General features: G+C 42.4%; 2 protein-coding genes across 6 annotated transcripts in view; both read left to right on the top strand.

Annotated features, from left to right (window-relative positions):
• The first annotated feature begins 33,756 nt into the window (after nucleotides 1-33,756).
• LOC133044797 (prostaglandin F synthase 1-like) lies at nucleotides 33,757-49,181 on the top strand. Of its 4 annotated transcripts, XM_061126546.1 has the most exons (12): nucleotides 33,757-34,469; nucleotides 35,437-35,570; nucleotides 37,767-37,934; nucleotides 38,240-38,355; nucleotide 38,461; nucleotides 40,151-40,228; nucleotides 40,645-40,767; nucleotides 41,613-41,722; nucleotides 42,764-42,929; nucleotides 44,841-45,125; nucleotides 46,920-47,002; nucleotides 49,041-49,181. In XM_061126546.1, the coding sequence occupies exons 2-12, from the start codon at nucleotides 35,487-35,489 to the stop codon at nucleotides 49,081-49,083; spliced, it is 1,257 nt and encodes a 418-aa protein (XP_060982529.1). In that variant the 5' UTR covers nucleotides 33,757-34,469; nucleotides 35,437-35,486; the 3' UTR covers nucleotides 49,084-49,181. The 4 variants fall into 4 exon arrangements, with proteins under 4 accessions (XP_060982529.1, XP_060982526.1, XP_060982527.1 ...); XM_061126543.1 differs by lacking the exons at nucleotide 38,461; nucleotides 40,151-40,228; nucleotides 40,645-40,767; nucleotides 41,613-41,722 and having other exon boundaries at nucleotides 38,240-38,367; XM_061126544.1 differs by lacking the exons at nucleotide 38,461; nucleotides 40,151-40,228; nucleotides 40,645-40,767; nucleotides 41,613-41,722 and having other exon boundaries at nucleotides 38,240-38,367; nucleotides 44,844-45,125.
• A 15,914-nt stretch (nucleotides 49,182-65,095) lies between these two features.
• LOC133044798 (dihydrodiol dehydrogenase 3-like) overlaps nucleotides 65,096-71,740 on the top strand; it is a 13,273-nt gene continuing 6,628 nt past the window's right edge. Inside the window, exons 1-5 of one of the 2 annotated variants that reach the window (XM_061126548.1) lie at nucleotides 65,096-65,244; nucleotides 66,261-66,454; nucleotides 69,460-69,627; nucleotides 69,914-70,030; nucleotides 71,264-71,341. In XM_061126548.1, the coding sequence (XP_060982531.1) occupies nucleotides 66,371-66,454; nucleotides 69,460-69,627; nucleotides 69,914-70,030; nucleotides 71,264-71,341 (447 nt within the window). In that variant the 5' untranslated portion in view covers nucleotides 65,096-65,244; nucleotides 66,261-66,370. Of the gene's footprint in view, nucleotides 65,350-66,260; nucleotides 66,455-69,459; nucleotides 69,628-69,913; nucleotides 70,031-71,263; nucleotides 71,342-71,740 lie in introns of both variants that reach the window. The other variant, XM_061126547.1, reaches the window with a different exon arrangement.

The following is a 71,740-nucleotide window of genomic DNA, read 5'->3' on the forward strand; positions in this document are numbered from 1 at the left end:
AATACTTTGACCACCTGATGTGAAGAGCCAACTCATTGGAAAAGACCCTGATGCTGGGAAAGGTTGAGGGCAGGAGGAGAAGGGAATGGCAGAGGATGAGGTGGTTGAATGGCATCTTCGACTCAGTGGATATCAGTTTGAGCAAGCTCCAGGAGATAGTGAAGGACAGGGGACCCTGGCGTGCTGCAGTCCATGGGGTCGCAAAGAGACGGACACGACACAACTTAGCAACTGAACAACAACCACCATCTTGCTGAGGAGGTCATTTCTTCTCTTTAGGTTGATGAATTCCTTTGGAAAACTTCAAAGGCAGAATCTGTGAGGCTGAAGAATTAAAAATACATATTTTTATTTAAATTTACATAGAGTAGAATTGACTCGTTTGTGTGGGTGTATTTCAGCTTTGCTTGCCAAGTAGCAAAATTTCCATTGTATTTCATAAAACAAAAGACCTTTGCAGGCAATCTGTCAGACAAAATAACTACTGCCAGAAAAAAACTGACAAGCCTGGTGAGGAGTATCACTCAAGTCCAGAGCAAAAGCCTTTGCGATAGCAGACATGATAGACAATCTGTCTGTACATGCACTTTGTCCTGAATGAGAGACAGAACAAGCATTCTGTATATAACGTTGAGATCTATTTACTCTTGTAGATATGTGTTCTTCAGAATGTTTGATTCAGCTGTTTCCTCCAATGCTTATGATTCCCACATTTATATAGTCATATCTTTGGCAGTACCTGTCTTCTAATTCAATAGTCCACAGTCCTTTTCAGTGTCTTTTCTGCATCTCACATTTCACTTGCACAGAACTGAGCTCTGATTTGGGCTGGAAGTTTCAACCCTCTAATCAGTGACTGGTTCCCCTGGCTGGTTCCGAGGGCTTTTTTCCAAAAGTCACCTTCTTAGCATAAACTGAAGTGTGGTTGAAAGGAGCAGGGGCCCTGGTTCAATCCTTGGTTGGGGAACTAGGTCCCACCAGGTGGCTCAGAGGTGAAGAGTCTGCCTGTCAGTTCAGGAGATGCAAAAAAAGTGGGTTTGTTCCTTGGGTGGGGAATATCCCCTGGAGTAGGGAAGATCCCCTGGAACAGGAAATGCAACCCACTCCAGTGTTCTTGTCTGGAAAATTCTATGGACAGTGGTGCCTGGCGAGTTACAGTCCATGAGGTTGCAGGGTCGGACATGACTGAAGAGACTGAGCACTCCTGGAGTCCTGGGGCTATGTGCTTATGGTCCCCAAGTAGTTAATATCTTCCATTGTTGGAGATGGGGAGGTTTTTTACATCTGCAAAATAACTCAGGAAATGTGTCTTAAATGCTATTATCTAGGTACTTTATAGAAGAACTAAAGCAAAGGATGGAGGTGGGGTGAGGCCTGTCCTGGGAAGGCCATATGAAGTCCTGCTTGGTTACACCTGGGCTGTAAGTTACAGGAATCCTAGCCTTGTTGAGAGAAAAATAAAATGTTAGGATCTAGCTTATGGTGCCTGCTATTTGATATATATTTGGTGAGTGAATTTGTTATTGTTAACCATTTCATTTATAGGTTTATATTGTGGGCACAAAATTGTAGACTTATACAAGTGCGTTTAATGGCAAGGAGGATCCTAAAGGTCTAAATCCTAAAGCTCTAAATCTAATCCTATAAATTCAGAGGAAGATAAAAAGAACCAGAGCCTCTGAACTCATCAGCTGGAATTGAGCTCAGGGGTATGGTTCTGGGGTGCTCTTTGTGCTCAGCAGAGTTTGGGATGTGTAAGGGAGCAACTGGGAGAAGCACAAGCTTGAATCAAGATTGCCGGGAGAAATATCAATAACCTCAGATATGCAGATGACACCACCCTTATGGCAGAAAGTGAAGAAGAATTAAAGAGCCTCTTGATGAAAGTGAAAGAGGAGAGTGAAAAAGCTGGCTTAAAGCTCAACATTCAGAAAACTAAGATCATGACATCTGGTCCCGTCACTTTACGGCAAATAGATGGGGAAACAGTGGCTGACTTTATTTTTGGGGGCTCCAAAATCACTGCAGATGGTGATTGCAGCCATGAAATTAAAGGACGCTTACTCCTTGGAAGGGAAGTTATGACCAACCTAGATAGCATATTAAAAAGCAGAGATTACTTTGCCAGCAAAGGTCCGTCTGGTCAAGGCTATGGTTTTCCTAGTAGTCATGTATGGATGTGAGAGTTGGACTATAAAGAAAGCTGGGCACCAAAGAATTGATGCTTTTGAACTGTGGTGTTGGAGACAACTCTTGAGAGTCCCTTGGACTGCAAGGAGATCCAACCAGTCCATCCTAAAGGAGATCTGTCCTGGGTGTTCACTGGAAGGACTGATGTTGAAGCTGAAACTCCAATACTTTGACCACCTGATGAGAAGAGCTGACTCAATGGAAAAGACCCTGATGCTGGGAAAGATTGAAGGCAGGAGGAGAAGGGGACAACAGAGGATGAGATAGGAGGATGGCATCACCCACTCAATGGACATGGGTTTGGGTGGACTCTGGGAGTTGGTGATGGACAGGGAGGCCTGGTGTGCTATGGTTCATGGTTATGGAGCACTCAGAAATATGAACATGGAGCTGTCCAGATCAATTTCACTAAAGATTTCCACCTTCATTATCTCAACTCTTCTGCATAACTCATTATTTTAAATTCAAAAAATGGCTATTATTACATCACCTTTAAACCATGATGACATTTTAGAAGATTAAATATTTGTCTCAAACTCATGTAGAGCTACTTTCAATTAGGTATCCTTTTAATATCTTCTGACATAAATGAATACTTTTGCTATAATTTTAGGGCACATTTCACTTTGTTTAATACTGTATGATAGGACTTCCCAGGTGGCACTAATGGTAAAGAACCTACCTGCCAATGCAGGAGACGCAAGACACGCAGGTTTGATCCCTGGGTCGAGAAGATCCCTTGGAGGAGGAAATGGCAACCTACTCCAGTATTCATGCCTGGAGAATCCCATAGACAAAGGAGCCTGGCAGGCCACAGTCCATGGGGTTGTGAAGAGTTGGACATGATTGAGTGACTGAGCACACATACAGTATTACATGATAAGCACCTTGCTCTGTATCTATCTTCAGTATCTTAAAAAAATGGCTGCAGAATATTTCCTGAAGTTGCTATATTTTGTTTCTCCTCAATTTGTGAGTATTTTGTTTAAAGATTTTTTCTCTCTCTTGTGACTGCCTTGGTATACAATACCTTTAGTTAGATAGCATCCCCCCCACCCCTTATTTCTGAAGTATTGGCTTGGGAATAAATGCCCAAGATTCAGTTCAGTGGCTCAAAGCATAACATTAAAAATTCTTATTGAAATATATAGTTCATTTGCAATGCTGTGTTAATTTCTTCTGTACAGCAGAGGGACTCAGTTATATATATAAACTGGCAGGGGGCTGAAACCTTGGCCAGAGGGGTCAGGAGATATACTAGAGCTGAGAGGGGTTGGGAGGAGGGGGCCCTGCACGCCGGAAACTTTGAGAAGCTCTGCCAACCGAAAATCCATCCATCTCAGCATCGTTATCCGTGGAAGGCAGGCACTATCCCCAGGTGGGGCCATGGTGTCTAATGAAGGCAGGAATAAGACAGGTCCTGATAGGTCTCATTCTCCAACTGGGGTGAATGGACAGACTTATACTTCGAGTTTTCTCTGCTCCCTCCCTTCTCTCCTGTCAGGATGTGGACGCGAGAGCGGGGCTGCAATTGTATTAAACCCAGCATTGTGACTGATCTGTGTTCTCTGCATCTGGAAATCCAATCAAGGTCAAATCTGATCACTGAGGAACAGAGAAACTCATTTAAGTCATGGGCTGTGCTGGGCAGTTCCATCACTTTCCGCGGGGGAAGGAGGTGGTACTGGTCCTACACACCCAGAGAAGGGACAGGGCCTCTGTCGGGAGGTCGGATAAGAGAGGTTAAAACAGAGCAGGGATGCAGTCCTGGGGCAGCATCTCTCCACCCATGTGAGGTTCATGAGCAGTGCTGTGCTCCCTCCTGGCGAGGACCTGTGTGTCTGTTCTCTGTCCTCATCCATGGAGCCCTGAAAGCAGGCAGGGTGTCACTTTAGAAGCCGAGCTCAAAATTATTTCCCCACTGTCCGATCGTTGTGTCCATAATCAAACCATTAGATATCTCCTGCCCTAAGACTTGTCAGTCTTAGATGCAAATGTCATGGAAAGAGTAATTCCTCCAGCGATCACTGGAATGGGAAGCCTTGAAAAGCTAAACAAGGAGGTGATGGGACAAAGCCATTTAGGGGAGAAAGAAGGGGAGCTAAGCGTCAACTCAAGACAAACCAGACCAGCTTCACAACCTTGTCCTGTGGTGGCTCTAATTCCAAACACTGCTGGGGTCATTTCCTTCTAAAGTTGGTATTTTAGGGAAGTGAGAAGAATAAGCTGGGCTGTTGGAGCCTCTGGTCTGTGGAAGCTCACATTCTAAGACTTCAAAGAAATTCCCTTCTTTTCTTTGCTAATATTGAAACTTACTTCATGATTTTCTTTTGATGCTATTAAAAATATATAACTTGGGACTTCCCTGGCAGTCCAGTGGTTAAGACTTCATCTTCCAATGCAGGGGGTGTGAGTTCAATTCCTGTTCGGGCAGCTAAGGTCCCAAATGACTTGTGGCCAAAAAACCAAGGCATGAAATAGAAGCAATATTGTAACAAATAAGTGAAGGAGTTTAAAAGTGGTCCACATCAAAAAATCTTAAAATACACACACATATAAAGTCCTTGCAGGAGGAGTCACACCTATCTTGTTGACACTGTAGCCCTGGCACAGACAATAAATTGGCGAGCAAGATGTGTGAACCGCTGAGTTTTTCAACCTGTAACATCTCCGAGGGAAGCAAGTTCAGAGATTGGCTGCCCACTGTGTAAAACAACATTTCTTTTGCTTTGTTCTTAAAAAAGAAATCAATATTTCAGGTTCAGAAGAAAAGGTGGTTCCTTTGTAAGTGGTTTTCAATTTCTCTTTTTCCTTTTTTTTTAAAAATTGTTTTTGTTTAAAGTAGTGCAGTGATTTGAACAAGTGCAAATTTACTTAGAACTTTAATACAGAAAACGTATATGAAACAGGCTGCTTCATTCACAGTGGGGCAAACTTCCTCTTCATTAACTCCACAAGGCAGCTCAGATGGTATCAGAACCCTGGCCCTCCTGGACCTTCCAACTCCATCACCCTCTCCATGAGTGTTTCTTTCACAAACACCCCATAAATGTTTAAAGAAGCAGAGTTCACATTCTCCTTTCATCCATTTTACATGGATTTTACACTCACCAATGTTAGGAAATGATATTTTTTAAAAATCTAAACTCATTTTTTAAAAAATGCTCCATCTCTGTTTAGGAGAGCATTAGATGACTCTAAAGTAACTTGAAATTCAGTCACCTCTTTTCAAAAACCATCATAGTCTTTGTTTATTTGTCTGTTTAGAGTCAAGCTCTAAATGAAAAAGTGAAGAGATATAAAATTCTTGGTTGTTTTATCTGATCATTTATCTAACTTTATACGACTAGGTCTTTGGAATGAGTAGAGATTAAATTTTTTTTTTAAATTCATCTTTTTCCCTTCTGAAAACAAAAATACACACTTTTAAGGAGCAGCTTTAGGTTCACAGCAAAATTGAGGGGAAGGTACAGAGATTTTCCATTCCCCCTCTGCCCCCCAATGTGCACAGCCTCCCCCACTATCAATATCGCCCACCAGATGGTACATTGTTACAATCAATGAACCTAGGTTGACACATCATCACCTAAAATCCAGAGTTTACATTAGGTGTTGCTCTTATCCAGTGAGCAGTATTCTGTGGGTTTGGACAGATGTATACTCACATCTATCCATCACTACAATAGCAAATGTAATTGGATCACTGCTCTAATAATCTTCTCTTCCACCAGTTCATCCCTCCCTTTCTCAAACCAACCCCCCTCCCCCGCCATCAACTGATCATTTTACTGTCTCTGTAGTTTTATCTTTTCTAGGATGTTAGGTAATTGGAATCACAGGCTGTAGCCTTTTCAGATTGACCCCTTTCACTTAGGAATGAGCATTTAAGCTTCCTCAATGTCTTTCATGGCTTGATAGCTAATTTCTTTTTAGTCGTGAATCACATTTCCTTTGTCTGGATGGACCACGGTCTATTTGTCCATTCACCCTCTGAAGGACATCATGGTTGCTTCTGATTCTGGCATTTGCAAATAAAGCCACTGTAAGTATCTGTATAGGTTTTTGCATGGACAAACATTTTCAGTTCATAAGAGCCAATACCTAGGAGTGTGATTGCATCAGAGTATGTTTAGTTTGGTGAGAAACTGCAGACAGTCTTCCAAAATGAAGCTACTAGCTGCTTACTATCTGTTGTTGCCTCTGAGTCTCATTTCCTCACCCTATAAGCAAAGATTTTGAAAGTAAACAGACCTGAGCTCTGTCAACTACAAACTGGCACTTGCCTTGTACTTCTGCAAGGATTATATCATGTGCTGCTCCAGCAGCTGACTTCCAACACCCCCTGAAAGGTGCTCAGGGGGGAGAGCAGAAATGAGGTGCTTTGTACTTGGGGAAAACTGGCAGGATGTGTCTTCAGATAGATATTTTCAGGAGCCAGTTTTATCAACCTGTCTTGTATCTCCCCATAACTAGAAAAGCACTAAAATCCTTCCTGGTGACGACTGCTCCACGTGACTAGCAACACTTAATAAAACCATAGAAACCGTTTGAAAAAACATATGCTTGATTGTACTCCCCCTTCACCAAAATCACATATATACTGACCTTCCCCCCTACCTCTTTCGAGCAGTTTCTCAGAGCTGCAGTCTTCATTTTGCCCCCAGTAGAACTTAATTACCAACTTTCACGTTGTGCATCTTTTTCAGTCAACAGCTCAAATCCTAGTTCTCTCATTTACCAGCTTGCCTTTAGTGAATTACCTTCTTAAAGCTTCTGTTTCTTCATGTGTATAATGGAGAACACTGTATTTACTTGGCAGGATTTTGGTGAGGATTTAATGAAGTTGTGTATATGCAAGTGATTTCTGACTGGTAGGAAACCAGTAACTGGGAGCCATCCTTCCCTCCCCTGATTTGAATAGCCAAGAGGCATGGCACTGCCTCCAGGATTTCCTCTAAGCTTGCTGGGGAAGTGGGGGGTGTTAACCACTCCAGAGCAGATGGCTCTGATTCACTGATTCAGTGTTCACAGCAATTCTTTCAAACATCATTGCTACAAATAATAAGAATCAACGGTATCCAAAAATTTCTTTTTCTTAATCCATTTCTGGGACCTAATATCATTTGATTGTACTGTGTTATCCTCCTTATATATTATTGGGTTTGCTTATTTTGTTGAGGATTTTTATACATATGTTCACGAGGGATATAACCCTGCACTTTCATTTTTTGGTGATATCTTTGTGTGGTTTGGTGTCAGGGTAATAAGATTTTAAATTATGAATTAAATTTCACTTATAAATATATGGCTAGGATATATAGTGGGGCTTCCCTGGTGACTCAGATGATAAAGAATCTGCCTGCAATGCAGGAGACCTGGGTGTGATCCCTGGGTCGGGAAGATCCCCTGGAGAAGGGAAAGGCAACCCACTCCAGTATTCTTGCCTGAAGAATCCCATGGAAGGAGGAGACTGGTGGGCCACAGTCCATGGGGTCACAAAGGGTGTACAGAGGACACACAATCTACCCTCTTGGTAAAATTTAAGTACAGAATACAGTTTTTACTTTGTCACTACGCCTTACATCGGGTCTCCAGAATGTACCCATCTTGTACCCTGAACTTTGTACCCCTTGACCACCCCTAGGCACCCACCCTTCTGCTCTTTGCTTCTACGAGTTCACCTATTCTAGATTCCACAAACACCCGAGATCATGCAGTATTTGTCTTTGTCTTATCTCACTTAGCATAATGTTCTCCAGGTTCATCCATGTTGTCTCAAATGGGGAGAGCTCTCTCTTTTTACGACCAAAGATCAATAATGTCACTTCCCTGGATCCTGCCCTTTGGGAAACTAAAGACTTAAGGAGGATTGGGGTCAGAGGTTATTTACATCCTCTGTGTGTGTGTGTGTGTGTGTGTGTGTGTGTGTGTGTGTGTGTGTGTGTGGAGCATGAAGCTCTGAGTCATGAAGTCCCTGCCGAGCTTTCATCAGGGATCAGATGAGGAAGTCCAGGGGGGACAGCTATGCTGTCATAGCAATTGTCAACCATCTGTTGAACTCTCACTCAGCGCTGGGCACTGAGATAAACATTTCCTACATATTTATTCATTTATTTATTTTTATTGAAGCACAACTTATTTACAGTACTGTATTAGTTTCAGGAGTACAGCAAAGTGATTCAGTTACATATATATTTATATATGTAAATATATGTATTCAGATTCTTTTCCATTATAGATTATTACAAGATACTGAATATGCTCTCCGTTTTTTCATTAAAGTTTCTTCCAAAGCCATGTTGTGTGGTTATTAACATACAGCACTTGCCCTGTGATGAAGGTACAGGAACTCTTCCCACCTAGGGATGAAGGAGCCGTATCTTCCCCGTCATCACACAGGTTGGAAGTGGAGACCCAGGATCTGAGTTCAGGTCTGTCTGCCTCTGAAGCTTTGACTCGCTTTGTCCTCCATCCACTTTGGATAGACCTACTTCCCTCCTCCACTCCCCCTCCACAGTTTGCTGGGGGGCAGCTTCCCCGTTTAGAAATATCCTTTATATTCTCCCAGTGCTCGGGGTCAAGGGCACACCTCCTCATCCCTCCTCCATTCTTCCTAGCACAATAGCCCAACTATTATTATCATCAGTATTAATTAGTTTCCTATTTAATGCGGGAAGAGACTGGCAGTTGGGAGGTGTCCTCAGGTGATGGATCCCTGCCCGACTCCCTGCCCTTTAGAGAAGCTGATTCACAGACTGTCTCCTTTTTACTGGGAGGGCTGGGGGCGGAACTATCCTATTTCTGGTTGCCATCAGCATTTTTTATTTTGAAGACTTTTTGAGTAATGGGTTTACTCAAACTCTCTTTCTCGAGAGTTGTCTTCGGGATTTGTTGGTCCCTGCTGAAGGAGTTTCTGAGCACTGTCTAAAAGAGAGAGAAGAGATGTAGGTTATCTGAACCAACACTTAACCCTCAAGGATGTTTAAAAAAAACTTCGGAATGCTGCCTTTGGGGAAGATCAGAGGAGGAAGCCAGATAGGCCAGGTACTCTGATGGAGGCTCCAGCGGGGATCTAATAGCAGGAGAAGGAGCTCGGTTTCTTCCTGATGTGTGTGCCAGCATGCTGAGTCACTTCAGTCATGTCTGACTCTTTGCAATCCTATGGACTGTAGCCCACCAGGCTCCTCTGTCCATGGGATTTTCCAGGCAAGAATACTGGAGTGGGTTGCCGTGCCCTTCTCCAGGGGTTCTTCCCCACCCAGAAATCAAAGCTTCATCTCCTGCATAGGCAGGCGGGGTCTTTACCACTAGCGCTACCTGGGAAGCCCTGGTGTGGTGGGATTAGTCAAACCAAGGTGTGTTCAGAGCCCAAATGGTAGCTCTGAACTAGGAGTCATCCTTATGACCATCTGGAGAACTTCTAGGCTTCACCCACCACAGACTCTATTTCAGAAGCTCTTGTGGGGTCCTGGCAGGTATGTTTTGACAAAGGTCCTCGGGAAGATGGTACCAGCCACAACTGCCCAGAGGAGGCAGGCCCTGGGGTCTGTGGTCATTCACCAGCATCGTGAGAGAGCCCGAGCTGATTAAATAGCTCATGTAAAGTGCTTGCACTGATTGTCTGGACTGAACGGTTGTTATTACTCTCTCTGGACCAGAAGCAGGGTGGGTACTCCTGGGACGCGGAGGGGAAGTAGGGTCAGGGATGCCAAAGGGCATTGAGCCAATGACAGCGAGAGGCAGTCAGGCATGACTGGGGAAACCCAGGATTCGGGCATTAAGGTTGGAACAATCTACAAAGGAGACATGTTCCCAAGGGATGCAGGTAATCCAGGGCCTTCAACACCTGACTCTATGGGGTGCCCCACCCGCCCTCCACTGCTCCCAACTTTGCTCTCAACTCCTGTCTGTTCAGCCGTGGTTCCCTGCCCTGGTTCTGACATGATCCCCCAGACATGTCAGAGTCCAGACGCTAAAGGAAATCAATTCACTCTCTGTGCCCTAGTACTGTCATGGTAGATTGTCAATTTCCTGGGTGACTGGTATTTAAATGACTTACCTTCCCTTGTGGCTCCAGGCACCATCTCTGGCCACAGAGAAAGGAGATGGAGAAGGAGTCAGCCCAAGGGAGGGAGGTGGACCCGGAACTGCTGTGGGTGTGATGAATGACGTGAATCTCTCTTGCTGGCAGAGTCAACTTTTTCATTTAGCCCAAAGTGACCCACCCAACTTAGAAATGTAGTTGTAAATAGATTCACCACTGAGTTTGGAAAATGAGATAACCTGATGGCAGAGCTGTCTCCTTTGTTTGGGACAGCCAGGGATCCAGGGTGTTGAAGGTCATGGAGGAGGGATGAAGTGCTGACCCCCAGGTTGGTCCCCTGCCCTTCCTGCTCAGGTACTGGCTCTGCCAGCTCCAACCTGGCCCCTCCTGGGGGCTGAGATGCCGAGGTCTGCAGACATCCTCCCCTTTCCAGACTCCCAGCCTGATGACATTTGGTCTTTAATTTATGGTCCTAGTGACTCTCTTTACTCCAAGAGTGGCAAGTAATGTATTAATTTGCTTAAACATAAGAGTAAAAATCAGGGGATTTAGTGTCAATGTTGTTGTTCAGTCGCTCAATAGTGTCCAACTCTTTGTGGCCCCATGGACTGCAGCACAGCAGGCTACCCTGTCCTTCACTGCCTCCTGGAGTTTACTCAAACTCATGTCCATCAAGTTGGTGATACCATTCAACCATCTTGTCCTCTGTCATCCCCTTCTGCTCCTGCCTTTAATCTTTCCCAGCATCAAGGTCTTTTCTAATGAGTGGGCTCTTCGCATCAGGTGGCCAAAATGTTGGAGCTTCACCTTCAGCATCAGTCCTTCCGAGGAATATTCAGGATCAATTTCCTTTAGGATTGGCTGGTTTGATCTCTTCACAGTCTTTGATCTCTTCACAGTCCAAGGGACTCTCAAGATTCTTCTCCAACATCACAGCTCAAAAGCATCAGTTCTTTGACATTCAGCCTTCTTTAGCGTCAATAGATTTAACGAATTTGCCCTTCAACGTAGTTACACACAGTTTCCTTCCGTCAGCTGGGTGTGAATGTACAAATTCCACATGCTCCTCCATGTCATCAAACAAGCACATGTTCCCCAGGCTGATGAAGAAATAGCTCACTTTGCTTTCATCTGCATTTCCCTAGTTATGAGTCAACCACCTTCTTGTATGTTGATTGGATATTTTTGCTGCTGCTTCTTTGAATCATTTGCTTATGTTCTTTGCCCGTTTTCTATATCTATAGTCTTTTTGTCTTGATTTTAGGAATTCTTTCCCTTTTATGGCTTTAAGTTCTTTGCTAGATAGCTGTGATATTTCTCTGGGTCTGTTCCTTGATTTTACTTATCCATGTGGTCTCTTACTAGAAAATAAGGGTTTTAAATTCTGATGTCAAGCTGATCAGTCTTTTCCCTTTTGGCTTTTCCTTTCTTGTTCCTTATTTATGAAGATTTCTCATCCTCCTGGAGAGAGTATCCTATATTTTTCTTGTAGTATTTTTAAGATGTTGCTTAATTGTCATTTTAAATGAGGTTATTCATCTCTCTCTCTTTTGGGGGAATACTGTGAAGTGGGGATTTAACTTAATTCCCTCTGAAACAAACAGCCAATGGTGTTATTGCCTATCAAGACTGCTTCTTCATCCTCCCCCATCCTGTGAAATGTGTTCAGGGTGTTACTAAATTCCATGTCTACTTTGCTTTGTGTCTGGGCTGCACATTCTGTTCCTTTGATGTATTTGTTGGCTCCTGTCTGGTAACACTGAATCACAGTACGTCCAGAATATTTGCAATCTTAGGACTGGCTGCATATCCTGCTCTTTACCAACACTTTTCTTGGCTCTTCCTGTGCACAGGAATTTTAACATCATCATTGATTTTGATATTCTTTGCTTGTTTCCATTCCTTTCCCAGCTGGATTTTTCACCCTTTTCTTGTTTTACCCCTTGCTTTATCACTTTGTTTACCACTTGCTTTATCACTTTATCACTTTGTCACCCATGTTTCTCATTTTCCTCCATTTTCTTTGAGGAGGTGACCAGAAGCCTGCAGGGGAAGTCAAGGAATCTGAATTTTAATGTGAGTTCTGTCTTGAGTGGGGCATGTGACTTCAGGCAAGTTGTGCCTGCTCTCTGGGTTTTAGTGTCCTTTTCTATGAAATGAGGGAGTGGATGAGACTAGTTCTGGTCTTCTTTTTCCATAGAACACGTCATTTCTTCCATGCGGCTCAGCTCTGCTCATCAACGTAGGACATAGCAAAGCCCCCATTTCTCTCTCTGCAGCCTCCCATCCCCACCTCTGTCCCCTGCCTGCACCTGCCTTCCCTCCAGGAATGGGAAGGTGTGTAATGACAACGTGCTTGGACTCCATATTTCCAGGCTGCTTCTCAGCAGAACAAAGAAAGGGGGCTTCTGGGGGTTACCACAGGGAGGCTGAACTCTCCCAATGGGCTGCTCTAGCTCCCTTTCTCTGAGTTCTGCTTGAAGACACAGAGGGCCTCCCTGCCCGGCTTACCTGGGGAAGATTAGCTGACAGCTCCCTACCCTGATGACCACTGCCTGTTGGCAGTGAGGCATCCATCCTCAACCTTGCAAACTGGCAGGGCTGTGTTTACCTTGGCCGGCTGCTGTGTTTGCGTCTCTAACTGCAGTGGTCACAGTTAGAGAGTTAATGAGGCAATAGATGTTCTTCTGGGTAATTCAATGCTCAGTGAAGGTGAAGCATCAGCTCAGGCTGTCTACAACCTTGTTTGTCTAGAGGGAATGCTAGCAGGCCACCCTGCTCCCATGAATGTTCTATGATTGTGGGGAAGGTGTGGTCCCTTCACCTGGGTGGCGACGTAAGCTCTCCAGACATTTGGGGGGGGGGCATGTGTGTGGCCGCTGTGACGTTATAATTTCACTGATGGAAATTTTAAAATGTTTAACATGTTATATACAGCTTTAAAAGATTATATTCCACTTTCAGTTATTACAAAATACTGGCTACCCTCCCCATGCTGTATGACACATCTCTATAGCCCATCTTACGTGCAATAGCTTGTGTCTCCCACTCTCCCACCCTCTGTTGCCCCTCCCTCACTCTCTCCACTGGTAACCACTAGTTTGTTCTCTATATCTATGAATCTTCTTTTTTATTATATTCACTGGTTTGCTGTATTTTTTAAAAAAGATTCCACATATAAGGGATATCATATGGTATCTGTCTTTGTCTCACTTATTTCACTGAGCATAGTGCCCTCCAAGTCCATCCATGTTGCTACCTGCTCCGTTGCTCAGTTATGTCTGACTCTTTGTGACCCCATGGACTATAGTCTGCCAGGCTCCTCTGTCCATGGAATTTTCTGGGCAAACACGGTGGAGTGGGTTGCTATTTCCTACTCCATCATGTTGCTACAAATGACATTATTTCATTCTTTTTATGCTGAACAATATTCCATTTTATATACATATATAGTAGTAGTAGTAGTTTAGTCACTAAGTCATGTCTGACTCTTGCAACCCCATGGACAGTAGCCCATCAGGCTCCTCTGTCCATGGGATTCTCCAGTCAAGAATACTGGAGTGGGTCACCATTTCCTTCTCCAGATATATATATATATATATATATATATATCACATCTTCTTCATCCACTCTGTTGGTGGACTTGGAGATTGACCCCAGAAGCAAGAAACAGCCTCAATCCAAGGTTGGATGTCCTATTGGGGTAATTTCCTGCCACTGATCACTGGTGCCCGTATGTACACAAGGGCACGGCCCCTGCCAAAATTCAACAACTTGCCAAGAGCATCCCCAGCCTGGTGGAGCCTCAGCTGCCCCTGCTTGCAGGCGAGCTTCTCCCTCGGCCCAGTCTCACCATCCTTATCTTCTCATGGGTGTGTCTCCAAGGGTATTTGCCCAAACCTTCTGCATGCAGCTCTCTGTCTCAGGGTCTGTCTGGGGACCCTAACTTCAGACACACCTAGGAAACACATCCTGCATCATCAACCAAAGAGGGTACCAGCACTCTCCTTGGGGTTAGTTGCTCCCACATCTCTGCTTCCTTCATGTGGTGTCTGACTAAGAGCGCTCATGCAGTGCTCATGGAATGAATGATTGAAAACAAAGCCTGGTGGATGGAGATGTTTGGAATTATGTTCAGGCACATGAAAAAAGAAACAAGAAAAATGGATTAAAAAGTCCCTTTAAAGGCAATTCCTGAGAAAGCATGGCAAAGGACTCTGGGGGAGGGAGTGTGTCAAGAGGGTACAACTTTTACTATATTGCCTGTTGGGCATGGTTGTTATCTTTTCAGCAAAATGACTTCAGATTTGGCAGGTGGGCAGTGGGGACCCAGTGCTGTGGGTCTGTGATCTGAAGTGGGCGGACACTCCCAGCTCCTTGCTGACTCTCCCTGGGACCCACAGCTGGGTCAGGGCTGTTCTTGACTGAGTTGTGTCTTCATGCCATCCCCCGCACCACCCTCAGCCCTGTGCTCTGCTGACACTGGCCTTGAGCTTCTGGCTCAGGTCTGATCACTCCCCGGCATCCCTCCCACCAGATGGGTCTGCTGGCTGTGGGACATCATCCAGGGACTTTGCACTCAACATTTTTCCTCTTGAGAAATCTATATGCAGGTCAGGAAGCAACAGTTAGAACTGGACATGGAACAACAGACTGGTTTCAAACAGGAAAAGGAGTACATCAAGGCTGTATATTGTCACCCTACTTATTTAAGTTATATGCAGAGTACATCATGAAATACACTGGGCTGGATGAAGCACAAGCTGGAATCAAGAAGGCTGAGAGAAATATCAATATCCTCAGATACACAGATGACACCACCCTTATGGCGGAAAGTGAAGAAGAACTAAAGAGCTTCTTGATGAAAGTGAAAGAGGAGAGTGAAAAATTTGTCTTAAAACTCAACATTCAGAAAACTAAGATCATGGCATCTGGTCCCATCACTTCATGGCAAATAGATGGGGAAACAGTGGAAGCAGTGGCTGACTTTATTTTTTTGGGCTCCAAAATCACTGCAGATGGTGACTGCAACCGTGAAATTAAAAGATGCTTACTCCTTGGAAGAAAGCACTCCTTGGAGAATGCCTACTCCTTGGACCAACCTAGACAGCATATTAAAAAGCAGAGACATTACTTTGCCAGCAAAGGTCTGTCTTATCAAGACTATGGTTTTTCCAGTAGTCATGTATGGATATGAGAGTTGGACTATAAAGAAGGCTGAGCACTGAAGAATTGATGTTTTTGAACTGTGATGTTGGAGAAGACTCTTGAGAGTCCCTTGGACTGCAAGGAGATCCAACCAGTTCATCCTAAAGGAGATCAGTCCTGAGTGTTCATTGGAAGGATTGATGCTGAAGCTGAAACTCCAGTACTTTGGCCACCTGATGTGAAGAACTGACTCATTTGAAAAGACCCTAATGCTGGAAAAGATTGAAGGCAGGAGGAGAAGGGGATGACAAGGATTAGATGGATGGATGGCATCACTGACTCAATGGAGATGAGTTTGAGTAAACTCTGGCAGTTGGTGATGGACAGGGAGGCCTGGCATGCTGCAGTCCATGGGGTTGCGAAGAGTCAGAAATGATTGAGCAACTGAACTGAACTGAACGTTCTTCTCTCAACCTTGAGGCCACTTTCAGGGGCTGCTTGAAGAACCCAGTTTGCAGTGAACTCATGACATCTCCAAGGGCAGGAACCTGGCCTAGAAGGAAAGAGTAATCATTCCTAGGATTTTGCAACTTCTATTGACCTTCTCCATGGTCACAAGGCATTCCACATTTTGCTAGACTTTTTGTTCCTTCCCTCACATGGGCTCATTTCTGGTACAATTGTTGTCCAGTGCTTGGATTGGAATGTCCCAGGGAGACAATAAGTAATAAATTAACATTTTCTGAGTGCTGTTGATGTGATAAGCTAAGGTTTAGGTTATATACATCCCAACACTTCTAGGATGTGCTGCCCATGGAGGGTACCTAATTTGTCCCGTTTACTGCAGGTGGAGAAAAATTTCAGGAGGTTGCCGAGGTGACTGTGAGTCAGGGCTGGGTGTTGAGCCCCACAGTCAGGCTCCACAGTCCACTTTCTGGGAGACCCTTGATGGTGCCATCATTCTGGGTGTGCCAGGTCACTTTAGCTTTGTCCAACTCTGTGGGGCCCCACAGACTGTAGACCACCGGGCTCCTCTGTCAATGGGATTCTCCAGGTGAGAATACTGGAGTGGGTTGCCATGCCCTCCTGCAGGAGATCTTCCTGACCTAGGGGTCAAACCAGCATCTCTTATGTCTCCTGCATTGGCAGGCAGGTTCTTTACCACTAGCCTGTCCTTCTGGATAGTGTAATATTTTTCAAAGCACACCAGGTCACCTGGGTTATAATTTCAGTTCTGCTCTGGACTTTCTGGGTGAGCTCCAGAGAATCAACCAGATCCCCTGGGCCTTAGTGAAACAAGGGAGCTTGTCTTAAAGATTCCCACTGGCTGGGGGATTCTAAAATCCCCCTTCTTCCCTCCACTGGTTCATTTGTCCTCTCCCATCCCATCTTCTCATTCTTGACATAGAAAAGTGAAAACAAAAGTGTTAGTTGCTCAGTCGTGTCCAGCTCTTTGAGACCCCATAGACTGTAGCCTGCCAGACTCTTCTGTCCATGGAATTCCCTAGGCAAGAATACTAGAGTGGGTAACCATTCCCTTCTCCAGGGAATCTTCCTGACCCAGGGACTGAACCCTGGTCTCCTGCATTGCAGGCAGATTTACAGTCTGAGACACTTGGAAAGCCCATAGAACACTGGTGGTATTTGGGGAGAAAGGATAGTTTCCTGGTGCAAAGAAAACTTCAATGCCTACTTCCTTTCAGGGATGAGGTGATCAGCTGGTTTGCCACTGGTGCCAACTCTTAAAATATGCTTATTACTGGTATGAGCACCTTGATCAGCAAAGAAACCCTGCAGATCTGGCAAGCATAAGAAGGCAGGTTGGTGTTATTCTCTCATGAGCTGTGGGAACTAATAGGGAACTTGATACCATTAAATGGCCTCTCCAAGGTCAAGACAGTTAGTTGCTGCTGTTTTAATTTCTTCCTGGTGTTGGGGAATATTAACTGATTAGCATTTGCCGCTCTAAGTCTTTGTACCGCACTTAGAATTTCCTTTAAGGGGCAATCAAACAAAGATCTCCACGTGCTGGCCATCGAATGCAGTTTAGCCACCAGCTTGGCCAGTGATGATGGCAGTGTGGCATCCTTCTCAGGGGCCTGTGTCCTAGCTTTGGCCTGAGACCTTGTTTTCCCTCAAGAGGTACATATCTTACAGGTTACATACCAAGGTGGTATGCACGAGTTTTTCCCACAGGTGTGGGGTTATACAACTCTTAATAGAGAAACTGTTATTTAAGAACAGGTTTGCTTAGAGCAAGCAAGAGAGTTTCTCATTTTCTCATTTCTCTTTTTGGCAAAAGTGCTAGAAAATATTCAATATTGGGACTACTCTGGTGGTCCAGTGGTTAAGACTTTGCACTCCCGCTGCAGGGAGTTCAATCCCTGGTTGGGGTACTAAGATCCTGCATGTTGAGTGCTGTGGCCAGAAACAACAACAGGAAATATCCAATATCCAATATCTCTACTCCCTTTTCATCTTCTTTTAAATCCACTCCCATGGAGCTTTCTCCTCCTTGACCCCATGAAATCCTTCTTCTCAAGGACACCAGTGACCTCCATGCTGTCAGATCATGCGGTCCATTCTGTCTCCTGTTTGGCCTGACCTGTCAGCAACTTTGACCTTCTGGGGGCCTGGAGGGATTCCACACACACAGGGGGTGTGCACTGAGCCCGGAGGGATCACCACCTTGGCAGCAAGAGGAATCAGCCCGCTGTTTGTGGAGAGACGTCACTGCACCCTGAAGACGGCTTGCTGTGAACACAGCCAGAGAAAGCCTTGGGGAAGTGTGATGAGACCACCAGTACATCTGGCGAGAGTGTGCAGGACATCTTGGCCAGGGCCGACCGCCTCTCCCAGTAGTGTTTTCCAAAGGCGAGCCTTTTCCAGTTCTCGAGTCCAAGTCTCCAGCCTGGCCCTAACCACTGATCTCTGGCAAGTATATCAACATTAATACACACCTCAGGATATATGGCAAGTTGAGTGAGGCCCATGGGCCCTCATCATGTGCGTACTCAGTTGCTCAGTCATGTCTGACTCTTCCCGACCCCATGGACTGTAGCCCACAAAGCTCTTCTGTCCATGGGATTCTCCAGGCAAGAATACTGGAGTGGGTAGCCATGCCCTCCTCCAGGGGATCTTCCCAACCCAGGGATTGAACACTTGCATCTCCTGCATGGGGAGGTGGGTTCTTTACCACTGTGCCACCTGGGAAGTCCCCTTATTTTGGTAATGTTTTAAAATCCAGAATATAAAGTAAAAATACACAGGATTGCAGAAGACAAACACTATTGAAACTCAGTTCTATTGGTTTCTTGTTGCTGCTGTAACCAATTAACATGAACTCGACAGCTTAGAACAACACAGATTCATCTTATCGTTGCGGAGGACAGACACCCAGAACGGGTCAGCAGGGCTGCAATTTTTCTGGAGCTTCTAGGGGAGAATGTTTCCTAGATGTTTCTAGTTGTTGGAAGTCGCCTGCCCTCCGGGGCTCCTGGCTCCTTCCTGTCTTGAAAGCCGGCAGTTCCCCTGCTTCCGTCTTTGCTTCTGTTGTCACATGGGCCCTCTGGCTCTGCCTTCTGCCATCTTCTGGAGGAGGCTCATGATTATATGGGGATTACCTGAATAATCCAGGACAATCTTCTCATTGCAAGATCCTTAGCTTACACCTCCAAAGTCTTTTGTTAAAAATTTTATTTTATTTATTTGGCCGCACCAGGCCTTAGATGTGCCTGCAGGATCTAGTTCTCTGATCAGGGATTGAGCCCAGATCACTTGCATTGGGAGCATGGAGTCTTAACCACTGGACCACCAGGGAATCCCACCCCCACCTTTTAAAAAAATTATTAAAAAATTATTTAACTGTGGGCCATATTTAAAGTCTTTATTGAATTTGTTCCAAAATTGCTTCTGTTTTACGTTTTGGTTTTTTTGGCCCTGAGGCATGTGGGATCTTAGCTCCCTGACCAGGGATCAAACCTGCACCCCCTACATTGAAAGGTAAAGTCTTTACCACTGGACCCCCCAGGGAAGTCCCTTCCAAGTCTTTTTATTTTTATTTTTTTTAACTATATAAGGAAACATCTTGTAGGTTTCTGGGATGAGGAAGTGGACATTTTGGAGAGGCCATTTTCTTATTGCAGGTGGATTCTTTATCAACTGAACTATCATGGAAGCCCTGTGTCTCCTTAGTTAACAAAGCATCTTTATTATCTCATAACCCACAGGCATCTTTGTTGTTGTTTAGTCACTAAGACATGGCTGACTCTTTGCAGCCTCATGGAGTGTAGTCCATCAGGCTCTTCTGTCCAAGGGATTCTCCAGGCAAGAGCAGTGGAGTGGGTTGCAATTTCTTTCTCCAGGGAGAAGGAATTTCCAATCCAGGGATTGAACCTGCATCTCCTGCATTGGCAGGCAGGTTCTTTACTGACTGAACCACCCTGAGATTTGTTATCATATTCTCTGTTCTCAATGACAAATTTCTGGGGGGCAGAGGAGAATACTGTGCTTGATGGTTTGTGGAATTTCCCAAAGCCTAATGGGGAGCTGGGCAGTCTGAGTGGATCACTGTTACCTGGCCTGCCCTGCCCGGCTGTTATCTGACCAGGCAGCAAAGATGGGAGACAGGCACCCTCAAGTCCCATCACCTCCACTAGCCTTGCCTGTGGGACCCACGGGGAAACCCAGGTCTTGTCAGTTTCCTTGTCTGTGGAATAAGTTGGTTGACAGGAGTTTGAAAGTGTCTCTAGGTTTTCCTCAAACTCTTGTCTGCTCTTTATAGTCCCAATCCTGGGCTCATGCAATATCTCAGCCACACACCAGGGGGAAGCATTGGCTAAAGTGTTGAGAAGTTCACGTCGGCTAGACTCTAGCTTGCAAGTTTATTTTGGTTTGTTTGAGCAAATATTGGTGATGAGGATGGCAGCAGAGTGAAGGCTCTTTATCTCTTTAGGGCATGAAAGTTGCTTAATGTCATAGTTTGTTTGGACTGGAGGCTACCTTGGCCTTCCCAGAGGGGCTGGGGTTGGGGGGAGGCGTCCACCAACTTTTTAACCCTAGAAGGGATGATGCAGAACTTTTCTTTGCAAAGTGGGTCAGGATCACTTTCCTTGTGTCTGAACTCCTTCCACCTGAAATACGCTGTTCTGATCTTGTCTCAAGTGGGGATGAGTAACAGGAGACCGAATAAGAAAACCTCTAACATTTAAAGTGATTTGTTGTCAATGTGTCATCTTTGTTTATTACAGGATGAGCATCTTCAATTTACTCAAACTCTTCTTTACTCCCAGGATATTCTGAGTTCTGCCTGTGGCTATGGAGTGAGAGTTTGCAAACAGGGATTCTGACCATGAATCTAAGGTAGAGCACGATAGATGAGGGTCTCATTAAGGGATACTTAGAATCATTCACATCCACTGGAAGAGCTCAAAGGCTTGGAAATATCTGTTGTCTTCACTTGTGGAGCACGAAGGGCGTGCTCATCCTACAGGCTTTGGCGGGGGAGAATCCCTCCTGCCTCTTGCAGCTTCTGCTGGTTCCAGGGGTTCTTGGGCCTGGACCCCTGGTCCCCAGCGACTGCCTCTTGCAGCTGCATCACTCAGGTCTCTGCCCCCATCTTCTTGCAGCCTCCTCTTCTCTCTATGTCTTCTTTTCTGTCTCTTATAAGGACACCTAGGGCTTCCCTTGTTGCTCAGATGGTAAGGAATTTGCCTGCAACACAGGAGACCTGGGTTCAATCCTTGGGTTGGGAAGAGCCCCTGGAGAAGGAAATGGCTACCAACTCCAGTATTCTTGCCTGGGAAATCCATGGACAGGGAAGCCTGGTGGGCTACAGTCCATGGGGTAGCAAAAACGTTGGACAGGATTGAGGGATTAACACACATCCTTAGATTTGTGGATCACCTGGATAATGAAGGATAATCTCATCCCAAGATCCTTAACTTAATTACACCTGCAGAGACCTTTCCCGGAAATATGTCATTTATAGGGTGGGCGTATCTTTGGGGGCGACCCATTCAATCCACTCTAAGACCTCTTCACTTTTCAGCATGGAGCTCTGTGTTATGTCCTCTCTGGAGACTTTTTTTTTCCCCCGTGTTTTTTTTTTTTTTTTTTAATTTCATCCTGTGGACCATTTTTTAAACTCTTCATTGAATTTGTTACAGTATTGTTTCTACTTTTTATGTTTTGGGTTTTTGGCTGCAAGGCATGTGGGATCTTAGCCATCCCACCAGGGATCAAACCCACATCCCCTGTACTGGAAGGTGAAGTCTTAGTCTTCACCTTCTTCACAGACCCCATGGACTGTAGCTCACCAGGCTTCCCTGTCTATGGATTTCCCAGGCAAGAACATGGCAAGTGGGTTGCCATTTCCTTCTCTAGGGGATCTTCCTGACCCAGGACACCAGGGAAGTCCTCTCTGAAGAATTCGTATGCATTTTTATGTATGAAGACAGATTTACAGTCATGACTGATGATATTAAGTAGCTCCAGGATGCATGCCCTGCTAAGCTGAATGTTGCAGAGGTTAGTGATGCTCCACATCGTGACCTTCATTCCTCAAATCTAAGATGTAAATGGTTGTATGATGCACTAAGACATTCTACCTAAGAAAGAAAAAACTCTGTTCATTAGACAATGGCATACTATCAATTTTAAGATGCACTTTGGTTTCATTTTATGTGAAGGAATGTGCAACTAATGAAATACAGGATAGCCTAGAAAAAGTCAATGTGAATCATGAAAGTATTAAACTTTTAGTATAAAGAATTTCTAAAGTGACAGAGGTTGTTTTGCCAGAAGAAGAGACTCTTCAGAGTAGGTATATTCAATATAGGGCTTCCTAAATAGCACTAGTGGTAAAGAACCCACGTGCCAATGCAGGAGATGCAAGAGATGAGCATTGTTGGGTCCCTGGATTGGGAAGATCCCCTGGAGGGAAGGCATAGCAACCCACTCCAGTATTCTTGCCTGGAGAATCCCATGGACAGAGGAGCCTGGTGGGCTACAGTCCATGGGGTTGCAAAGAGTTGGACATCACTGACTAAGCACAGCACACAGCACAGGGGCTTCAAGGTCCAGCAACAATTATTCCTTTTTTTTTTTGCAAAGAAGGTTTTGTAATTTTAGATCCAGGGCAAGATTCGAGGATATAGTCCTACAAATTGCAAAACTCTTAGGCTTGTTTAAGTGACCCTAAAAAAAAATTATAAACAGTGTTTTGGACATAGGAGAGACTCAGTAAGTATTTGCCTAACTGAATTCCAGTTTTCACATCTTCTGCAGCCCCATCTGTGCTAATCCCAAGGTTCAGTGCTAAAAGAGCTTTTGCGTTTCCTCAGGAGCAAGCTTTAACTACCTAGTGACGCATTCAGTTCACATTCTTACATAATCCAGTGTTCTGTTCCATTTGCGTGTAGTACAATAAGAAAGACCAACAGGTAATGTTTACATAAAATGTTACAGTTGCTTAAAGAGGCTCCTATAAAAACATGCCCTGCAGAGGTTTCTCCATACCAGTCCTCACTGAAGCATTCATGGTTACCAAGCGTGATAATCCAAAAGTGTTTCTGTATCATTAGCTCTCTAATCTCCCTCTTTTAAAAATACTGCTGACTCACAGTGAACAAAGCTCTTGGACAGCACAATAGGACTGTTGAGGGTACCACCTTGGACCCCAGAACCACTGGGCAATTGAGGAACCCCACCGTCCTATTGAGAGCCAGAGTCCATGGACAGTTTTGATTAGAATCTGGCATTACTTTCTGAGAAAACAGAAGAGTGAAACTTGGATCTGCTTGCACTTATTAGCGTCTTGAGATTTCTGCCTCCTTACTATCAAAAATAGCACCCCACCCTCTTTCCAAAATACTGCTGACTCACAGTGAACAAAGACTTTTAGAGCAGGATAGAGGGATGGAAGCACAGCCCTGGGATGGCTGCACAGACTCTGAGCCAACAGGCTCCCTCTTTTGGTACCACTGGTTGGAAAGGAGCTCTCAAAATGAAGGCTACTACTTTAAAAATTATTCTATTTCTTGCTTCTCTCTTCCACTGTTTTCATGACCAGTGTGCGTTTTCCTAAGAGGCAGGGGTGCGGCCACTGACCAAGGGTTTCTTGGTGCAGTTAGGTTTTTAAGATTTATCATAAGGTGTGTCTGCACTTGGTATGGAAGCCAGATGAGATAAAGGCAATTAACAAATTGCAGTCCTAGGAGTAGCAAATATTACCCCAAAATGGCAGGAAGGAGGGGTGCACTGCCTGTAAATAATGTATTTAGATAATTGAGGGTCATAAAGCATAGATCTTTCATCTTCTCTCCCTCACCCAGCTGCCCACAGAGGCAGAGACCTATGGCCATAGTTAGGGCTGGTTAGGGTGAGCAGATTGGAAACTGTGTGTATGCCTCTGTGTGTGTGTGTGTGTGTGTGTGTGGGTTAAGAGTTGTGTTCAGCAGAATTTTTCCTTGTGCAAATATATTTCTGTGTATAAACATTGTTTTTTTTTTTAATTTAAATAAATGTAAGGCCTCTGAGAGCCTACAGTTGGAAGTGTGTGGTGGTCCCCTATAGGAATGTTCAGTTAGGGTCCACCTTGTTGTCCTGAGGGCTGAACTCACTGTCCAACTGATGCCAATGGTGAGGCCTCCAGCAGGAAACCACCCAGTTCCTGTGCTCAGGGGCCATTGGTCTACCTGGCTCAAACGCTTGCAGTGAACTGAAACTTTTCATCATAACAAGCACCAGGTTATGAGAGACTCTGAGAAACACTCAGAGAAAAGAAGAAACAGATTTTGTGGTAAAACAAAGCTTTGGTTCACTCAAGTAAAGGCTGGTTCTTTCAACCTTGTCACTACCCAGCCCCTTCCTTGATTTTCACAAGGCCGTCCACCCACCTAGAATTCCTCGTGTTGTGGGGGAAAACCTGCTCTGCCTCTTTTCCAGGTTCTGATTCATGAGTGAGCCCTACTCCCCTGTCCCCTTACTTATGTGTCTCCCCCGAGGCTGTTCCCCAGGCTGGCCTCTGGTGTGGAGGTTTCTCTCCTGGGGTTGGCACACGAGTCTGTAGAGGTGACTCTGTACCGTTCAATCCTGCACCGGGGGTTCCTGCTAATGGAGAGGACAAGCTTGTGCTCCCAGTTTCTTCTTCCTGTAGGTTTTTCCTTCCAACATCCCTGAGTGGCAAGACAGTGGAGGCTACAGAGTTGCCCTCCCACAGCACTTCAAAATCTCGGTCCTGGATGGCGGGGGTGGGGGGAGGCTAAGAAGGGAGGGGATATATGTATACACATTCCGATTCATGGTATAGCAGAAACCAACACAACGTTGTAAAGCAATTATTCTCCAATTAAGACAAACAAGGGCATCCCCATTGTTTGGCACCAATGGATGATATCACTGACTCAATGGACATGAATTTGAGGAAACTCCAGGAGATAGTGAAGGACAGGGAAGCCTGGTGTGCTGCCATCCATGGGGTCGCAAAGAGTTGGACACAACTTAGTGACTGAACAAAAACAAAAAATCAAACAAAATCTTTGTCCTTCTTTCTGGGAAGATGGTTGTCAAGTGCCAGGGCAAGATCTGAGAATATAGCCCTGCAAAAGCAAATTGCAAAACTCTCAGGCTTGTTCTTGCGTGCACAACCTGGGGAAAAAAAATCGCAAGGGTGTTTGCTGTTAAAACAGATTCATTGTTTACCTAACTGAATTCTAGTGAGGACACTTAAGCCACAGAAATGTTGCTAATCCCAACATTTGGCAAAGGTGACTTGAATATTGTGAATGCATTTCCCCAGGAGCAAGTTTCAACACATTCTAGTTCTCCTACTCTGGTCACTGTCTTCAGTTCAGTTCAGCTGCTCAGTTGTGTCCGGCTCTTTGTGACCCCACGGACTGCCTCATGCCAGGCCTCCCTGTCCATCACCAACTCCTGGAGCTTGCTCAAACTCATGTCCATCGAGTTGGTGATGCCATCCAACCACCTCATTCTCTGTCGTCCCCTGTTCCTCTTGCCTTTAATCTTTCCCAGCATCAGGATCTTTTCCAATGAGTCAGTTCTTCACATCAGATGGCCAAAGTGTTGGTCACTGTCAAGTTTACATAACCCTGTGTCCTGGCTTTACTGAGTGGAGCACAGAGGAGGGCTATATTTCATCAATACCAAATTCTGGGCCCTGAACCAGGACCAGCTCAGTCGATCGATGTTACTCTGCTGGCCCTCTTTTTATTGGTTAGTCAAGATAAAGTTTTTTTGGTTTTGCAAATTTTTCTTAAAGGACTGGGAACCTTATCTTTGAAATGTAAACATCAGAGAAAAGAGGTTCCTATTTCTCTGGGTACCTTGATCCAAACAATAATTGCCTGTTGCCACAGAGGCTTCATTTTTCCTTGGGATAAAGGCAATTAACGAGCATAGATGACTGCCCCAGTGACCAGGTCAGTTTAGGATTAAACTATGAAATAAGGCATCTCAAATGTTGCATTATCTCATCTGAGGACAAAGTTATCATGTATTTTGAGACCATATCTGCTGAATATATAAAATGTGTATCAGAATATTTCAGAATATATATCTGAATATATAAAGGGACAAGATTCCATCCTGTCTTTATAATCTCATTAGCAAATTATTTCAGTGGTCACTGCAGCTTGGTTTAATGCATACTCAATAACAAAACTGTTTCTTTTCTACATGTGTGGAGAGGAATTTCCTGGGTTAGTCTGAGATTTTCTTTATAACTTTCCCTCAAACATGACTGTGGAAAAGTTTGACTATCAGCGTTCCATGAGAGGTAAGAGAAGATTGCCATTGGATGTCACTATGGGCTCAGAATTTCCATCTTCAGTGAAATAATAAAGGAGACAGAACCATCTCTCCTTCCTGAGTCCTCCCCAGGGTGGGCGCTGTCCAGTTATGCCTGCTGACATGGGTGTGGGGACTCTTCTCTCCTTCCCACGTTCATCTCACTTCGGGAGCAATGCCAGCCTTGGATCCCAGAAGCACTGGGCAGTTGAAGAACCCCACCTTCCTATCGAGGGGCAATGTTCATGGACATGTTCAGTTAGTACCTGGCATTGCATTCTGAGAAAACAGAAGAGTGAAACTTGGACTTGCCTGTGTTTTTTTAGTACCTTGAAATTTCTGCCTCCTTGCTGTCAAAAATATCACCCCACCCTCTTTCAAAAATATTGCTGACTCACAGTGAACAAAGATTTTTTGAGCACAGTAGAAGTGATGGAAACACAGCCCTGGGGTTTCTGCACAGGCTCCAAGCCAACAGGTTCTCTTTTGGTCCCACTGGATGGAAAGAAGCTCACAAAATGAGGGCTATTTAAAAATCATTCTGTTTCTTGGATCTCTTGTGCAGTGTTTTCACAACCAGTGTCCAGCTTCCCTGAAGGCAGTGGTGGGGCCACTGACCAAGGGTCTCTCTTTAAAGTTTATCATAAAGTGTGTCTGCATTTGACATGAAAACCAGATGAAATAAAGGCAGTTAACAAATTGCAGTCCTTGAAGTAGCACATATTACCCTGAAAATGACATGAAGGAGGGATGCACCGCCTGTATATATGTATTTAGATAATTGAGGGTCAGAAAGTGTAGATCCTTCATCTTCTCTCCCTCCCCCAGCTGCACACAGAGGCAAAGACCTATGGCCATAGTAAGGGCTGGTTAGGGAGAACAGATTGGAAATTGTGTGTCCGTGTGTGTATGTGTGAGAGAGAAAGAGTTAAGAGCTGTCCTTGTGCAAATATATTTCTGTGTACAAGCATTGCTTTTTTTTTTTTTTAAATATGTGTAATACTTCTGAGACCCTGCAGTTGGAAATGTGTGATGGTCCCCTAAAAGGACATTCAGTCAGGGTCCACCTTGTCCTCCTGAGGGCTGGGTTCACTGTCCCACAGATGTCAACAGTGAGACCTCCTGCAGGATAGCGATGGGTTGCTGTGCTCAGGGGCCATCGGTCCACCTAGCTGAAACTCCTGCACTGAACTGAGACTTTCTGCCTTGACGAGTGAAAGTGTTAGTCACTCATTCATGTCTCTTTGCAACCCCATAGACTGTAACCTGCCAGGCTCTCCTGTCCATGGGATTCTCCAGGCAAGAATGCTGGAGTGGGTAGCCATTCCCTTCTCCATGGGATCTTCCCAAACCAGGGATCAAACCTGCATCTCCTGTATTGGCAGGTGGGTTCTTTACCATCTGAGCCACCAGGGAAGCCCCTTTCTACCATAACAAGCACCAGAATATGAGAGTCTTTGAGAAACACTCAGAGTGAAGATGAGATAAAGAAAACTTTCCTTTAAAGAAAGTTTTATTTGTGGTAAAATAAAACTTTTGTTCATTCAAGTAGAGTTTGATTCTTTCAAACTTGTCACCACCCAGCGCCTTCCCATGATTTCCACAAGGCTGTCCACCCACCTGGAATTCCTTGTGTTGCTGAGGAAAACCAGCTCTGCATCTCTTGCAGGTTCTTCAACTTCGCCACTTATTTTATTGAAGCTTGCAAACTGGAAGGACACTAGAGTTTACTGTTGAGGTGGAGGACACAGTCTTGTAAAGCCTGATAATGGCAATCATATTCCTTTTCCTTATAACATTCTATTGGTTAGAAGCAAGTCATAAGTACTACCCATCCTCAAGGAGAGGGTATTTCACAAAGTCATGACTACCAGTCAATGAAATTGGGTATCATAGGGGGTGTCTCCCTGTGTGCCCAGCACCCTTCTTGTGGACCAGGAGTTGCTTGAGAGCATCCATCTCAGTGGTGGCCTTTGAGAAACCTTAGAGGAGAGACATGTCTGAAGAAAAGATACATTTCTTCTCAACTACAAAGGGAAGCTGGCTGCTGAAAACTATTAGCCATAAGGTGTGATAGTAATCTCCATACGTATTTCAGGATACTGTTTAAATGCAAGTTTTGTGAGACCTTTTAAAAGAGGCAGGGAGCATGAGAGCCTGGTGTGACTTTACCAGGGAAGAGGCTGATTTGTTCTCTTTTACTGACAATGTCCCTTAGCTAGTGAATCAGGAAGGCAGGAAGAAACTGTACCTCTGCTTTCAACAAAGCATTCAGGTCAAAATTCAGATAAACTTTGCAAGGGGTCTTCAACAAATGTGATCTACTCAAGGCTATCAACATCGATGGAGAGAATTTTCTCATGACCTGACACAGAACTTACTCCTAATTTTTAACAGTGGAAATGTAAAGGGCATACTTATCAAATTTAGAGCTGATAGAGGGATGGAATAAATACCAACTATATGGGATAACAGAATCAAGGCAGAATTCTAACCTTAACCATCCAGGGGGATGGGTGGATAATAATAAGATAAATGCAGTGTTATGTTCTGTGGTTTGCTCTAAGATGTCAAACTGTACAAATACTGGGTGGGGAAGCATGACATGATTGTAACATGAAGCAACAGTCCTTAGAGTTTTTATCTAGCACAAGCTCCTTATAAGTGTAATTTCACTAACGGGAACTTTTGACCTGCATTAATAGGGGCTATAATAATGTGAGGGCACACAAGAGAAAGTGATTAACCTCACCTGGCAAGGTCATAGGCATTGTGAAGAATATGGGCTGGAGCTCATGCTTTGAGGATAAGTATTCACAGTGCTGATGGAAACAAGGTGGGAACAGAGCAGGTTCTTCTAGGAGGAGGTGATGGCTATGACAGAGGCATCTCAGAGATTAATGGAAAGACTTTTCTGGGGAAGGGTGAACACAACTAGAAGGGGAAGGGTGTTGGGGTGGGAGAAGCAGGGGCTGTGACTGATCAGGGAGAGCTCTTTCCTGAGGTCAGCAGAGCATTGGAGGGGCCTGACAGGGAGGTCGCTCTCCCCACCAGCTTGCTTAAGTTCAAGGCTGTGCCAAATTCTAGAGGGACGTGTGGAAGGAAAAACCTGTGAAAAGTTTGGTCAAGTGCAGGTAGACTGTCCAGATGGTCCAACTATCTCTTTATCTGGAAAAAGAGGATCTTTCTGTCTAAAGCAATTCCCTTAGAAACGTTTGGGATTGATTCATGGCAAGCCTTTCTTTGCTTATGTGGACAGAGAAGGAGAAAGTGTGGGAAGGAGAGGTGAGAACTCAGCAGAGGGTCCCAGGCTGGTTCAGCCGAAAGCTGAGGACAGACACAGCTTCCCTGTCCCCTCTTCTTGTCCCCATCCAGTTGGAAAGTCCTCCAGTCCCCAGGGAGAGGCTGGCTCCTTGGGGGAGAGGTTAATATGATTCTTCCTTCCTTCCAGGTGTTTGACTTTAAACTGCCTGCAGAAAACATGTTCAGAGAAAAGGGAACAAGAATTAGTAATAAAATGATTTAGTTTGCAATCTAAATGCAAACTAAATCTTCATTTTAGTAATGCAGATTACTGAATAACCAGTGTTTTACTAAACTATAAATTAAGAAAATAATAATCCCATTTATGTTGTATGATAATTCAAGTGGATGTGGTATCTCTTCAATAGATTAAAAGTTCCTTACTGGAGACACCCTGTATTTTAGGGGTGCTGAATATTTTTTTTTTTTTTTGAATGAATGCATGAAAAAGAGCAGCAAATTCCGTAACTGTGATCCTTCTCGTCATCTAGGGTCAAAACTTCTACTTGGGGCTGAAACGAACTCCACAGTTAGCCCTAGGACTTGTGCCTTTTTATAAATTGTAACCTGAGTCAAACTGCCTGTTACTGTGGAGTGAATATTACACAGAATGTTGGGACTGGGCATGCAGTGCTGTGTGCACATGCAGCAGACACCCACATGTGTGCTTGGTGGGGGAGATGGCAGGACATGGTTGTTAATTTAGAGTTTTTAGTCTGTCCATACTGCATTCAGATAAAGCTTCTCTTTGACAACATGACAGAGTTAATAAATGAATCCACTTCTTTCTCTTCCAGTGGCGTCGGTCACCCTGAGTATCCATTCTCTGAGAAATATTGACTCTCAGCTCTCACTGTGGTTCTTCAAAAATTTCTGGCTTCTAGGGCTGTGAAGAGGGTTTTTGTACATAGAGGAGGTGCTTAAATGAAGTGTCTGAACTTTTGGAAGCTTGCCTTTCCTATTTTTTTTTACAAAACATTTTATGAAATAAAAGACTTCAAAGATTCATGTCAATGTATGAAAAAAACCACTACAATATTGTAAAGTAATTAGCCTCCAACTAACAAAAATAAATGAAAAAAAAAGAGAAAAAAAAAGACTTCAAAGTAAGGATACTCATTTTTTCTGATGATTAAAACAATACAGGTAAAGTACAGAAAATTTGGAAAGTAGAAGGGAAAGGATAGAAAATAAAGATAAGCTGTGATAAATCCATTTACTAATACTTAACTTTAGTGCAAACTACGGGAGATGGTGAAGGACAGGGAAGCCTGGCATGCTGCAGTCCATGGGGTTGCAAAGAGTCACAGGACTGAGTGGCTGAACAACAACAAAACTCTGGTGCAGTGTCCTTATGCTTTTCTTAGGCGAATGTGTATGTGTGTGTGTTTGTTTACAAATAGAGATAATCTTCAATCCACAGGTTGTTTACATATTCTTAACATAAGTATCTTGATAAGCTAAAAATAGGATTTAAAAATGCAGTGTTATATTTTGCTTCCTGTAAAGCAGCACATCTTACTCATTTATGTAATTTCTTATTTGTCTACCATATTCAGCATTTTGATGAGTCTTTATGTATTTTGCTGTTCAGTCATCAAAACTTGATTGAACATTCTTTAGTAAGACATTGTTTTATCAGTAAATATCAATAAGTAAAATAAGGAATGTCTTGAATCATTAGTCTAGTGGAGAAGGAAACTGTGAATGACATCAGGAGAATTTAGCTGTTAGAAACGGGTAAGGGCCTGTTGAGATAATTGTGCACAATCTCTCCTGTTTCTGTACATTTGTTAGGCAGAGCCATCAGTTACTCTTCATCCCACACTTTTCATTTGTACAAGAAACAGCCTTAAAGCATAGAGACAGTGGCTCCCTTCATTGCTCTGGAACAGTAAACGCTAAGTCCAGGAAGAAAGAGTATTCACGTAACACTGAAGTGACAGCAAGTCGGCTGATGAGGATGGACTTTAGTGAGGTGGGAGACAGGAGTTGAAGATAAGGCCAGAGAACCAGTGGGGCTAGGGAGTCTGTGTCGTGTAGGCTTTTCAAAGGGCTTTACTGTGAGAGAAATGGAGAACGATATTTTGGGTTTTGAGCATAGTAGTTACATGAGCTGACTGACATGTTTTTTTAAAGAATCACTCTGGTTGTTGAGAAGCAAAAGAGGAAAAAGAGCCCTCTTTTAGGACTCTATAGGAATCTAGGTGAGAGACGACATTGGCTTGGACCACAGAAGGAGCAGTAAATGTGGTCAGAGGTATTAGAATAGGGATATATTTTAAGGGCAGCATTAACTAGACTGTCTGGCATGTTAGACATACAGTGAGAGGTAAAGGGGAATCAAAGCTGACTCCAGGTGTTTGTAGTTAAGGAACAGGAAAAGGAGATGCCATTTTCTCAGATGGAGACAATGTGGGGAGCACACTTTTGTGGGAAGATTAGGAGTTCAATTATAGACATGTATCTTTGAGATGCCTTTAGGTACCCAAGTGAAGATGCATGCATACAGTTGGACATAGAAGTCTATTAGGGGAAAAGTTTAGACAATGTTTATATTTGTGACTTATCAAATTTAGTTGCCACCTAATGTCATGAAAGTAGACAATCAGAGATATTATATTAAACAGTGAGTGGTGTAGACAGAGAAGTCAAGCTTCATGAAGACCCAGCATTAAGAAGGCATTTTTTTTTTTTTAAGTGGAGGAATCAGCAAATGAGGCAGAGAAGAAGAGGTGAACGAGGTAGGAGGGGTTGTTCTTTGAAGGCATGTGAAGTAGATGCTTGAAGGAAAAAAGAGTTCAATGCTTCCAAGGGGACAGGTAAAAGAAGACTGAAACTGACCACTGGATTGGGCAGTTAACCGTGGCAAGGTCAAGTGCAGCTTTGATAGAGTGGTGAAGGCAAACCCTGAGTAGAGTGGTTTCAAGAAATGGTGCCAAGTTTTCAAAGACTTTTCTGTAATGAGGACCAAGGAATTTGGCAGTCGCTGAAGATGAAAATGGAATCAAGAGACGAGGTTTCCTGTTGGGGGAGCTGACCACCTGCCTCTGAGATCAGAGGAACAGTCCCCAGAGAGAGGAAAACCTATGATGAAGCAGATGGAGGTGGGATGACTTGAACCACATCTGTATTAGTTACTGTTGCTGCTCCGACAAATGGCTGAAACCTTTGTGACTTGAAACACCACCAATGTGTTAGTTTACATTTATGGAGGTCAGAAATTCAAAAGCTGGTTCAATGGGCTAAAATCAAAGTGCCAGCAGGCCTGTATTCTTTTCTGGAGGTTTCAGGGGAAAATCCATTTTGTTGCCTCTTCCAGCTCCTAGAGAACACTTCATTTTCCATCTTGGAGACTCTCCTGCCATCTCAGAGATAGCGCATAGATAGAGAATCTTTGATTCTCTTATCTAATCCTATCTTCCACCTCCTCTTCAACTACAACCCTCCCAGATAAGGACTTTGTTATTATACCAGCATGATCCAGGTACTCCAGGAACATCTGCCATCTCATGATTTTAATCACGTTTGTTAAGTAGTTCCCTGACCAGGTTCAAAACCACTCCCCATGCAGTGGAAGCACAGTCCTCACTACTGGACCACCAGGGAAGTTCCAGGTTCAGAAAGCTTTTAGCCATAATTTCATCACATCCATTTCTGTCCCTTTTCCTCTCTCTCTCCTCCTGAAACCCCTATCATGTGATTGTTACTGTGTTCTTCTTACTGTTCTGAATTTTGGTAAATGATTATTTTGGTAAATTACTAATCTCTGTATCATTAGCAGATTTTTTCATGCGTTTTTCTTATTGTTTCACTTGACACAAATTCCTCTGTCTTCTCATTTTGCTTAATTTCCTCTGTTTCCATGAGATTAGTTGAAAAAGTTTCCTGTTCTAGTCTTGTAGGAGTGTCCTTGTGCAGATGTGTCTCTATGCAGTCTGTGTGCCCACAGGCTTTGGGGCAGAGCTGCAGCTGAGCTGGTCAGAGGCCACCCCTTCCCAGGGCCTGCTGGCAACTTTTAAGTTGGTAGGAGGGCAAAGTGGAGGCTAGGGCCAGAGCCCAGTGTGAGCACAGGTTTCTCTAGTGCTCTGTGGCTGTCCCCATCCTACTGGGCTGGGCGGGTCCCAAGGTGCTGGAACAGAAGCCCTGACGGTTGGCCTTAACTAGGTTCCACCCCTTGTAAGTGTGCACTCCCCTCCTCCCCCACTCCCAGCACTGGCTCCTTTGCCCCAGAGGGTGGCAGAGCTGGAGGAAGGCGTGCTGGAGCAGCCCTTGGTGCGGGTGGCTGTGCATGTGGTGAAACCTCGGCACACCATCAGAGGCCCCAGACCCTGCTCCTCGGGCCCTTCTGTGATGGCCGCCCTGCCCCATCCAGATGTGTTCGTGTTCCTGTATGAGTGTTCCTTTGTGTATGTGTTCCTGTGTGTGTCTCTCTGTGTGTGTGTGTGTGTGTTCCTGTATGTGTGTGTGTGTGTGTATGTGTTCGTAGTTGGATACTTGAAACAATGGGCAAATACTCACTCTCGGTAGATTTGATTCCTTGTTCTGATTGGCTTTCACTAGTTTGCTTGGCATGCTCTCAGTCCTTGTATCAGCCCAACAGGAAAGTTTAGGGCAATTCAGTTCATTTCTGAGTCAGCTTCTGGGTGGCTTTTTGAATCCGGTGTACTTATGACTGTTTTTGAATGCCTTACTATCTCCCCAAATCCACACCCCAGTTCTACTCAGGATTTTATTAATACACGATATAGTCTATGTCTCCACCCTTATTCCTTTGTCGCTGGCCCCGTATATAGCACCCCGGCAGCTGTAGTACCCATCCCAGCTGCTCTTCTGTTTAAGCTCAGTAAAACAGACACCAGTCTCCAGGCAGCCCCGAAGTAGGTTGCTGATAAGGTTTTCTGTGATCACTCTGGTTTGAGGGAGGCAACTGGGAGCTGATCAAGACTGCACTGCCCCAGGCAGGAGGCGAGTATGTGTGAGTAAATACGTGGTGAAATTTCCTACCATTCTAGTCTGGATTTTTCCTAGTTGTGTGTTCACTTTGTTGCTGTTTATCTGTGACTGTTTCCCAGAACTCCTATGAGGTTTTTCAGCTGCCTTCTCTTCCTTTTCTTGCCTTCCCAAGGGAGAAATCAGTCCTCCTAGCTCACCATTTTGCTGGTATCACTGTACATGTTAAATTTTATTTGCCTTCACAATGTCCCCAAGTATCAGTGCATCACAGTTTCCTTTTCTGTCCCAAATTTGTCAATTTTTTATAGGTTTTTCTTTTTATGAATAATGTTGTACAAGATAGTAAATTATGTAAAATATGTATCAGTTACATTATGAGAGTACTCTAGAAGTTATATACCTAGGTACAAGGTATAAACACTCAAGAGTCTGTTTGTACACTGCACATGGTATCCTAAAGCTGTTAATAATTAACCTCCAATAAGTATTTTGCCAAAATGTCTGGTTTCCATATTCTGTTCAGGATTTCACTACTGTCAGGTCTGTAAAGCAAATAATTTTGCTCGTGGGAAATGTAAAAAGGCAAATTTAGTTTCATTTGAAGTTTTGATTCTTTATTAAGAGGTAACATTTAAAAAAAATGCTTATTGAACACTTTTAGCTTGTGTGATTTGTGTATGTGTGTATGTTTGTTCTGAAAGATAGTTGTTTCAATTGATGTTTGATTGAGATTGGGCTTCATAATAGAAAAATGAAAAACAATTGCTGTGTGGAAGTTTGGCATATGGTCAATAATTGTTCATCCAGTCTCATCATTACATAATACTTAAGGTTATACGGATTAAAAAAGGAAACAGGTTGCTTAACTCACTTCAATCCTCTTCTTACTCCATGTGTACGGGTTTAATCCTACTCCTTCTATAATATATGTGCTATCATTGGATGGTGCAGCTGGTGTGTTACCTTTCTGTTATTTATAACTTGTGAAGGTTGAAGAAAAAAATCAAATCACTCTGCTTAGTCAGAGGAGCAACAGACAATGGATCTCAAAAGCCAGAAGGTGAAGCTTAATGATGGCCACTTCATTCCCGTCCTGGGATTTGGAACCTATGCACCTGAGGAGGTAAGAGTAGTGGTTTGGGGTTGAGATATAAACAGTAGTGGATGTAACATGAGAGGAAGGGGACTTGGGTTGTCAAGCATTGAGTTCCTGGATGATTCTGGGAGGGTCACGTAGTTTCACTAACCAGGCTAGAACCATGCCCTGTGAAAGGGAAGAGAGCATCCAGTCTCCACTCTGCATCAGGGTCTGAGGCTGTGCTCACCTGCAGATTACTCTGGGTTCCCCTCCAGTTTCCATTTCTTCCCCAGCTCGGTAGAAGAGGCGAGACTTGGGTGTCGAGAACACTGACTGTAAGCTGCTTTGCTCTGAGGGGGATTGCAATGGTCGGGTTTCTCTGTGTATTTTGTTAGTTCCAGACCTCCTTCCTCCTTCCAAAAAGACATGATCCAGAGAAATGTTTGAGGTAAAAGGTCCTGAAGATGAAATGGCTGAAAACTAATGGGAGAGAATTGCTTTTCTACTGTGGGGTGTCTGCTTGGTCCCAGGCCAGACACACTCCAGCTGTATTTTACCCTGTACCTCTGTTTCTGTTGACTACTTCTTCTAATGGGAATTCTAGTGTCATTTGAGGGGATAAGCTACAGTCTTACAGGCCAGGCTTTGTAATGTATTCTTGGGTTTTGCAGTGTCTTTTTATTAAAGTATAGTTTTCAGTGCTTGGACATGAGGGGCTAGTGGACAAGTGTCTAGACTGGAAGCCAGAAAGTTTGCTGTCCATCTGGTCTTTACAGTATGTAGCTGTGACAAGGGTCTGACTGGTCCTTAAACTATGTGTCTCACTTCTTCATCTATAAAACAGAAGGAAATATTCAGAGACCCTTTCAAGACAGAAGACAGGGCTTGTTTCCTTGTAGTGCAAAGTGGGATGAGAGGAGGGAAGGGACCAGGCTATACTGAAGCTCACTGGTTCATTCCTCGGTACAGTCCCAAATACCTGAGTATTTAAGAAAAACTAGGACTAGACTCAACAGAGGGAAGTTAGACCAACCATCTAGTTCCTTGAAACAGGGACGATTCTGAATCACATAAAAAGAAATGGAGTATTATGCAGCATTAAAAACAAAGTTAATCCTGCCATTTGCAACCATACAGATCAACCTGGAGAACATTAAGTTAAGTGAGAGAAGCCAGAAATAGAAAGACAAACACTTCATGATCTCTTTACGGGTGAAATCTAAAAAAGTGGAACTCACAGAAGAAGAGAGTAGAGGAATGGTGACCAGAAGTTGAGGACAAGGCTGGGAAAAAGGGAAAGATGTTGGTCAAAGGGACAGACCTTCAGTTTGAGATGAATAAGTCTTGACCCCTGATGTTCAGCACGGTGACTCCAGTTAATAATAATGGATTCTATCTTGAGATTTGCTAAGAGAGCAGATCTTCAGTGTTCTCACAAACACCCTCAAAAGTTAGCTATGTGAGGTGATGGATCTCCTGGTAGCTTGATTGTGATCATCAATAACAGTGAGTGATTATAAGCAGTACTTACACTGCTTTAGCACTAGTGCCACTTGGTGCTGGTTGTAAAGAACCCACCTGCCAATGCAGGAGACATAAAAGGTTAAGGGTTCGATCCCTGGGTTGGGAAGATCCCCTGGAGGAGAGCATAGCCATCCACTTCAGGACTTTTGCATGGAGAATCCCTTGAACAGAGGAGCCTGGTGGGCTCCGGTTGCCATAGGGTGGCAAAGAGTTGGACACGACTGAAGCAACTAAGCACACGTGCACTTATATGAAAATATCACTTTGTATACCTTGAATAGATACATTTTTTCTGGTGTATTCTGTGTGGCTTCAGTGGTAGCCAGAAGTCATAGAAGCTTCCAGTTTGTTTCTTGATGCTTTTACCATACATCTTATACCTTTGTCAGTTTTGCTTCAAACATCTCACAGTGTAAATCCTATCCATGACTACAACTTTATGTTTAATCCATTGGGTTCTAACAGCAAATCACTGAACCTGGAGGTGGCCTTCGGGTCCTCTGATACCTGTGATCAACCACTAATCGCCTGGGGTTGATGAGTTCCTGGGTGTTTATTTAATTACTGACCAGGAACGTTCAGCAAACTGTTATGGGTTCATCACCACGCATACAGAACTACCCAAAGAAAAGTTGAATCTGGGGAAGATTAAAGCTTGTGCTTTAGCAATCTTTTAACCATGTGAATATGTAAGTACTACCTTTGTTGCTCATGTAGGTTCCTAAGAGTGAAGCTCTGGAGGCAACCAAATTTGCTATAGAGATTGGGTTCCGCCATATTGACTCTGCTCGTATGTACCAAAATGAAGAGCAGGTTGGCCAAGCCATTCGAAGCAAGATTGCAGATGGCGCTGTGAAGAGAGAAGACATTTTCTATACTTCAAAGGTGCTGTGTGTGTGTTGTGCGTGTGCACATGTGGGCAACAGATTGTGCCCAGGTGACTATTGTATAATAGGATCATTGTTTGGTGAAGAGTTGTTTGGTGACCCATGTTTATTATTACATTCCTAAAGTATTAGAATTCCCTGGTGTTCCAATGGTTAAGACACAGTGCTTTCTTGCCATGAGCCCAGGTTCAATCCTTGGTCAGTGAAGTAATATCCCAAAAGCCATGTGGTAAGCCCCCCTCCCCCCAAAAAAAAAATTCCTGAAGTATTATTAACACAGCTTCCATTCTTTAATCTCTACAGCTTTGGTGCACTTTCCTTCAACCAGATTTGGTCCGACCAGCCTTGGAAAAGTCACTGAAAGATCTTCAACTGGATTATGTTGATCTCTATATCATTCATTTCCCAGTGGCCATGAAGTTTGGAAATTTGTATGATCGCTTCTATTTTACTTCTTTTTTTAGAATGTGTATCAACTTGCATGGATGGTTGAATTAAGATCTATCTTAGTAGGTTGTAGGGAGGGTCTCACTAGAGTAGAATCCCCCTAATAATCATTCAGGGTTATCTTTTTACTGAATTTCTTTGAATCCCTTACACACCTCCCAGAGAAAGGAGTTAAAGAATCTCTCAGTATCTGCCTTAAAAACTTGAGGAAATAGAAATAGGTGAGTTCTGCACACAGTCCTGAATATGACTCCTGAATCTCCAGGGATTTCATGAAACAAGAGTTTGGTGCAGCCATGATGAGCAATGACACAATCTTACATTGAATGTGATGCGTTCTTCTCCTCTTTCACCCTTTTGAGTTTAGCAGATTTGGTGGTGCTCCATCTGGATGGGTCTAAAACTAGCAGACATCATAGGGACTTGGGAAACCTTGCCTACACTGTTGCTTGTCTTCATGATGAAGTTTGTAGACTGCACTTAGACTTTAAGAACTGTATTATTATGTAGACAGGAATTTCCTGGCAGTCCAATAGTTACGACTCCATGCTTTCACTGCTGAGGCAAGTTGAGTTGAGGGAAGGAGTACAATCCATGTTTGGGGAACTAAGATCCCACAAGCCTGAGACAAAAAAAAAAAAAAAAAAAAAAGAAAAGAAACAACCCACAATGAAACTACAACAACAAAAAACTGTGTTATCTAGAACTCTTGATTTTAAGTTACAGAAATCTACTCAAGCCATCCTATGCAAAATAGCTTAGATGACTTTGTAGATGGGAAGTCCAAGTCATGGATAGATTTAAGGATTTGCTGTACTCTTCAGAAGTGTCTATTTTTCCTATCTCTTATCATGGCATTGGAGGCTTCTCGTGTGGCTCATCAGTAAAGAATCTGCCTGCAATGCAGGAGCTGCAGGAGATGTGGGTTCAATCTCTGGGTTGGGAAGATCCCCTGGAGGAGAGAATGGCAACCCACTCTAGTATTCTTGCCTGGAGAATCCCATGGACAGAGGAGCCTGGTGGGCTACAGTCCATGGGGACACAAAGAGTCAGAAACAACTGAATCAACTTAGCACACAGACACATCATGGCATTGGTCACAATTTGCTTTATTTTTACTGAACATTGGTGACATTTTTGATTGGTGGCAAATATGGTCTTGGGGCAGCTCAACCCTCATGGTCATGAATGTTTGAGAACACGTCTGAATCTTCCACATTCTATATCAACTTAAAGAGAACCTTGCTGGTTCACATGCCTGCTCTAGGGCTTCTGATGATCAGATGGAAAAGGAAGTTTGATTATCTAGTCATATCAAGATTGAAATTTTTATTCTGGAAATTATGTCATGTAACTTACTGCCTTTTCCAGCTCAAGAGAAGCATTTCAAAAGAGACAAGTATAAGGAACACACAAAATCCACAAAAGTCATGGGAATTCCCTTTTAGGACCTAGAAACACTACCTACCACTGAAGCCACACAGAATACACCAAAAAAAAAAAAAAACACATATCTATTACAACATATATATATATATATATATAACAACATATATATATATATATATATATATATAAAGTATAAGAGATTAGAATAAGCCTCCCTCCTAAAGACATTGCTTACAACTCCATATATGCAAATCACTTTGCAAATACTAGTATCCAGAATACCTACTTCATGAAGGTTTACTACTTGGTGCCAAGCAGCCAGGCTAAATGTAGAGATATTACTTGGTGACATCTCTAAAATGACTACTTCTATTCCAGCCAGGGGAGGAATTGCTTCCAAAAGATGAAAATGGAAAAATAATATTAGACTCAGTGGATCTCTGTCGCACGTGGGAGGTGAGTCTTGGGAGGAGAAAATCAGGGGAGGAGCCAGGAGAGGGGGAACCTCCTTCATTTCTTCCATCTGTGAGAATGGGCTGTGGACCATCAGAATCAGCAGTTCATGAATCTAAGGGTTGTGATGCTGGGGTTTTGGGGAGGAAACCATTGCTGGAATGCTCACAGAGAGGAACAAAGGAGGAGAATATGGGACAGTGAAGACAGGCATCTCTTTCTTTCCATATGATATGTCTTCTCAGGGATTTTTCTAAGGAGGAAACGGTAATTGTTGTTTTTGTGTCACAACTTCTTTTTTCCTCTTGATAATCAATGCTAATTCTTGATGGGTGACCCTGTTGACAGATAATTTTTCAGCATTTATTTTTGCTCTGTTGCCCATTCTAAATGACTGCTCACCACCCCTTCCTCCCCAGGCCCTGGAGAAGTGTAAGGACGCAGGGCTGACCAAGTCCATTGGGGTGTCCAACTTCAACCACAAGCAGCTGGAGAAGATCCTGAACAAGCTGGGGCTCAAGTACAAGCCCGTCTGCAACCAGGTGAGCAGCTCAGCTCCTCTCTTTCCTGCTCTTCAGAACCTCTTTCTTGCACTGGAGCCTGATGTCTGTCTGCCCTTCCCTCCTGTTCATCCTGTTCATCATTCTTTGTGGACAGAATATTTTAGAGAGCAGAGCCTCTGTATTTATGGAACATTGTGAATAGAACCCACAGTGGTATCTCTGTTTGATAAAGTCTGGGTGGAAAAGCTGGGGAGGGGGTCCTGCTAAATTTTGGTGGAGACTGAGGAAAGGTAAAGGAGGTGAAGACGGTTTGGACTAGTCACCCAAAACTTAGAGGAAGATGGTGTTTACCTGAGTCTAAAGGGTGTCCAGAAATGGATGTTAAAAATGCCTGGGAGGGAATGTAGACAAGAAGGAGGACCACGAAAACATGGCATGGGGTGTAAAGAAAGATAAATCAGGTGATATTGGTTTAAAATTTGCATGGGGTTTGAATGGCTGAATCCTTAGTTTCAGTGTTTCACCTTTTCTGGGTCTTCAGTACCGAAAATGTGCTGAAAACTATGAAAGTCATCCAGTTGAAAGGCTGAAGTTAACGGCTCATGGTGATACTAACAGTCAATAAAATTTTTACTCAGAAACATTTACTCATATGTAGAGCTCACCTTGTGATTACTCAAGCTTGGAATGGTTCTCTCATCCATGTCTATCATAAAACTAACTTTTAAGCACATTTTTCTCTATTTTTATCTTGATGTCGATATTTCAAGTTTACATTGAAGTTATAGTTTTTCCTTTAGCATTTTTAAAACTTTTAATTTTTCTGTTGTATTAATATTACTTTTCCATATAATCTGACACTTTTCTCTCTTGGCATTCTACAGGTGGAATGTCACCCTTATCTCAACCAGAGTAAACTGTTGAATTTCTGCAAGTCACACGATATTGTTCTTGTTGCCTATAGTGCTCTGGGATCCCAAAGAGTAAAAGGATGGTAATGAACCCTAAGAAAGACAACACGGTGTTTACCTAAAATTCAGTTTTTGATGAAATGGTTTAAATCATACAGTACTCAGTGGTCAGGAGATAACTCTCATAGGCAGGGGGAAAAAAGGGGAAGGATGGACTGATTTTTTCTCTTTTATCTTCTCATCACCCAGACAGTTTCTCTACACTGTATCAGCTTGTGTGGAAAAGTTGTTGCTTGTCGTGTCTGACTCTTTGCGACCTCATAGTCTGTAGCGCACCAAACTCCTCTGTCCTGGGATTTACCAGGCAAGAATAATGAAGTGGGTAGCCATTCCCTTCCCCAGGGGATCTTTCTGACTCAGAGATCCAACCCAGGTCTCCTGCTTGTAGATTCATCAATTACATTAAAATCTGTATATAATCTCCCAGCTGAGACCAGAAATCCAAGCTTATGTCATGATTTTGCTTATTAACTGATGAACACATTTCTAAAAATAGAGGATCCAAACTTCACTTACCTTATGTCTAAAATTGGGACAATAATATGTAACTCCTAGGTCTGTCATGCTAGAAAAAATTTCAATTTGAACAGTTATGTAAACATCTGTAGGAGAATAATGATGAAATAAATGACTGTCATTCTGGGACTACTCAGGTTTTATCAAAGCCTAGAAAAGTAACATTAAAATTTTTTCTTGTATTTTTCTTCTCTTTTTCTACTCATGGTCTTGATTATCAAAGAAAAATAATCACTGAGAAGTAAAGGAAAAATTCCATGAGTTTGGCAGGCGTGATTTCAACTCAATCATGAATCTGAATTACATGCAGAACTTTGTAAACACAGAATGGGAAGTGACCCAGTTGAGATTCTGATTCAGTTTGTCTTCAACTAAGTCACGGAATTTGTATTTCTAACAAGATCCCGGGTGATACTGATGATGCTGGTCCCTGGACCACACTTTGAGAAGCACTGGTCTAGAGTGGACCTACTTGGTCTGTTTGAGAAGCCTCCTTCGAAATTGAGAATTTAGTCTTAGCTCCTTGGCATTTCTGAATTTCCTTCCAGGATGAACCAGAACCACCCCGTTCTCTTGGAGGACCCAGTTCTTTGTGCCATTGCCAAAAAGAACAAGCAGACCCCAGCTCTGGTTGCCCTTCGCTACCAGATACAACGTGGGATTGTGGTTCTGATCAAGAGTTTCAACAAGAAGCGGATCAAAGAGAACACACAGGTGATGATGAGTGGGGCTGTGGGCAGAGGGCTGCTAAGGAATATCCTTCACGAGGGTCATTCTTTGTCTGTCTCTCAAGACTTTCCTTGAGTCAAGACAAGTCACCTGTTCCTCCCTGTGCATGAACGCCTTGTGTGTATTCCTGGTAGTTTTCTCCTCCTGATGTGGCAACAGGAAATGTGGCATGGCTGGAGAGGGTTAACATTGGACAGATGTGTGTGCTCAGTTGTTCAGTCTTGTCTGACTCTTTGTGACCACATGGACTGTAGCCTGCCAGGCTAGTCTGTCCATGGGGATTCTTTAGGCAAGAATACTGGAGTGGGTTGCCATGCCCTCCTCCAGGGATCTTCCCAACCCAGGAATCGAACTGGAATCTCCTGCATTGCAGGCCGATTCTTCACCATCTGAGCCAAGTTTAGACAGATGACAGAGATTTATTTCCAGTATTACTTCTACAATTTATTCTGTCACCTTGTGCAAATGACATCTTATTTTCTTTGTTCTCAATTGATGAAATTGTGAATTTTTTAGGCTGTTTGGACTGCTCCAACAAAATACCACAGATTGAGTGGCTGAGAAAAAATTGAAATTTTTTTCTCACATTTATGAAGCTGGAGTCTTGAGGTCAGGGGGCTTGTGTGGTTGGGTGAGTGCCCTCCTTCAGGTCACAAGCTTCTCCTTGTACCTTACCATGGTGGAGGGGAGAACAGAGTATTTCCCTGAATACTAATAAGGTTTCATCTTCATACATTTTTTTTTTTTGAAACTAAACACATTTTAATAGAAAACAAAATACAAAATAACTCTTTTCAGAAAACAGAAATATTTAATCCTGTTTCAGAAATTTCCCACAAATTAGAAGTCGCTTCATCCTCAGAGCATAGTTTTCGATGCATGTGCTCGTACTTATGATTTGTTTCACAGACTGTTCGTTAAACTGCTATTGCAAAGCAGGTGGGAGGGATGATCTCAGGAGGAAAAGACGCTGGAAAAGCCACACCTCGGAATCATTTGGAAATTCAACATTTTTTAATTCTTTCTTTTGACTTTTCACTTCTAATTATTTTCATTTCTTTACCACAATCCAACCTTTTGGGGGAGAGAATTGTTAATAGAAGTGCAGCCACAAAAAGAATCTTTCTTTCCCACCATTGCTGCAAGAGCCCAAGACTTTCTCAGTCAAATCTGCCCACCCACTTCTAGAAACATATCAGCTGGAGTGATCCAACTGTCACCCAGAAAATTTCCCTTTTTCCCAACACACTGTGCGACCAAGTTCTCTGAATTCCCTGAACCTCAAAATTCCAAGTGTCACAGCCAGTGCCAGGAGTAAAACCTGAAAGATGAGAGCAGAGAAGCCCCCTCTGCCAGTGCTAGGTCTCCTCTTCTCAATAATAATTATAATAACAATAATAAACAGTCCTGGTTCTCTGTAACCACAGAAAAGGAAAAACATTTGCCAGGATGTCCCTGCCCTTGCCTAATTCTCACCCCCGCATTCCTACCTGGAGAGAGTCCCTTCTACCCAGTGACCCTGCGGCACTGCTCCTGGGGAGGGTGCCAGGCAAACATCCTCAGGTCAAGTGCAGCCCCAGCAGGCAAGGGCACCTTGGCGCCAGAGATAGGGAGGGGCCACATGAAGACACAGTGGGGTCTCCGTGATTCCTATCTCACGTTTGCTCCCCGTCACCACCCTTCCTGCCCCTGTGCTTCCACACCTGGGGGCTGAGTGGAGAGTGGTGGGTTCGGGACATCGGCAGGGCAAGGGGGGACACGGGGAGTCTTTCACAGTCAGTCAGGGATTCTATCTGTCCTAAGACTTGCCGTCTGGAGCCCTTCGCACGCCCCAGTCTGTCATATCAAAGATCCAAATCAATGTTCCTGACTTTCTTGTGTGATTCCGGTCACCAGCAGGAGGTTGCAAGCCATAAACTGCACGCTCAGAACATTGCTCATCTGGCCGGTATAGACGCCCACGAGCTCGCTGGACGAGCCGTCCGCGGGGGTGCTGCAGTGTGCGCTTCTGATGTCCCAGACGCGCACAGAGTTGTCCATGGACGCGGACGCGATCAGGCTGCTGTCCGGACTGAAGGTCAGGCTGGTGATGTTGTCCGTGTGGCCCCGCAGCTCTTTGTAGAGGGTCCCGGACGCCAGGTCCCACAGCTTCAGCCGCTGGTCCTCGCCCGCGGACGCCAGGTACTTACCGTTGGGGGAAAAGGCCAGGGAGAGCACAGGGCCGCGGTGGCCCGTGAAGAGCCTCACCGAGTTCCCCTGCTGGGTGCTCCACAGCCGCACCGTCTTGTCGGTCGAGCCCGTGGCTGAGTAGTTTGAATTGGGGTGGAACTTGACGCAGTCCACGTCTGCCAGGTGCCCAGCGTAGATTCGCAGTGGGTACGTCCGATCAAACGACCAGAGCCGGGCTCATCTTCATACATTTAATTTCCACGAGTTTCTGCCTTTGAGAAGCTCCTCTTCAAGACTTTGTCCACTTTAGCTAGGTTGTTTCTATTTTGACTTCTGTGTGGGAGACCAATATTGTCCTCTTAGTGTAGCTGCACAGAAAACTCCCCAGTTTCAGGATTTAATGTAGAGATCAGTTATGCTTCTCTTGATTCTGTGATTTGACAATCAGCCCACACTCAACTAAGCTGTTGTCCTCTTGGCTGGGCTCTCTCATGCCTTTGCAGCTCAGTGCAGAGCAGCTTGGCAGTTCCGCTTTAGCAGGTGGATGTGGCTCTTGTTAGAGGAGCCTGCACGTTTCTCTGCATAGTTTTTCATATACATTTGGCTAGACTGTGGTAAACTGACTTGGTCTTTATCTTAGCACAGTGCTGTGATCCCAAGTCAGTGGTTAGGGAAAAAATCCTCTTCCTGTCTGGGCTCAGATCTGGCTCAGCACTTCTGGGAAATATCACTGTTCAGTTCCACAGGTTACAGGTCAGGCCAAGTCAAGTGGAATGGAAATTGTCCCCTGATCAATTGTTTCCGTGTTTCCATTTAAATTTGGTTCTGTAATCTAGCTGGAACTGGTTATCTAAGATAATGTGAAAATAGATACATACATCTTTAGGTATATTTAAATTTAAACCTAAAGTTCCATATTTCCTCACAGATTTTCATTGTCAATTCTGTCATATATCAAGTCTCCAGAAGTACATTTCTGGTGTCTCTCTTCTATTTAACTATTCTGTTTTCTGCAACATGTTATTAAAGTGGAAAATAAGTATGCTTTTCAGAATGATAATTTTTTATTTTTTAAGAATGTCCTGACTGCTTTTGTTTAGCTCTCTTTTACTGAAAATTTAGTATCACTTTACCAACTTCTGGGGAAGAATACATGCTCAAGTCTTTGGATCATGTTGCATTGAAGCACTAGATCATTTGGAGAAAATGAATTTCTTTACAAAATTGAGCTTTCCATTTCATGAATATGATATTAATTTTTAATTATCTAGGTGTTCTTTAATGTTAAACATTTTTCATAACTTTCTCCACAAACGCATTTACATAAAGTTTTTGTTAGATTCAGTCATAGATAATGAATAGTTTGATATCAGAGTCTTGAATAGGCTTTCACAGGGAGCCTTCTTCCCAGAATGCTTCAGCTGAATGTTATCACCCTTAGAGCATGTTGGGGAGAGTTAATCAGTTTAATGTTAGCTCAGGTTGAGGTATTGAGTCAGGAGTGTCCACAGGTAATATGTTTGGAAAAAGAAGATTTTAGTTTGTTTTCTGTCAGAAGTGATTCACTAAGAAAGATAAGGGACTGATGCACTGTAATGTTTGTGAGGTGGACACAGAAGGAGAAGGTGTATAAAGGAGAGGTGAGAACTCAGCAGAAGGTCCCAGGTTGTTCTTCTGGAAGCTGAGGACAGACATGGCTTCCCTGTCCCCCCCTCATGTCTTTATCCAGCTGGAAAGTCCTCCAGTCCCCAGAGGGGAGGCTGTCTCTTTGGGGGAGAGGTTAATGTGACTGTTCCTTCCTTCCAGGTGTTTGACTTTGAACTGAGTCCAGAAGACATGAAAGCAATTGATGGCATCAACAGAAATACAAGATACAACGAGATACTATTGTAAGTGATTTGCAGATATTTCACACATACACTGTTTTCTGTAGCAGGCAGGTCAGCAGGAGGAAAAGCTTTTCAAAAGCTTAATTCTGGGAAGAGAGTCCTGATTTTCAGTGTAGGAGTAAACCAGGGGCTTCCTACAGACCTCAGACCAGAGGTTTCCTCCAGAGCTCCATCTCTGACCAACAGAAATGTGACTTGAACCCAGGACAGCCCATCAGTAGAACCCCCAGATTAGACATCATGGTGATTTCACTACACTGTGTCCCTAATCACTATCCCTAGTGTACCTCCTCTCAGGGCAGAGGGTCCCAGGAAACACAAAGTGCATAGTGCCTGCAGCCCACTATTCTTTCAGGGACCTGTGAACATGTTTCATCTTTAATTCTTTTTGTATCAAGGGAAAATGATTATATTAATAATTGCTGTATAATAATGAATCCATCATGCATTACATTCATGTTTTTTGTTGTTCAGTTGTAAAGTCCTGTTTGACTCTTTTTCAACCCCATGGGCTGTAGCCTACCAGGCTCTTTTGTCCATGGGATTTCCCAGGCATTTCCCTGTCCAAGGGATCTTCCCAACCCAGGGGTTGGACCCATGTCTCCTGCCTGGGCAGTGAGATCCTTTACCACTGAACAACCTGGGAAGCCTGCATTGATGTTTGCCCATGTACAGTTGTGAAATGTCATGTTAATGTTTTTCTGGAGGGGATCCAGGCAGGCCAATGTGCATCAGTGCTCCGAAGTCACAGGGGGCCTACTTCCACTCCCTCCCCTAAGAGTCTGATGGGTTTTCTCCCTAATGGGCATTTCTTCTCCAAGACATTATCCATTTATTTCAAATTGATCTCTTCATTGGCCTTTTTCCCTATTCCAACTCCCATTTCCTCATCCTTATAATTTCACAAAACTGAATTACAAGTAGGTCATTAACTGACCCTCCAGTGAATGACTTCTGTGTCCTTAGCAGGACATGCCCAGGTAAGATTGGCAGGGTGTTTGATTTTTTGAGTCAACACTTACCCCACTGTAGCTTCTGTCCATCGGGGGTACATCCCTTTGGAAGCCCCTATCACCTGGACTTTGACTTAGTCACTAACACCCAACTCCAGCTGCCTAACTCCTGAAGAAGGCGATCAGGATCGAACAGACAGAATAGAAATTTGAAAGGGAGTTTTGAGAAATGAGAATACAAATTATTGGCAAAATGAAGATTTAATTTCAGTGAAAGGTCTCAAAACTGCCCCTGTTGTTACAAAGCTATATCATGATTCTAAGAAAGGATATGATACATGGAACAAATATGGAAAGCTCCTCTTCTCTACTCAAAGGCTTTTAAGTTCTCAAAGGCTTTTTAATTCTATGTTTTCCATCATTAGGCTGTGAGTGCCTATCTTTGTGGGCTCAACTGAATAGCACAGCTCCTGGAACATGGAATTGTTAAAAATGCACTTTATACTGAACTGAATTTAAAAGGACACATTAGAATGAAAAGCAGAAACATGGAAAAAAGGAAAAGAGCAGTAATACTAACTGCTGAATAACCAGTGTTTTAATATATTATAAATAAGAAAATAATGATCTCACTTTGTGCTGTGCAATTATTGAGGTGTATGTGGTATCTCTTCAACAGATGAAAAATTCCTTAATGGGGACACCCTGTATTTTTGGGGGTTCTCAGTATCTGCTTATTCATGAATGTGTGAAAAAGAGCAGCTAATTTGTTCACTGTGACTCTTCTCGTCATCTAGGGACAGAAGTTCCACCTGTGTCTGAAATGATCCCCACAGTTAGTCCTACATCTTGTGCTCTCATATAAATTGTAACCTGAGTCAAACTACTTGTCATTGTGGAGTGAATATTACATATGAATGTTGTGTGCACATGGAGCAGTCATCTGCGTTTGTGTTTGTTGGGGGAGAAGGAGGGACCTGCTTGTAGATTTAGAGTTTTATCCCATCCTGACCACATTCACAGAATAATATTCTCTATGACAACATGACTGATTTAATAAGTGAATCCTTCTCCTTCTCTTTCAGTGGTGTTGGTCACCCTGATTATCCATTCTCTGAAGAATATTGACTCTCAGCTCTCACCGTGATTCTTTGAGAATGTCTTGCTTCTAGGGTAGTGAAGAAGATTTTTGTTGTTGGTGGAGGTGCTTAAATGAAGTGTCTGAAATTTTGAATGCTTGCTTTTCCTTTTAAAACATTTAACACTTTATGAAACAATAAAGACTTCAAAGTAAGAATACTTCTTTCTGATAATTAAGGTAATACATACAAATTACAGGAAATTAGGAAATAGAAGGCAAAGGATCAAAAATAAAAATAAGCTGTGATTAGCCATTTTAATAATACTTTGGTGCATATTCCTATACAAATGTGAGGTTTTATTTACAAAGAGAAGGAATCTTCAATCTACAGGTTGTATACTTATTTTTTAGCTTAGTATAATTATTTTGGTAAGTTAAAAATATGACTTACAAATCCAGCATTATATTTTGCTTACTGTAAGGCAGCAAATCTTATTAATTTAATTTCTTAATTGTCTGCCTAGAAATTGTTTTATCAGTAGATATTAATTAAAATGAGAAATTATTGAGTTGATAGTCTAGTGGAGGCTGAGACTGTGAACGAGTCAGGAATATTTAGCCGTTAGAAAAGGGTAAGTGCCTGTAAGAGATATTTCTACACAACCTCTCTCATTTCTGTACATCTGTTAGGCAGAGGAGCCAGCTATACTTCATCCCACACAACTTCTCATTTGTACAAGAAAGAGCCTTGAAACATAGAGATAGTGCTCCCTGCGTTTCTTTGGAACAGAAAATGCTAGTCAAGGAAGTATGAGTATTCATGTAACATTTAAGGGCCAGCAAGTCAGCTGATGTGGGTGGAGTTTAGTGAGTTGGGGAGAGAGGAGCTGAAGAGAAGGCCAGAGAGCCGGTGGGGCCATGTGTCCCCACTGTGGGGACAGAGTGGGGGTCTGTGTCATGTAGATTTTTGAAAGGACTTTACTCTGAGAGAAATGGAGAATTACATTTTGAGTTTTGAGCATAGTAGTTACATGAGGTGGTGTTTTTTTAAAAAGTCACTCTGTAGAGGAACAAGATGGCACATGAGTAGGTGGACATGGAGTACATCTCTCTCCTCAGATACATCAGGAATACACCTTCAGAAACAGAAGTGCATACAGAACACCATCTGAGAGTGGACAGGAGGACCTGACCAGTGGAAAAGAATATATGGAACCACACAAAACTCCATAGAACAAAGGAATGAGGGGGAATAACTGGAGTGTTAGTAGGACTGGACCTGCCCTCAGCACATGGGGGAAGTGAAACAGGGGTTCAGTCCCCACAGCGGGGCAATTGTCTGAGTCAGAAGAGAAACATTTAAGAATGAATGTGAAACAGTTGATCTGTGGTAGCCTGAATAGAATGAGAATCAGACAGTTCTTGCTGCAGCCATACATATCCTGGACAGGGATGCAAGTCCCCTAGAAGGTGCAGTGGCTGGGAGCTGGAGCTTAGGGATTGTGGAGCAATCCCAGGCAGGGGCTGCTGTGGAGAGACGGATGAGGGGATGTGAGGGAGGAGACTGTGGTGGGAAATGCCTGTGGAGGAAAGCCAGGCAGACATGGAAGCAAGGTGATACTGCTGATTCATGCATAGGGGATGGAGCCATCACCATAGCCTCTCTCTCCCCACACACCAGCATGGGCAGCTGAACAATAGAGAGGATGACCCATTAAGCACCTGAGGCAGGGAACTACAGAGGAGGACCCCACCCAGAGTGCTCCTTTAAGTGCCTGATTTGCCGATCTACAGACTAGGTCCCCAGCCCGGGGCAGGAAGGCGGGGGCACTGGGAGAGGGGCCTCCTATGTGTCTGATGCATGGAACAACAGAGAAGGACCCCAGGCAAGGGAGCCCTCTAAGTGCCTGAACGGGCTGAGCTATGGACAAAGACTAGCTGAAGAGGCCTTCTGATCATCAGGTACCAGAGTCTCGAAAAAAGACTCTGATAGGGCCAATACTCCAGTGGCTGAGGCAGTCCGTATCCCTGCACACTTGGCACCACCATGGTCCCCACAACCCAAGCAGTTCTGCCACCTTCATGCTCACCCCTCACTGGGGCAGAGCTGTCACAGGCTAAAAAAGTCTTGTGTCTATGCACACGGGGATCCTTTGGTCATGTCCAACTCTCTGTGACCCTGTGGACTGTGGCTTGCCAGGCTTTTCTATCAGGTGGCTCTCCAGGCAAGAATACTGGAGTGTATTGGACAATACTGGTTGCCATACTCTTCTAGAACACTATATTTCCTGCTGCCCTAGCCGCTAACTCTCCTGAGTACCTGGTGCTGCCAGAACCCCTGTGACCCAAGCAGCTGCACCACCTCCACACCTGGCCCTCGCTGGGACAAACCCAAGTCCTCCAGGGCACTCTCAGGAGCAAATCCCAGTGGATGACCCACATGCGGAGGTGAAAATAAAGCCACAATGGAAACCCAGGGGCAGTGTGGCTAAGGAAAAGACCCTAAACCTTCTCACCAGCTATATAAGCTGCAGATTAAGTCCACACAATAAACTACGCAGACTCTGTGTCTATGGAATGTATAAAAGGACACTGAGAGTGCCCACAAAAGAAAACACACTAGCTCTGAGAGCTGTGGACATTGGAGGCAAGAACACACAGGAGTAGGGCCAATTAGAATCTGAACTGCCCCCACAGCGGGTCCAGAGACCAGCACAGTGTTGGGGGGCATCCTAGGGAGGTGAGGTGGACTGTGACTCGAAGTGAAGGAAAGGATCCTGATAGCAGTGACTCAAGAAAAACATTTATTATTCTTATGTTTTGACTTGTTCTGTGGTTTCTTTTGGATCTTCCCCGCCCCCCCAATCCCCGTTGTAGTTGTTAATTTTATTGGTACTATGAAATTTAATTAAGCTTTTGAGGTTTTTTTTTTTTTTTTTTCCAGTCACACTTTTTGCTGTTCTTATAAACCTTTGCCTCTATGTTGGGCTTTTGCCGTTCTGTTGAGTTTTCCTTTTTTTGTTTTTTCTTTTCTCTTCCTTTTTTGTTTTTTCTTTTTCTCTTTTTAATTTTTTAAAACCTTCCTTTGTTTGCTTTTCCTACTGTTCTTTCCCCCTTGCAGTTAACCTTTAATGTATAGAAATCTTCTTTATCTATATCTATTTAACTTTGCATATCTATTCTTTCTTTCTTTCCTTTCCTCTCAACATATTTGTTAGTTTTGTTTTCATTGCTTTATTCCCCACTTGGCACCTTGCTTTAGTTTTGTTTTCCAGTTTGTGCTTTAGTTAGTTTTGTTTTTAACTGGTAGATATAATTTTTGGTTTCCTTTGTTCTCTGGGTCAATTGATCATACTTTATTTTTGTTGGACTCTCTTGATTTTGCTTATGGATGTATATGTATATGTGTATAGTCCATCATTCAAATTATTATTTACCTGATTTTGTAACTTTCATTTGTCTGGGGTTCATCTTTGGTTTCTCATTTTTAGGTATGTGCTTTAATCTCATTTACTGCCATAGCAAACCACTTGTGGAATCTTTGTTCCTGACCAGAGATCAAGCCCTGAACTTCTGGCATGGGAGTACTGACTCCAAGACCCTAGACTACCAGAGAACTAACCCTAGGGAGTATCAAATGGTGAGAACTCCCACAAAGGAAACCACTTGAATACAAGACCTGGCATCACCCAACCACCAGGAGCACTCTGCAGGACACCTCATCCAAACAACAAACAAAACAAAAATACAAACCTAATCATCAGCAGACAGGATTACCTCCTCACTCAGCCTTGCCCATCAGTGGAAAAACAATCAAACAACAAAAAAACAGCATAGATCTCACCCTATATGAAGCTTACATAAACCACTGCACCAACCTTGGGGGGCGGGGCAGAAACCAAAAGGAAGAAAAAATTCAACCTTGAAGCCTGGGAAAAGGAAACCTCAAGCACAATAATTAAAAAAAAAAAAAAAAAAAAGAATGAAAAGGCAGAGAAACCCTGCACAAATGAAGGAACAAACTTTCACAGAAGTCCAAATAAATGAAGAGGAAATAGGCAAACTACCTGATAAGGAATTCAGAATAATGACAGTAAAAATAATCAAAAACCTCGAAAACAGAATGGAGAAAATGCCTGAATCAATTAATAAAAACCTAGAAGAATTAAAGAACAAACATAGAGACAAACAACACAATTACTGGAATTAAAAATACTCTAGAAGGAATCAATAGCAGAATGTATGAAGCAGAATGAATCAGTGAGCTGGAAGATAAAATGGTGGAAATAACTCCTGAAGAGCAGAATAAAGTAAAAAGAATGAAAAGAACTGAAAATACTTTTAGAGACCTCTGGGACAATATCAAATGCACCAACATACAAATTATAGGGGCCCAAGAAGAAGAAGAGAGAAAGAAAGGATATGAGAAACTTTTTGAAGAGATTACAGTTGAAAATGTCCCCAGCATGTAAAAGGAAAGAGACAATCAAGTCCAAGAGGCACAAAGAGTCCCATACACAGGATAAACCCAAGGAGAAACACATCAAGACACATACTAATCAAACTAACAAAGATTAAACACAAAGAAAGAATATTAAAAGCAGCAAGGGAAAAGCAACAAGTAACATACAAGGGAAACCTCATACGTTTAACAGCTGATCTTGCAGCAGAAACTCTGCAAGCCAGAAGGGAATGGCAGAATATTTTTAAAGTACTGAAAGGGAAAAATCTACAACCAAGATTACTCTACGTGGCAAGGACCTCATTCAAAATTGATGGAGAAATCAAACGCTTTTCAGACAAGCAAAAGTTAAGAGAATTCAGTACTACCAAACTAGCCTTATAACAAATGTTAAAGGGACTTAAATAGTCAAGAAACACAAGAGCAGAAAAAGATCTACAAAATCAAACTCTAACAATTAAGAAAATGACAATAGGACCATATATATCAATAATTACTTTAAATGTAAATGGATTAAATGCTCTACTAAATGACACAGACTGGCTGAAGGGATACAAAAACAAGACCCATATATATATATACTGTATACAAGAAACCCACTTCAGACCTTAAGACACATATATACCTAAAGTGAGAGGATGGCGAAATATATTCCATGCAAATGGAAAGCAAATGAAATCTGGAGTAGCAATCCCCACATTAGACAAAATAGACCTTAAAATAAAGAATATTTCAAGAGATAAGGAAGGACACTAAATAATGATCAAGGGATCAATCCAAGAGGAAGACATAACGATTGTGAATATCTATGCACCCAACATAGGAGCACCTCAATACATAACAGACATAAAAGGAGAAATTGACAGTAACACAACAATAGTAGGAGACTTTAACACCCTACTCACACCAATGGACAGATCATCAAAACAGAAAATTAATAAGACAGCACAAGTCTTAAATGATACATTAGATGAGATGGATCTCATTGATATCTTCAGGATATTCCATACAAATGCAGAAGAATACACCTTCTTCTCAAGTGCCTATGGAACATTTTCAAGAATAGAGCACATCTTTGGTCACAAATCAAGGCTTAGTAAATTTAAGAAAATTGAAATCATATCAAGCATCTTTTCTGACCACAACACTGTCAATTACAAGTAAAAAACTGTAAGAAACACAAACACATGGAGATTAAATAATGCATTTCTAAATAACCAACAGATTACTAAATAAATCAAAAGGGAAATCAAAAGATTTCTAGAAACAAATGACAAGGAAAACATGACAACTCAAAACCTATGGGATGCAGCAAAAGCAGTTCTAAGAGAGGAGTTTAGAGCAAATACAATCTTACCTCAAGAAACAAGAAAAACATCGAATAGATAACACAACTTTACACCTATAACAACTGGAAAAAGAAGACCCCCCCCCCCCAACAATTAGTAAAAGGAAAGAAGTTATAAAGATCAGAGCAGAAGTAAATGAAAAAGAAATAAAAGAATCAATAGTAAATATTAATAAAACTAAAAGCTGGTTCTTTGAGAAGATAAACAAACCTGACAAACCTTTAGCCAGACTCATCAAGAAAAAAAGAGAGAAGAATCAAATCAACAAAATTAGAAATGAAAAAGGAAAGGTTACAACTGACAATGCAGAAATATAGAGGATTGTAAGAGATTACTATGAACAACCATATGGCAATAAAATGGGTAACCTGGAAGAAATGGACAGATTCATAGAAAAGTTCAATCTTCCCAGACTGAACCAGGAAGAAATAGAAATTATGAACAACCCAATTACAAGAACTGAAATCGAAGCTGTGATAAAAAATCTGCAAAATAACAAAAGCCCAGGACTTGATGTCTTCACAGGAGAATTCTATCAAATATTTAGAGAAAAGCTAATGCCTATCCTTCTAAAACTCTTTCAAAAAATTGCAGAGGAAGGAACACTTCCAAACTCATTCTACAAGGCCACCATCACCCTTATCCCAAAACCAGACAAAGACAGCACACAAAAAGAAAACTACAGGCCAATATCACTGCTGATCATAGATGCAAAAATCCTCAACCAAATTTTAGCAGACAGAATTCAACAACAAATTAAAAAGCTCATACACCGTGATCAAGTTGGGTTCATTCCAGGGATGCAAGCATTCTTCAATATATGCAAATCAATCAATGTGATATACCATATTAACAAATTGAAAGATAAAAAGCATATGATCATCTCAGTAGATGCAGAAAAAGCCTTTGACAAAATTTATGATTAAAACTTCAAAAAATGAGCGTAGAAGGAACCTATCTCAACATACTAAAGGCTATATATGATAACCCTTCAGCAAACATTATTCTCAATGGTGAAAAACTGAAAGCATTCCCCCTAAGATCAGGAACAAGACAAGGGTGTCCACTTTCACCACTATTATTCAACATAGTTTTGGAAGCCCTAGCTACAGCAATCAGAGAAGAAAAAGAAATAAAAGGAATCCAGATCAGAAAAGAAGAAATAAAGCTCTCATTGTTTGCTGATGACATGATACTGTACATAGAAAACCCTAAAGATACTATCAGAAAATTACTAGAGCTAATCAGTGAAGTCAGCAAAATCAACACAGAAATCACTTGCATTTCTATATACTAACAATGAAAAATCAGAAGGAGAAATTAAGGAAGTTAAGGAATTAAGGAATCAATCCCAGTTGTTATTCAACAAAAAGAATAAATTATCTAGGAATAAACTTAGCTGAGGAGACAAAAGAACTGTACACAGAAAATTATAAGACACTGATGAAAGAAATCAAAGATGACATAAACAAATGGAGAGACATTCCATATTCTTGGATGTGAAGAATCAATATTGTGAAAATGACTATACTACTAAATGCAATCTACAGATTCAATGGAGTCCCTATTAAATTACCAGTGACATTTTCCACAGAACTAGAAGAAAAAATTTCACAATTCGAATGGAAATACAAAAGACCCCCAAATAGCCAAAGCAGTCAGGAGAAAGAAGAATGGAGCTGGAGGAATCAACCTTCCTTACTTCAGGTTATACTACAAAGCTACAGTCATCAAGACAGTATGGTACTGGCACAAAAACAGACATATAGACTAATGGAACAATATAGAAAGCCCAGAAATAAACCCATGCACCTATGGGTACCTTATTTTTGACAAAGGAGGCAAGACTATACAATGGGGCAAAGATAGCCTCCTCAATAAATGGTTCTGGGAAAACTGGACAGGTATATATAAAAGAATGAAATTAGAACACTTCCTAACATGATACACAAAGATAAATTCCAAATGGAGTAAAGACTTAAATGTAAGGCCAGAAAATATAAAACTCTTAGAGGAAAACATAGGCAGAACACGTGATGATGTAAATCAAAGCAAGATCCTCTATGACCCACCTCCTAGAGTAACGGAAATAAAAACAAAAGTAAACAAGTGAGACCTGATTAAACTTAAAAGCTTTTGCACAGCAAAGGAGATTATAAGCAAAGTGAAAAGCCAACTCTCAGAATGGGGGAAAATAATAGCAAATGAAACAACTGACAAAGGATTAATTTCCAAAATATACAAATAGCTCATACAATTCAAAACTAGAAAAACAAACAACCCAATCAAAAAGTGGAAAAAATACCTAAGCAGGCATTTCTCCAAAGAAGACATGGTGGTGGCTAACAAACAGATTAAAAGATGCTCAACAGCACTCATTATTAGAGAAATTCAAATCAAAACTACAATAAGATATCACCTCACACCAGTCAGAATGGCCATCATCAAGAAGTCTACAAACAATAAAGTCTGGAGAGGGTGTGGAGAAAAGGGAATGCTCTTGCACTGTTGGTGGAAATGTAAACTGATACAGCCACTATGGAAGATGGGATGGAGATTCCTTAAAAAACTAGGAATAAAAGCACCATATGACTAAGCAATCCCACTCCTAGGCATATACCCTGAGGAAACCCAAGTTGAAAAAGATACATGTTTTCCATTGTTCATTGCAGCACCATTTACAATAGCTAGAACATGGAATCAACCTAGATGTCGTTGATAGATGAATGGGTAAAGAAGTCGTAGTACATATACACAATAGAATATTACTCAGCCATTAAAAGGAATGCATTTGAGTCAGTTCTAAAGGTGGGTGAACCTAGAGCCTATTATACAGAGTGACATAAGTCTGAAAGAGAAAGATAAACTTTGTATTCTAATGTATATATATGGAATCTAGAAAAATAGTACTGAAGAATTTATTTCCTGGGCAGCAATGGAGAAACAGACATAGAGAATAGACTTATGGACATGAGGAGTGGGGAAGAGAGGGTGAGATTTATGGAGAGAGTAACATGGAAACTTACATTACCATATGTAAAATAGATAGACAACAGGATTTTGCTGTATGCCTCAGGAAACCCAAACAGGGTCTCTGTATCAACCTAGAGTGGTGGGATGGGGAGGGAGATGGGAGGGAGGTTCAAAAGGGAGGGGATATATGTATACCCATGGCTGATTCATGTTGTGGTTTGGGAGAAAGCAACAAAATTCTGTAAAACAATTATACTTCAATTAAATAATAAATAAAATAAAGAAATGTGAAAGCAAAAAAAAAAAAAAAGTTACTGTGGTTGTTACATTGAGAAGAGAAAAAGGGAAAAGAGTCCTCTTTTATGACTCTACAGGAATTTAGATGGGATGTGATGCTGGCTTGGGCCACAGAATGAACAATAAAAGTGGTCAGTGTTGTTAGAATAGGGATATACTTTAAGGGCAGCATCTAGTAGCATTTCTAACATATTGGATGAATGGTGAAAGGAAAAGGGGAATCAAAGTTGACTCCTGACGTTTGTGATTAAGGGACATTTTCTCAGATGGATACAATGGTGAGAGAGCACATTTTTTGTGGGATGATTATGAGTTCAATTCTAGACACGTATCTCTGAGATGCCTTCAGGTACTAAAGTGAAGATGCACACATACAGTTGGACGTAGAAGTCTGTTAGAGCAAAGATTTAGACAAAATATTTATATTTGTGGTTTGTCAAATTTACTTGCCACCTAAAGCCATGACAGTAGACAATCAGAGATATTATATTATACAGTGAGTGATGTAGACAGGGAAGCCAAGCTTCATGAGGACCCAGCATTAAGAAGTTGGGTTTTTACAATGAGGTACCATCTCACACCAGTCAGAATGGCTGCTATCAAAAAGTCTACAAACAATAAATGCTGGAGAGGGTGTGGTGAAAAGGGAACCCTCTTACTGTTGGTGGGAATGCAAACTAGCACAGCCACTATGGAGAACAGTGTGGAAATTCCTTAAAAAACTGGAAATAGAACTGCCATACGACTAAGCAATCTCACTGCGGGGCATACATACCAAGGAAACCAGAATTGAAAGAGACACATGTACCCCAATGTTCATCACAGTACTGTTTACAATAGCTAAACATGGAAGCAACCTAGATGTCCTTTGGCAAATGAATGGATAAGAAAGTAGTGGTACATATACAAATTGGAATATTACTCACTTATTAAAAAGAATGCATTTGAGTCAATTCTAATGAGGTGGATGAAACTGAAGCCTATTATACAGTGAAGTAAATCAGAAAGAACACCACCAATACAATATATTAATGAATATATATGGAATTTAGAAAGATGCTAATGATGACCCTATATGCAAGACAGCAAAAGAGACACAGATGTAAAGAACAGATTTTTGGACTTTGTGGGAGAAGGTGAGTGTGGGAGGATTAGAGAGAATAGCACTGAAACATGTATATTACCATATGTGAAATATATGATGAGTCCAAGCTTGATGAATGATACAGGGCACTCAAAGCTGGTGCATTGGGACAACCCAGAGGGATGGGACGGGGAGGGTGGTGGGAGGGGGGTTCAGGACAGGGGAACACATGTATATCCATGGCTGATTCATGTCAATGTATGGCAAAAACATTTACAATATAGTAAAGTAATTAGTTTCCAATTAAAATAAATAAATTAATTAAAAAAAGAAGCTGGGTATTTTTTTTTAAAGTGAAAGAACCATCAAAAGAGGCTGAAAAGCAGAGGCTAGTGAAGTGGGAAGGACTGTTCTTAGAAGGCATGTGAAGTAAATTATTGGAGGAAAGAAGAGTCCAACACTTCCAAAGGGACAAGTAAGAGAAGACTGAAAAATGACAACTGGATTTGGAATTTAACCTTGGCAAGATCAAGTGCAGCTTTGATAAGGGTGGTAAAGGCAAACCCTGAGTAGAATGGGTTCAAGAAATGACATGAAGAGACCAATGATAGACAGAGTATACACAGTTTTCAAAGACTTTGCTGTATTGAGGACCATGGAATTGAGCAGTTGCTGAAGAAAGTGGAAAGGCTCCCAGTTGAGGGAGATGACCAACTGTTTCTGAGGTCAGAGGAATGATCTAGCAGAGAGACAAAAACCTATGATGCAGCAGACAGATGTGGGTTGACTTGAACCACGTCTGTATTAGTTACTTTTGCTACTCCAACAAGTGACACAAATTTTGTGGCTTGACACACCAATTTGTTGTTTTACATTTGTGGTGGTCAGAAATTCAAAATCAATGGGCTAAAATCAAAGGCCAGCAGGCCTGCATTCTTTTCCAGAAGTTGTAGGGGGCAATCTATTTTATTGCCTTTTCCAGCTCCTAGAGAACAGGTCTTGTGTTGTTGGAAGAGGTTGTTTGCTATGACTCGAGTGTTCTCGTGACAAAACTCTGTTAGCCTTTGCCTTGCATTGTTTGTACTCCAAAGCCAAACTTGCCTGTTACTCCAGGTATCTCTTGACTTCCTACTTTTGGATTTCAGCGCTCTGTGATGAAAAGGACATCTTTTTTTGGTTAGTTCTAGAAGGTCTTGTAGGTCTTCACAGAACCTTTCAACTTTAGCTTCTTCAGCATTTGTGGTTGGGGCATAGAATTCGATTACTGTGATGTTGAATGATTTCCCTTGGAAGTGAACCAAGATCAGTCTGTCATTTTTGAGATTGTATCCAAGTACTGCATTTTGGAATCTTTTATTGACTGTGAGGGCTTCTCCTTTTATTCTAAGGGATTCTTGCCCACAATAGTAGATATAGTGGTCATCTGAATTAAATTTGCCCATTTCTGTCCATTTTAGTTCATTGATTCCTAAAATGTCCATGTTTACTCTTGCAATCTCCTGTTTGCCCACATCCAGTTTATCTGGATTAGAGACCTAACTTTCCAGGTTCCTGTGCAATATTATTCTTTGCAGCATCAGACTTTACTTTCACCAACAGATACCTCTACAACTGGGTGTTAATTCTGCTTTAGCGCAGCCTCTTCATTCTTTCTGGTGCTATTTATCCCTCTTCCCTAGTAGCACATTGGGCACCTACTGACCTGGGGAGTTCATCCTTCAGTGTCGTATCTTTTTGGCCTTTTCATTCTGTTCATGCGGTTCTCACAGCAAGAATGCTAAAGTGGTTTTCCATTGCTTTCTCCAGTGAACCACATTTTGCCGGAACTCTCCACCATGACTCGCCCATCTTGGGTGGCCCTGTGTGGCATAACTCATAGTTACATGAATTACAGAAGACTGTGATCCCATGTGATCATTTTGGTTAGTTTTCTGTGATTGTGGTTTTCATTCTGAGGGCCATAGAATTGAAATTCTTGCTCCTCTGTCTGCCATGTGATGGATGAAGATAAGAGGTTTTGCAAGTTTCCTGATGGGAGGGACTGACTGTGGGGAAAACTGAGTCTTACTCTGGTAGGCAGGGTCATGCTCAGTAAATCTTTTATCCAATTTTCTGCTGATAGGTGGGTCTGTATTCCTTCCCTGTAGTAGGAAAATCACTAGACCATTCACATATGACCTAAATAAAATCCCTTATGATGATATAATGGAAATGCTTGATAGACTCAAGGGATTAAATTGATAGAGTGCCTGAAACTATGAATCATGTTTGTAACACTGTACAGGAGGTGGTGACCAAACCATATGGCTGTCTGAGGAGACCTTGCAAAAAGCTGAGGAACGAGGAATTGGGAAAGGCAAATGAGTAAGGGAAAGATATACCTAACTGAGCACAGAGTTCCAAGGAATAGTGGGGAGAGATAAGAAAGCCTTCTTAAGTGAACAATGCAAAGAAATAGACTAAAACAATAGAATGGGAAAGACTAGATGTCTCTTCAAGAAAATTAGAGATACCAAGGAAACTTTTCATGTAAAGATGAGGACAATAAAGGAAAGAAATGGTAAGGACCTAAAAAAAACAGAGGAGATTAAAAAGAGGTGCAAGAATATACTGAAGAACTGTACAAAAAAGGTCTTAATGACCTGGATAACCACGATGGTGTGGTCACTTACCTCTAGCCAGAATTCTGGAGTGTGAAGTATAGTCAGCCTAAGGAAGCATTACTATGAACAGTTAGTGGACATGATGGAATTCTAGCTGAGCTATTTCAAATCCTAAAGATGATGCTGTTAAAGTGCTGCACTCAGTATGCCAGCAAATTTGGAAAAGAAAGCAGTGGCCACAGGAATGGAAAAAGTCAGTTTTTATTCCAATCACAAAAAAGGGCATTGCCAAAGTATGTTCAAACTACTGCAAATTGCACTCATTTCACATGCTAGCAAAGTAATGCTCAAAATCTTTTAAGCTAGACTTTAGCAATATGTGAATCGAGAACTTTTACAAGTTGGATTTAGAAAAAGTAGAGGAAGCAATGATCTAATTGCCTATATCTCTTGGATCATAGAAAAAGCAAGGGAATTCCATAAAAACCTCTACTTCTGCTTGCATGACTACTTGAAAGTCTTTGACTGTGTGGATCACAACAAACTGTGGAAAATTCTTAAGAAGATGGGAAAAACAGAAAACCTTACCTGCCTCCTGAGAAACCTGTATGCAGGTCAAGAATCAACAACTGGAACCAGCCACGGAAAAATGAACTGGTTTAAGATTGGGAAAGGTGTACGTCAAGGCCGTATATTGCCACCCTGAATATTTGACTTATATGTGGAGTACATCAAGCTAAGTGCAGGGTTGGATGAATCACAGGCTGGAATCAAGATTGATGGGAGAAATAGCAATAACCTTATTTATGCAGATAACTCTACCTTTTGGGCAGAAAGTGAAGAGGAACTAAAGAGCCTCTTGATGAAGGTGGCAGAGGAGAGTGAAAAACCTGGCTTAAATTTCAGCATTCAAGAAAATAAGATCACTGCAATCAGTCACATCGTGCGTGAGTGCATGCTAAGTCGCATCAGCCATGTCTGACTCTTTGCAACCCTATGGACTGTACCTGGCCAGGCTCCACTGTCCATGGTATTCCCTGAGCAAGAATGCTGGAGTGGGTTGCCATGCCCTCCTTCAGGGGATCTTCCTGACCCAGGTGTAGAACTCATGTCACTTATGTCTCCTGCATTGGCAGGTTCTTTACCAGTAGTGCCACCTGGAAGCCTAACCAGTCCCATCATTTTATGGCAAATAGTTGGGGGAAAATGGAAACAGTGACAGACTTTATTTTCTTGGACTCCAAAATTTATTTTCTTGGGCTCCAAAATTGCTGTGAACCATGACTGCAGCCAGGAAATTAAGACACTTGTTCCTTGGGAAAAAACAAGTGACACGCTATGACACACCTAGACAGCGTATTAAGCAGAGACATCACTTTGCCCACCAAGTTCCATATAGTCAAAATTATGGTTTTTCCAGTGCCATAGTCATGTATAGATAAGAGAGGTGGACCATAAAGAAGATCGAAGAATTGATGCTTTTGAACGGTGGTGTTGGAGAAGATTCAGTCCCTTCAGCAGCAAGGAGAACAAAGCAGTCAGTCCTACAGGAAAACAACCTTGAATATTCATTGGTGCTGAAGTTGAAGCTCCAATATTTTTCACCCTAATGCAAAGAGCTGACTCATTGGAAAAGACCTTGATGCAAGAAAGACTGAGGGCAGGAGGAGAAGGGTGCAAAAGAGGATGAGCTGTTTTGATGGCATCATCAACTCAATGGACATGAATTTGAGCAAACCCCAGGAGACAGTGAAGGACAGGGAATCCTTGTGTGTTATAGTCCATGGGGTGCAAAGAGCCGTACTTGAATATGTCACTGTACAACAAGAGAATGCTTCATTTTCTGTCTTGGACACTCTTCTGCCATCTTGAGACAGCGCATAGTCTTTGAGTCTCTTATCTAATGCTCCTATCTTCCCACCTTCTCTTCTACTACAACCCTCCCAGGTCCCACATATAAGGACTTTGTGAATATACCAGAGTGATCCAGGTAATCCAGGAATATCCCCCATCTCATGATTTTAATCACCTTTGGTAAGTAGTCCCCCAGCCAGGTTCGGAACCTGTGCCCCGTGCAGTGGAAGCACAGAGTCCTCACCACTGGACCACCAGGGAAGTCCCAGGTTAAGAAAATTTTAGCCATAATTTCATCAGATACATTTTCTGCCCTTTTGCCCTCTCTTCTGCTTCTAGAACCCTACACTGTGAATAGAACATTCACAGTGTAGGGTTCCATTCCCTAGTTAAGGTAACATTCTTCTTATGTTTCTAAATTCCGGTAAATTATATTGGTAAACTATCAATGTCTATCTCAGAGCTGATTTTTTTCAGGTGTTTATTCTTATTGTTTCATTTGACACAAATTCCTCTCTCTTCTCATTTTGCTTAACTTCCTCTCTCCCTGTGAAGTGAAAGTCGCTCAGTCATGTCTGACTCTTTGTGAGCCCATGGACTGTATAGTCCATGGAATTCTCCAGGCCAGAATACTGGAGTGGGTAGCTATTCCCTTCTCCAGGGGATCTTCCCAACCCAGAGACCAATCCAGGTCTCCCACATTGCAGGCAGATTCTTTACCAGCTGAGCCACCAAGGAAACATCTCTATGAAATTAGGTGAAAAACTTACCTGTTCTGGTCTTGCAGGGATGTCCATGTGTGGACAGGTCCCTGTGCAGTCTTTGTGCCTGGAGGATCTGGGGCAGAGCTGGAGCTGAGGTTGACAGGGTCACCCCTTCCTCAGGGCATGCTGACAGCTTGGTGGGAGGGGAAAGAGAGGCTACACCAGAGCCAAGTGTGAGCAGAGGCTTCTGTGCTCACTGGGTGTCCCCACCCTACTGGGCCGTGTGGGTCCCAAGGTGCTGGAGCAAAACTCTGCTGTCTGGGTCCAGACTCATTCCATCCCTTATAAGTGTGCACTGCCCAGTCCAGATGTGTGTGTGTGTGTATGTTCCTTTGTGTGTTGCTGTGTGTGCGTGTGTATTCCTGTGTGTGTGTTCCTGTGTGTGTTTGTGTTCATCATTGGGTACTTGAAACAGCAGGTAAAAATTCCCTCTTGGCAGATTTGTATCTTGTCATGACTTTTCTTCATTAGTTTGCTCATCATGCTCCCAGTCCTGGGATAAGCCCGACAGGAAAGCTAAGGGGTCTCAGTAATTTCTGAGTCATCATCGTGCCTGACCCGAGAATCGCTTTCTTATTCCAGTAAATTTATGACTGTTTTTTGAATGCCCTATGTCCCCCAAAGCCACACCCTAGTTCTATTCAGGGTTTTATTAATACATGGTCTAGTCAAAGTCTCCACCTTTATTCCTTTGTCGTTGAGTCCCTGTATATGTATGTGTATATATATATTCCTCCTGTAATTGTAATAGCCACTGCAGCTGCTCTTCAGTTTAAGTTTAGAATTTAGTGGAACAGACATCAGTCTCCAGACAGTCCCCAGGTAGGTTCGAACATTGCACATAAGATTTTCTCCTATCATTCTGGTTTGAGGGAGGCAACTGGAACTGATCAAGACTGCACTGCCCCAGGCAGCAGGGGGGTACAGGTGAGTAATACACGATGAAATTTTCTGTCATTCTGTTCTGGATTTTTCCTAGTTGCCTGTTGACTGTTTTTGCTATAGATCTTTGTTTGACTGTTTTCCAGAGCTCCTAAGAGGTTTTTCAGCTGCCTTCTCTTTCTTTTCTTGTCTTTCCAAGGGAGACTTCCCTCCTCCCATCTCACCATTTTGCTGACATCACTGCACATGTTAAATTTTGTTTGTCTTCACAATATCCCTGTCTCTAAGTGCATCACAATTTCCATTACTCTTTCCAAATTTGTTGTATTTTAATTTGTTTATGGGTTTTTCTTTTGTGAATAATGTGGAACAGTTAGTAAATTATGTAAAATATATGTCAGTTACATTATAAGAGTACTATTAGAGTTATATAACTAAGCACAATATATGAACACTCAGAGTCTCTGGGCACACTGCACATGATATCCTAAAACTATTAATAATTAACTTCCAATAAGCACTTTGCCAAAATGTCTGGTTTACATATCATATTCAGGATTTCACCAGTCAGGTCTGTAAAGCATAATAATTTTGCTGGTGGAAAATGTCAAAAGGTAAATTTATTCTCATTTGAAGTTTTGATTCTTTATTAAAGGATAACATTTTCAAAAATGCTTATTAAACACTTTCAGATTATGTGATCTGTATATGTGTGTATGTTTGTGCTATAAGACCGTTGTTTCAACTGATGTTTGATTTAGATTGGCTTTGTAATAGAAAAATAAAAAGTATTCCTTTTGTGGAAGTTTCTAGTCTAAAATATGATCTATAATTGTTCAGCACATATCATCATTATATAATAGTGTTTTACTGCTAAAAAGAAGAGCAAACAGGTTAACTGATTTCAATCCTGTTCTTACTCAATGGGAACTGATTTAATCATGCTCCTCCTACAGTATATCTGCTAACATTGGATGGTGCAGCTGGGGTGTTACCTTCCTGTTATTCCTAACCTGTGAAGGAAGAGGAAAAATATCAGTCTGCTTACTCCAAGGAGAAATAGGCAATGGATTCCAAAAGTCAGAGAGTGAAACTTAATGATGGCTACTTTATTCCTGTCCTGGGATTTGGAACCTATGCACCTCCAGAGGTAACAGTAGTGGTTGTGGGTTGAGATATAAATAGTACTGGATGTAACATGAGTGAAAGGGACTTGGGTTGTCAAGCACTGAGCTCCTGTGTGACTCTGGGAGGATCACATTGTTCCACTAACCAGGCCAGAACCATGCTCTATGAAAGAGGAGAGAGAGTCTTCACTCTGCATCAGGGTATGAAACTGTGCTCACCTGTAGATTACTCTGGGTCTGGGTTCCCCTCCAGTTTCCATCTCTTTCCCAGCTTGACAGAAGAGGTGAGACTCGGCTGTCAAGATCACTGACTGTCAGCTGCTTTCCTTTGTGGGTGACTGCAGTTGCACGGTTTCTCTGTACATTTTATTAGTTCAAGAACTCTTTCCTGCTTCCAATAAGACATGACCCGGAGAAGTATTTGAGGTGGAAGTTCCTGAAGATGAGGTGACTGAAAACTAATGGGAGAGAATTGCTTTTCTACTGTGGGATACCTGCTTGGTGCCAGGCAAGAAACACTTCAGCTGTGTTTTGCCCTGTGCTTCTGTTTCTGCTTGGAAACTTCTTCTGATGGGAACCATAGTATCACTAGAGGGGATAAGATACAATCTTACAGGCCAGGTTTTGTAATGTATCCTGGGGTTTTGTAATGTGTTTTTATTAAAGTATGGTCTACAGTGCTTGGTCATAAGAGGGGCTAGTGGACAAGTCTCTAGACTGCAAGCCAGAAAGTTTGCTGTCTATCTTGTCTTTAGATGTGACAAGGGACTGGACTTATACTTTGAGGCTCACTATTCTAATTTATAAAATGCAAAAATTATTAAGAGACACTTTGCAGATAGAAGACAGAACTTGTTTACTTCATAGAGCACATTGGGTTGAGGAGAGGAAAGGGACAGGGCTGTTACTGAAGCTCATGGGCTCATTCCCAGGTACATCCCTGAAAGTGAACATCACTCAGTCATGTCCGACTCTTTGCGATCCCATGTCCATGGAATTCTCCAGGCCAGAAAACTGGAGTGGGTAGCCTTTCCCTTCTCCAGGGGATCTTCCTATTCCAGGGATCGAACCCAGGTTTCCTGCATTGCAAGCGGATTCTGTACCATCTGAACCACAAGGGAAGCCCATCCCCAAATGTCCATGCATTTAAGAAAAATCAGAACTAGACCCAGCAGAAGTCTGTTACACCAATTATCTATCTCCTTGAAATGGGAAAGATTCTGAATCACATAAAAAGAAATGGAATATCATTGAGCATTAAAGACAAAGTTAATCCATTTGCAATCACACAGAAGAAACATAAGCTAAGTTAAGTAAGCCAGAAATAGAAAGACAAATATTGCATGATCTCTTTGTAGGTGGAATCTAAAATAGTGGTACTTGTAGAAGAGAGAGTAGAGATATGGTGACCAGAAGCTGGTTACAAGACTGGGAAAAATGGAAGATGTTGGTCAAGGGTACAACCTTCTGTTATAAGATGCACAATTTGGAGGCCTGATGTACAGCAAGTTGACTATAGTTAGAAATAATGGGCTATATCTTGAGATTTTGTAGAGACTAGATTTGTATCTTCTTACAAGCACCTCCAAAATGTAGCTATGTGAGGTGGTGCTTCTGTTAACTAGCTTGCTTGTGGTAATTATTAACAATGGATACTTATATGAGTAAATACAATCCTGAGAAATGCCAGGCTGGATGAAGCTCAAGCTGGAATCAAGATTGCCGTGAGAAATATCAGTAACCTCAGATATGCCAATGACACCACCATAATGGCAGAAAGTGAAGAGAAATTAAACAGCCTCTTGATGAAGGTGAAAGTGGAGAGTGAAAAACCTGGCTTACAACTCCACATTTGAAAAACTATGATCATGGCATCCTGTCCCATAACTTTATGGCAAATAGATGGGGAAATAATGGAAACAGTGCCAGACTCTTATCTTTTTTTGTCTCCAAAATCACTGTGAATGGTGTGTAGCCAGGAAATTAAAAGACACTTGCTCCTTGGAAGAAAAGCTATAACAAACTTGGACAGTGTATTAAAAAGCAGAGACATTACTTTGCCCACAGAGGTATATATTGTCAAAGCTATGGGTTTTCCAGTAGTCATGTTCATGTGTGGATGTACATGCTGGACCATAAAGAAGGCTATGCACCAAAGAATTGATGCATTTGAACAGTAACATTGGAGAAGACTCTTGAGAGTCTCTTGGATAGCCAGTAGATCAAACTAGTCAATCCTAAAGGAAATCAACCCTAAATATTCCTTGGAATGACTGATGCTAAAGCTGAAGCTCCAATACTTTGGCTACTTGATGCTAGTGACAACTCATGGCAAAACACCCTGATTCTGGGAAAGACTTAGAGCAAGAGGAGAAGGAGGGGACAGAGGATGAGATGGTTTGATGGTATCATTGGCTCAAAAGACATGAGTTTGAGCAAACTCTGGGAGATGGTGAAGAACAGGGAAACCTGGAGTGCTGCTGTCCACAGGGTTGCAAAGAGTCAGACATGACTGAGCAAGTGAATAACAAGAACAACTTATATGAGAACATCACATTGTACACCTTGAAAAGATAGGTTTTTTTTTTTTTTTTTTTTTTGGGGGGGGGTGTATTCTGTGTGGCTTCACTGGTAGATAGAAGTCTCAGAAGCTTTCACCTTGGTTCTTGCCAAGCACCTTGTAACTTTGCTCATTTTGCTTCAAACACCTCACATTATAAATCATATTCATGACTACAACATTTTGTTGAGTCCTTTGGGTTCTTTCATTAAATCACTGAACCTAAAGGTGGTTTTGCTGTCCTCTGATGCCAGCAATCAGCCACTGGTCACCTGAAGTTGAAGGGTTCCTGGGTAGTGTTCATTTAATTACTTATTAGGAATGTTAAGGGAAACTGTCATGGGTTCATCACTACACATACAGAAGTAACCAAAGACACAGAAAAAGGTTGATTCTTGGGAAGATCAAAGCTTGTGCCTAGCAATATCTTATGTGGATATTCAACTTCTACCTTTGTTGCTTTTGTAGGTTGCTAAGAGGGAAGCTCTGGAATTCACCCCATTCGCTATAGAGGTTGGGTTCCGCCATATTGACTGTGCTCATGCCTACCAAAATGAAGAGGAGATTGGCCAGGCCATTCGAAGCAAGATTGCAGATGGCACTGTGAAGAGAGAAGACATATTCTGCACCTCAAAGGTACTGTGTGGGTTGTGTGTGTGCACATGTGCAAGTGATTGTGCCCAGATGACAATTACATAATAGGATCCTTTGGTGAAGAGTTGTTTGGGAACTATGCTTATTGGTAAATTCCTAAAGTATTAGAGCTCCCTGGTGGTTCAGTGTTTAAGACTTGGTGCTTTACTGCCATGAGCCGGGATTCCATCCTTGGTAGAGGAAGTTATATCCCACAAGCCTCAAAAAAAAAAAAAAAAAAATTGCCTAGTGTATTATTAATGCAACTTTCATTCTTTAACCTCTGCAGCTTTGGTTAACTTCCCTTCGACCAGAGTTGGTCCGACCAGCCTTGGAAAAGTCACTGAAAAATCTTCAACTGGACTATGTAGATCTCTATATTATCCATTTTCCGCTGGCTCTGAAGGTTAGAAATTTGTGTGATCACATCAATGTTACATCTTGTGTTAGACTGTGTATCAACTTGCATGGATAGTTGAATAAAGATTTTTCTTAGTAGGTTGAAAAGATGATTACACTAGAGTAGAATCCCCCAAATAATCCTTTGTGATTTTTTTACTGAGTTTTTTGAAAGGAGTTAATAATCTGAGGCTCTGCCTGAAAAATTAAAGGAAATAGAAATAAGCCAGTTCTGCACACAGTCCTTGTTATGACTTCTGAGTGTCTGGGGATTTCATGAGCCAAGAGTTTGGTGCATCCATGGTGAGCATGACACTGCCTTACATTGAACATGATGAGTTAATCTTGTTTTTCACTCTTTCAAGTTGAGCAAATTTGGTGGTGCTTCCTCTGGGTGAGTCAAATCTCTTAACTGTATAGGAAGTTGGGAGACATTGCCTACACTCTTGCCTGTCTTCATGATGAGTTTTGTAGAATGCTCTTAGCCATTAAGAATGGTGGTTTACTTAGAACTATGGATTTCAAGTTACAGAAATAAACTCAAGCCATCTAATGCAAAATAGCTTAGAGGACTATGTAGATTGCAAGTCCCAGACACAGAGAGTTTTGAGGATTTGTAGCAGTGTTCAGAAATGTCTCCTTTTTTCTATCCCTTATCAGGACACTAATCATGATTTACTTTATTTTTTACTGAACATTTTCCATTGGTGGCAAATATGACTTTGGGGCAGTTTGAGGCTCATGGTCATGAATATTTGAGAGCATGTGTGGATCGTCCACATTCCATATCCACCTAAAGATAGCCTTGCAGTTCACATGTCTGCCCTAGGACACCTGATGCTCAGAGGGAAGAGAAAGTCTGATATCTAGCCGTATGAAGACTGCAATTTTTATTCTGGAAATTATGTCATGTAACTTACTGCCATTCCCAGCCCAAAAAGGCATTTCAAAATAGGCAAATACAAGGAGCAGATAAAATTCAGAGAAGTCACTGTGAGTCCCTTTTAGGACCTAGAAAAATTGTATTTATTACAATATATATTGAGTGTAAGAGATTGGAATAAGCCTCCTTCCTAAAGGTATTGCTGACAACTCCATATATGCAAATCACTTTACAAATATTAATATTTAGAAATTTGTAAACCTACCTGATGGAGGTTTAATCCCTGGTGCCAGGCAGCCTTGGTAAATGCAGAGAAATTATTTTGTGACATGTCTAAAATGACTGCTTCTATTCCAGCCAGGGGAGGAATTATACCCAAAAGATGAAAATGGAAAACTGATATTTGACTCATTGGATCTCTGTTGTACATGGGAGGTGAGTCTGGGGAGGAGAGAACCAGGGAAGGAGCCAGGAGAGGGGGAACCTCCTTCATTTCTTCCACCTGTGAGAATGGGCTGTGCAGTTCAGACTCAGCAGTTCAAGAATCTAAGGGCAGGGATGCTGGGGTTGTGGGGAGGAAACCATTGCTGAAATGTTCACAGAGAGGAATGGAGGAGGAGAATTTGGTACAGTGTAGACAGGTATCTTTTTCCTTCCATGTGATATATCTTCTCTGGAGTTTTTCTAAGGCGGGGTCAGTAGTTTCTCTTTTTATATCATGACCTTCTTCCCAATTTTTCTTCTTGATAGTCAAGGGTAATTCTTGATAGATGAGTATGATTACTGATGTTTCTCAGCATTTATTCTTATTCTATTGCCCATTCCAAGTGACTG

Source organism: Dama dama, chromosome 23 (assembly GCF_033118175.1).
Source record: "Dama dama isolate Ldn47 chromosome 23, ASM3311817v1, whole genome shotgun sequence".
NCBI lineage: Eukaryota > Metazoa > Chordata > Mammalia > Artiodactyla > Cervidae > Dama > Dama dama.

Bases quoted from the DNA above. Each gene is read 5' to 3' on its own strand.
- LOC133044797 (XM_061126546.1), top strand. From the start codon at position 35,487: ATGGATCTCAAAAGCCAGAAGGTGAAGCTTAATGATGGCCACTTCATT. The intron at 40,229-40,644 runs GTGAGTCTTGGG...CTTCCTCCCCAG, and splicing joins ATCTCTGTCGCACGTGGGAG to GCCCTGGAGAAGTGTAAGGA. The intron at 42,930-44,840 runs GTGATGATGAGT...TCCGGTCACCAG, and splicing joins GGATCAAAGAGAACACACAG to CAGGAGGTTGCAAGCCATAA.